At 37.0% G+C, this 59654-nt stretch overlaps 2 protein-coding genes across 2 annotated transcripts in view; one reads left to right on the forward strand and one right to left on the reverse strand.

The window, feature by feature from the left end:
- Positions 1-11663: 11663 nt before the first annotated feature.
- Positions 11664-35162, forward strand: LOC113239743 (venom dipeptidyl peptidase 4). Its single transcript, XM_026476842.1, has 13 exons — positions 11664-11688; positions 11746-11888; positions 12728-12870; positions 17830-17953; positions 19162-19397; positions 21077-21197; positions 23702-23837; positions 24491-24663; positions 28835-28977; positions 32843-33034; positions 33519-33676; positions 34080-34291; positions 35097-35162. Exons 1-13 carry the CDS (start codon positions 11664-11666, stop codon positions 35160-35162), a joined length of 1872 nt encoding a protein of 623 aa, XP_026332627.1.
- Positions 35163-54999: 19837 nt separating this feature from the next.
- The window catches only part of LOC113239744, a 33268-nt gene continuing 28613 nt past the window's right edge, over positions 55000-59654 (reverse strand). Inside the window, exon 18 of the mRNA XM_026476843.1 lies at positions 55000-55085. Within this exon, the coding sequence (XP_026332628.1) occupies positions 55000-55085 (86 nt within the window). The remainder of the gene's footprint in view (positions 55086-59654) is intronic.

Raw genomic sequence — 59654 nt, forward strand, 5'->3', positions numbered from 1 at the left:
TATATTCCTGGTAACACATTAGCGATACAGCTCTTATAAATATCAACTCCCGTTTGCACTGAAATATAGACAGGCCAACTACTGACCTGTATGTACGTCTCCGTATATTCCAAAAAATATTCTGTATTTATTGTGATATATATAGTTTAAACACAATATAAATATAGCACATAATATACATGACTAACTAATACTTATATAACCAACCTATATACACATAAATACATAATATATACCTTACCAGGCTCATATAGCTTACCATCAGGCGCACGACTTGTTCGTCCCGTCACTTGATATTATAAAAAAAATAATTAAAAATACTAGATTCGTGCTCGAGCACTGAGGATTCTACGCGTGCGGATGGGCCGCAGCTACGCACAGCTGTGAAACCCATAGCCCTAGCGGTCATGCCTCGATATTTTCAGACCCGTGTCATATGATGCGGTAATATTATTATGCATTATTTAAATGTTCCTGTTGTCAGTATTTCTTTTCTACTCCGCCGTAATACCAGATGTTAGTCTAATAATAAAACATAATCTTACCGTGACCCCATGTTGAGTGGTTCGAGTGATTTTCTTAACCGTTAGGCAGAAAATCGTAACAGCCAAGCGAAAAACCAGCGAACCTGAAAGTATAAAGTTACAATACAACTTTATAGGCATAAATCAAACCTACCGCCCCTTAAGCAGACGTCGTGGATTCGAATCAGAGTTTGCACCAATGTATGGGCGAAATTTAATTTGAAATTTGCCATGAGCTTTTCGTTCTGTAGAGAAAAACATCGGTGAAGAACCTTGCACACATTTGCAAAGCAATTTAATGATGTGTTTGAAGTTCCCAAACCACATTGTACCCGCGTGGGAACTACAGCCCATGCCCTCTCATTAGCCCCCTTTACACAGTAACTCTATCGCGTGTGATCATGAGCATACAGGATTGCGGGCGAAAAAGTCTACACGAATATCTGTTTAAAGTATTTTATGAATAGAATAGAAAATGTTTATTTACCAGAATACACTAATAACAAATTATACAGGTGTAAAATAAGAATAGGTACAATGTGTTCAACCTGCAAGAAGGTGTGCAAATATTAATTTAATTAAATATGTTGGCCTCCAAAATTAACTGCATTTCAAATTAATATACTTAAATTAATATTCGTAAATTCTAAATATTCTTTATTGCTATCCGCTCACGCGATCCACGCGACCGTATACGCATACCACACCTAGAGGTGCCGGTGATGTTTTTATACCATCGAAGTTATAACAGGTAAAAGAACTAATATTAATTGCTATTTCGGTAACTACTCTAGCAAACCATAAAGTTTTTAATGCCTGTGTCTGTCTTTTAAAAAAAATAAACAACTTCAAAAATACGTCACGACAATCGTGTGTGTTATTGTTTGGGCTGGTGATTTCGGTGTGTGAAAACATACCGTAAGTAGCGTATTTTAAGTTTACCCTGAATATAAATGTTTATAAACTATACTTTAAGGAGTAATTTCATGGTAAACGTTAGAACCACTCAAACGGAATATTATCATATTTATCCAAGTATACCAAAAATTTAATTAGTGCTTTTTAAGTGCAGGATTTGCGGTGTATTACTGCATTTTATTTGAGATGTTTTTGTTGGTAGTACGGAAGGTATTTATTTAGCAATGCAGAATAATAATTTTTATTTAAAAGAACTTATATTTAAACTGAATGCTTTGCTAATTTGGGAAACCAAATAACCGCCATTTTGCGGTAGGAGGAGCGCATCGCGTGAGCGGCTATAGAAGCATTGTGTCATTACCCATTTTGTCAATTGTGATTTAAACGTGTAGTAATTTAAATTCCTTTGGTAAACTATTGAAGATCTTTACTTTTTACGCACTATAGAAGCAGTTATAGTTTATGGTAAAGAGTTGGAAGATTCATAATTTTAGCTCTGGTTTGCCTTTGCACCACATAACCACGTGTTTTAAAATATAGAGGATGAGTATTCACAAATACACAGATGTCCCTTATACATACGTGCATGGCAAAGGCAGCATGTTCAGTATGTTCGCACCACAGATCGCTCGAATACACTTCTTCTGAACCTTGAACACTCTTTTTAAATCTACTAAATTGCTTGTATACGACCGTAGCTGAGTACGGACGAAACGTAGCCGTGAAGGCTAACGTTCTTTCGCGCGCGGTTTCCTTAGAGCGGGGCTATGTTGACTGTGTGCGTTATGTGCAATCGCACAGTGTCCGTTTTTGTTACAACTGAAAGAGAGTTCGTATAAAGGCTAATCGTGCAGTCTTTCCCTTTTCCTCTCAACATTTTTACACGCACGCTCATTCGCGCTCGATTGATATATCACGCGATAGTGTCTGTGTAAAGCCCGCTATTGCGAGAGGTGGCATGTCATTGTGTCCTGTAGTAGGACTATACATATATGTATAGGCAAACTATTATTATTTTATATGAAACAAGTTATGTATATGTTAAATTGTACAACTCTCCTATTTTGCGTCCGTTACTTGAAAGGGCGCAAGTAACATTTAAAAAAAAATTGTTACATGTACTGCCGTGATCGGTACACAGTACAGGCCGTACTGTCACTATTTTAATTTTTTCTTAAGTGGATGAAGTTACCGCAACAGAAAAGTAGGTTTTTTTTAATTTAATTTCTTTAAACAATATTTTCTCGATTTTGAGTTTTTGACATAAACGCCCTTTCAACTAACGTTCGTAGAATCTTTAAACGTGTAATGTTGTTGTACGGTCTACGACCGACAATGCGCTCCATGGGCACTTTACGCCATATGGCTGTAATTTTAATCAGTTCACGATCAGCCATCGCGCGGTGTACTCATTTCAATCATCAACCTGTCAAAATGTGTCATTGTCAATAATCAAGCAAATAAATCTACTTATCTATTATTAAGCTATTATTTTATAAGACTACAGTTACACAGTACATCTTTTTGGTCCTTCGAGCCGGCATTGAACCAGCGACCTATGGATATATATGGATATGGATATTTTATAAGATTACGGATACACCGTACAATCGTCATTTTGCAGATGAGGCGTTGTTACACCATGGGTGCAATATATGCTCTGTGAAATGTCACTCACAGAGTACACGTTAAATATCACCTGTAAATAGCATGTCACAGCGGGTGAACGACCTCGTGAATGTAGGTGAACAGTTTGCCGGTATTATTAGACGGACGCATATACAAGATGCTCCGTTCTTGACATTATAGGTACCGCCATGACTGTCTTCAGAAACGGAGACGCCGTTTTTGAAAGGGGGCAAAATGTTACACGATGTGTCAATACAGTCAATAAGGCTAACATGATGTCCTAGGGGTATGGTATCTGGAGACCCATATTACAAGCTCTGCTTAATTTGGGTTCCAGTCTCCCACAATACATTAACTATAACATTAACTCTAAGTATATGTAACAATATGTATCTCTACTGTAATGTTACTTATGTATTGTGGAGATAAATAAAGATATATTAAGGGGAAAGCGGAATAAAATCGTGTAATTCCATCGCACACTCTCTAAAATACCGATAAGCTGGCAACTTTACGACGGTGTTCAAGACTCTGCAGCTTCGCCTCCACTATTTACGAATCACCTATAAGCTTCTTGGCACGGTTATCAATTGAATCCAAGGTGGCCAGTTGGTATGTAGCAGAACCATCCTAAAGTGGTGGCAGCAGTACTCCGTGCACGACCGAACTTGTGCTTGGTACAGCTGAAGCAACTGTCCCGGTGTGAAGTAACGCCTCACTCTGGAAAATTTTGCCATAGAAGTTTTAGCCATGGATTCAATGTATCTGCCGAAGTACGCATTGGAAGACAGGTCCATTCCAAGTAGCTGGAGACAGTCGGCTATCGGTATGGATATATCACGAAAAGCCGGAGTCAGTTCAATGGGACTCCGTTTTGTGGAGAATTGACAAGATTGGCATCACCCGAATCAAAGACTGCCTTGAGTGTCAAATCCAAACGGCTAACCATGGACCCTCGATAAGACTGGATTTCTATTGCCTCGCTCCATATGTGATAGGCATACACAAGAAAATCCCCAGTTGATCGCCCTCGTCGGAATTCGTACTGGCGATCACTGAGGAGGTCGTTGTCTTCAAGGTACGACAGGACAAGGTTGTTGAGTACACGTTCCATAGTCTTGCAGAGTATGGAAGTGGCTGAAATAGGTCTATAGTTGCAGACACAGCTCTGCTTCCCTTTTTCGGCACAGGTTGCATGTTTGCAAACTTCCATGACCTGGGAACTACACCAGTCTCAAGTGAGAGGCGATACAGGCGTAGGCGTATGAGAACAGGAGACAACTCAGGCGCATAGTTACGAAGGACTAACGCTGGAATTCCATCTGGTCCGCTAGCTTTATTCCCGTCTAGATTCCGCAAAGTCCTAAGTACCTCGTTTTGGCGTATGCGAATTGGCGCCATAGTGCAGCCAGCCTGAGGTAAGATGAGATCTAGGCGCGAACTCTTTGCAAAGATGAAGCAAAAGTATTTGCCTTGTCTTCTGCAGTATAGGCCAGCGTGATGGCATAGATGGGCGACAAAAGTTAGTGACTTTATATTTAAAGTTGTTTTGTTTAAAAAATTAATTTGTCAATTTCTGGCGTCGCCATTTTCACTACGCATTACACAATATGGAAGCGTGCGCGTGCGTACGATCGGAGCGCCTGGTCGAACTGATAAAAATTTGATTACTATAGAACGTTATTTTATTTTTTCCTTTGGAAAAGTGTTAGTATAACGGTTTTTGTAAAAACAAACAACAAAAAACGTTATACAAATTCGTTTTAGGGTCGCGCTCACGCCGCCGAAACGCCGCCGCCGCCTGCACTTTTTCGTCGGCGCACCGCCGACGTCACTGGCGCTTTCTCTTCTCAGTTCGAAATGAAACCCAAACTATTTTTACACAGAGAACTCTAGCATCAAATAAAAACCGCTCACTGACCGTCTTTTCCTGTACTTGGTTTTTCTATTCACCTTACTCAAAATACACTTCCACACTTGACAGAACTTAAAATACCTAGGATATCGAATTCGTATAGTGTGAAGCGTGTCATTATGTGCTATGGATTCAAACGACACGGTTGTAAATATTGAACACCTGCTGTACAAAGCCGGCACCTACATTGCCGCGGTGCATGGCGCATTGACGCAGTGCCACGCGCGTTGTGACGTCAATTGATATGCTTTTAGATGATAATGCAATGGGTTTTATTAATTGAAAATGCTTTATTTTGTAATGGTTATATTTTTAGGCGGTTGGAAGTGTATTCACTTCATGAGTTAAAAATTTCAATTTAAACGATAGAAATTTAAATAAAAACTAAGTAATTAAATTTTTATTGAATTGATATTCAATCATTTTTTTGTTAAATTACTCCACTAGTTTGTTATAATTATTAATACAAAGATCGAATACTTAGAATTAAATGCAATTAATAGCAACATCACTAGCAATGGTTGATAGCTGTAAATTTTATAGAAAAACTTCATAGATTTCTCATAGATGGCGCTACGGCTAAACCAAATATAAAGATCCGACCACAAGCACATGGAAAAATTCGTGAGCTCCGCTGGTTCTTTCCGTAGCTTACTTGGCATAGTGTCTGGCACGGTTTGCTAGGAGACGTTGCTTCGAATTCGACCGGATAGAAGAAATTTTTTCTAAATGTGCGATCTTTGTATTAATAATTATAAATAAAAGTAGTTAGAATACCTAATTTCCCCATTGCCAAAACATTACCACCGTCTCATGGTTACAGCTGACTCCATCGGACCTGTAACTGGCCCGAAATCTTGATTTGTTTAAAAAACAGGTATGGCGTATATTTTTATTCAAATCCGAAAACATAGTTTCATTTATTATATTATGTAATATAAAATAAAACTTTAATTTCACTATTTCATGCTCTCTTCGATACGAAAACAATTTAAAAATACTCAATTTTTAAATTGTAGTTTGTGCTCTTGTAGTATAATCAAAAAGAAATATTTTAGGGAACTGACAAAACAAATAAAAAGAATTAAAAAAATAAAACTGAAATGTCGTTTGGGATATTTGGCACCAGCTCAATGCCCTATATGGCTAATGCCACGTGCACATAAGTTTTTTAAATTCATTTTATCACTTTCCCAGAAATTGCTTTTGTAATTTCGTTAGTTTTTTATTGAGGGTTGAGAGTGCGAAATGATCCCTACGTGAAAACGTTCTATTACAATTTTCAATAACAATTTTACTTACCTCCTTCTGCAAGGGGAGACGTTTCAAATTAAACTTGAAATCGCATATTGATTAAATTCTACTGCTCATTCGTGAGGCAGATTCGCCTGAGAAGAATGAGCAAGAAACTCTAGAAGTAGCTCTTTGTAAATATTACATTTGTACATTTATACATTTACATATACATTTATCATTTATAATATTTATTATAAACATCATAGATCGAGACAACAGGCTAAACGAGCCACTACCACCGACTTTTCTTATCATTTTTCTTCATGTAATTCGCATTATTTTTATGAGTTTAATTTTTTTGTGACATCAAGTGACGGGACGAACAAATCGTGCATCTGGTGGTAAGCGACACGCCTGTCCATAGCGATTGCAGTGTCATTTAGAACTTTATACCGCATGGGTCTGACGGGCACTTCCAATACGCCCGTCACCTTAAGACATAAGTAGACAAGTCCCATGTGCCTTTAACTTTACCAGAACCCTTATTTTTCAAAACCGGAACCAGGGCTCCGTCAGTCGTGAGCGCTTGCACTGCCGGCGTATCGCCGGCATATCTTAATGGTCGCACGGCACGTTTCGTAAGAAAAATCGTAGCAAAGTCGCTATTGCGTAATTATTGTTCAATGGATGGTTATATTATTATTAAAATTGCCTATATATTCAAATTATTTACGAGATTTAGAGAAGGGAAAAAATATGTATCTATATATTATTATAATCATAAAATAATAAATTTTAATATAATTACCTAACACTAATTAAATAATTGTAATTTCAAAGTCTCAAAACAAGTCTTTCATTTACATGACAATCCTTGTACAATCCTTGCGCATTCGGTTCCGCACGACTGCACACGACGAGCAACGTTATTTTGATCTCTCTGGGCGCGTGCTTAGGTTCCTTTTTCCTCGTAATGAGCGCATAGTGTCATTATTCAGATTTAATAGGCTATTATAGCGTAGGTATTTTCAATTTTGTATGAGAGTGATGTATCTGTTACATAGTAACTATTAAGTAATCTGTGCTGGAACGCAGCAATGCTCATATTAATACTTGGCATTGGAATACGTAAGGTGACAATACTTACTTGCCTGAAAGAATTCTTCATGTAATAAAATCACTATTGAGATATGATTAACTGCCTCCGTGGCTGACGGTTACCATGCCGAACTGCCACGCAGAGGTCCCGGGTTCGATTCCCGGGCCGGAAGAAACATTTGTATGGCCTACATTTATTTCTCTTGCGAGTTTGGCTGTAATTTGTGGTTGGCTTTGTGTCCATGTCACCCGCGACACAGAGTTTCCCTGACACGGGACTATGTTGAGTGTGTGCGTTATTATTATTATTATTATCACATGTGGCTTTATTAAGAATATAAAGGATTCACTGAAACGTGGTTAGTTTCTGCGATTTTGGTGCGTTATTTATTATCCTGAGTCGTAAGAAAAACGTATTATGCCATCATTCTCCTGGTTTTCCGTTTTACGCTCGCTAAGCCCTCATTTTCTCATTCCGTGCTTAATCCGCATCTTATACATAAACATCTAGGTTTCCATTAAAAGATTATAAGAATTTTCCATTTGATTTGTAACAAAAAATTTAAAACTTGAAAATTTGAAAAAAAACAAAAATTTGATGAAGCAACATTTTGCTTACTAAGCCAAAAGTTCAGTATTTGACAGATATTATTTTTATCAAAACTGCAGACATAAATTAAAATAATATCACACGTTATTTGAGACGACGTCTATGAATAAAATACCCTGATTTACATTATTCAAGTTTATTAGAGCACACACAGAATTACATGGTTTAAATAGCGATACAGAACATAGAAGTGCTGGTGTAGCCAGCAATAATTAAATTATAATACGAAATTTATTGAATATCACAATGTTTTACTACCATGATGTTCAATTATGGCTGGATTCCAACCAGTGCCTTCACTACTATAGAAGGGTTTTTTCTTAGTATTTGATAGTAAAGTAAAGTAAAGTAAAGTATTTATTGCTTCCATGTGTTACATAGGTCTTAAAATTTATATATAGTGTCAACATGACCCTGTTAGGGCGCCGCAATTAAAAGTATAATAAGAAAATAAAAATAAAACATAAATGAAACATAATAAGAAGTTAACATTTTTTCTAAGACAACTTATATAACTAACAAAATGTAAAACTAGTAATTAAAACAGTAATTGAAAAGGTATTATATTATATTAATTAATTATACTTCAAAAAACTCTTTTAAACTATAACAACATTTTTTAATCAAATGTGCTCTAAGCTGTTTATTAAATAAATTAGTCTGCAATTTGGATGAAATTGTATTGGGGAGTTTATTGAAAATTTTAATTGCCATTACAAATGGTCCTGAGCTGTGCATATTTAATTTCGAGCTAGGTAGCGCAAGTCTATTTCCATGTCTGAGGTTCATCGGCTGAGTGTATGTGTCCTTTGCTCTGGTGAATAAGTGTATGTTATTGTTAACAAATTTGCATATTTCTAAAATGTATAATGATGGTACAGTTAAAATATTTAATTTAATGAAATGTGGCCTGCAGCTGTCCTATGGATCGGCGTTTACCAGTATTCTTATACATTTTTTTTGCAGAGTGAACAAGCGCAAAGCATCTGTGCTATTGCCCCACAAAACCACACCATAGCTCATCATAGATCATCATTTGAAAAGAAATTATAACAAACTAGTGAAGTAATTTGATGTTTCCACGGCACCCGCGACACAGGGTTTGCCTAGTGCGGGGTTATGAGTGTCCGCGTTCTCACTTAAGTCCCAAATCTGCTAATTTTCTTTAAACCACTGGTCATTGTAATTCCATCGAGGCTCCACTGCGATAATATTGCGATTATAGTATTTGTTATTCGGCTAAAACCCAGCAATTACAGTTCAGTGTCACTAGAGTGTTAGTGGAATAGCAGTGATGGGTTACTTATCAGTAGTCCGAAATGACGTTTTCCAGAAATAACGATTGCTCGAATTTTCATACCATTTAAAGTAATTTTAAGAGGTAAATTTTTTTTAAATTTCTTTTAAACCTACTTAACCTTTTTTTACGGGGGGAGATCTTTATAGATACCCCTGAGCCCAGGGAGATTCAGGGGTTATGTGGGGACTCTCCCTCCAGTCTGGAGGGACCGGTTGAGTCGGCGCCGTGGAATCGGTGAACATTCACCACGACGCTGCCCGGCCGCACTAGCTTGCGCCGGGGCTCCCGCGCCAACGGAGGGGCGAGTTGGTTGTCCTCCAACCCGCCCCCCAGACGAGTGAGGCCGTGTAATGCAGGCTCCGGAGTCCCTCAGACGCGCACCCGCTTCGGCGCAGACGTACGGAGAGAAGGCGAAGGCAGTTCGCTGCTCGCCTGATCCCCTAGTCAGGCCAGCGGGCTGTGTTATTAATTATTATTTAGCAATGCAGAATAATAATTTTTATTTATAAAAACTTATATTTAAACTTAATGCTTTTCTAATTTGCGAAACCAGATAGCCGCCATTTTGCGGTAGGTTTATCCTATCCTTTAAGGGCCGTGTAGGTGGGGGTAGCGCATCGCGTGAGCGGCTAAATAAATACCCTCAGTACTACCAACAAAAACATCTCAAATAAAATGCAGTAATACACCGCAAATCCTGCACTTAAAAAGCACTAATGAAATTTTTGGTGTAATTGAATAAATATGATAATATTCCGTTTGAGTGGTTCTAACGTTTACCATGAAATTACTCCTTAAAGTATAGTTTATAAACATTTATATTCAGGGTAAACTTAAAAAAACGCTACTTACGGTATGTTTTCAATAAATAAACACCGAAATCACCAGCCCAAGTAATAACACACACGATTGTCGTGACGTATTTTTGAAGTTGTTTATTTTTTTAAATAACAGACCCAGGCATTAAAATCATCACCGGCAGCTCTAGGCGTGGTATGCGTCTACGGCTGCATGTATCGCGTGGGCGGGCTACAATATAATACCGGTGTTTGTTCAATAGTATATCAATGGCAATGACAAGAAACATCAAATAAATTAGTAGACTACGCCATCGACAACGTGCCGTCCACTCGTCATTGAAAAGCAGAATACCACAAAATTGCAATGGCAATTGAATAGTAGCTCGATGACTAGCCACCATCGAGTATATAACCAGAAATAGTGACGAAATGTCATTTAATTTGTTTGAAAACTATTCTGCCATATCATTACTGTGATAACTGCGCTACGATTGGCCAGCCCGAATTCGAAACAATTGACGAGTGTCGTCAATGGGTGTCGTCAACTGTTTCCCTTCAAATCGACTAGTTAACTTGAGCTTTGCTGTAATGGACGAAAATTGCAAAATTACATATTTAATATTTAATTACCGATCAAAATATGATTCCGTTTGTTTTGTAATTAGATGTTTTGCTGTTTTTCCCACACCACCGAATAGAACAGCACGGTATTGTTAGAGATATTATCTTTATTACAATAAATACAGAATATTTTTGGAATATACGGATACGTACACACAGATTAGTAGTTGGCCTGTCTATATTTCAGTGCAAACGAGAGTTGATATTTATAAGAGCTGTATCGCTAATGTGTTACAAGGAATATATGGCCTTTATTTCGTCTATATTTCTGGTTATATAGTCGATGCTAGCCACTGATAAGCCACTAAACACTCTTAACTTTTAGCAAAATACTTGTATGTAATCCTGCCGTTGACACTCAAGTGAGATTATTTAAAATTAACAGACTTGGAGCTCTGTAAGAGAACGAACGCCACTAGAAGCGATTGATCGCTTCCGTCTTGTTGATCTATGGGGTGGAAGATCGATGTGAAGATATTACAATGTACGTACATACTAAAACGTTGGCCACGGTAAAATAGATTATCAACATGCTTTATGTCTACCTAAATAATAAAGTTGTAAAACACGAAAACGCTTCGCATGCAGATAACGCTCAATTGAACTCCCTGTATGACTGAGACTTTTTGGATCATTACATTACCAGGAAAGGCAAACATCTTGCTGAAAAGTTAATACCGGGACAGAATTTTATGGCGTGTGATGTCACCAACTCGTTGAGTCAGGGAAGAGAGCTATAACCTAAATCATTTCTTTGTAGGACATACTAACTCGTTACATTTTAGTGATCATTTTAATAATAATAATAACAATGATTTGTTTCGGAATCCGGTCCATAGATTGTTAGTATTATACAAAGTGCTTAGATCTAAGGGATCAGTTACACAATACAAACAAAGCTACATAAAAACAAATAAAAATTAATAACGCTACCTGCCCGTTACACCAAGTAACACTACCAGACGATATGCAGTCGCATCCAATAAACGAACATCGGTGAGTCCCAGGCAGCATGCAGAAAACGCCGTCAGGATGCGGTAATAACTTAGAAAACACTACCGAGTGATCTAAACATTATTTCTCGATTGTTGCAGAAGAGATACTGAAAAGCAGGACTGCGCTGTGGATGTCAGCAGATGGCCACATGGTGCTATACGCCACCTTCAATGACAGTCTAGTGCACGAGCAGAAGTATCCTTGGTATGGTTCGGCGCTGGACACTGATGATCCAACAAAGGCAAGATATCTTTTCTTATTTGCATGATTACTTACCAAATTCTCTCTATGAAGAAAAAACTCAGACTCTTGGTATCTGAAAAATACATGTACGACCACATAGGTCTGTAGTGGGCATTAGACTCTCCAAAAAATTAATACAATTGCTGCAATAGCGGGTTAACAATAGCGATTAAAACGGCACTTCTACTAAAATTCAAGTGCGTTACTTCAGCATTTTCAAAACATACGGCGTGCCATGGAAGCTGTCTACTTCCGTGCACTTTTGCAAACGTTACTCGATCACACCCCAATTTGTCATCTGTATAATATATAAGGCGGCATAAAAATTAGCCTATAGCCCTATTTGCTTTAAACCTACTAAACACTGACATTCAGTTACACTATATGAAAGAAGTTTTAAAAGATGGTATCGAGTTGTTATATCAGCCGACATGTTAACAGATATAATAAGTCACTGTCTGTTTGCAAATATGAACATCGTGTACCTATTCTGGGTTTATGCTGGGGTTATTAGGAGGGCGTGTTAAAGTAAGTAACACTTGCTGTAGGCTTTGGATGTTTCTTTTATATTTTTGTTTTAGGATGTTGTCATTCTGATTAAAAGTACTTTCATTCTCCTTTTTTTTACATATTTACTTTATCATAATAATTCCAAAAACAAAACACTATTTTCTTGTACAGAAAGTAGAGATATCTGATTTGGAGAATTGACTGCGCCGATATTACACGGCAAACATTTTCGGCCGCTGCTGTGGCGTTAGGCATGTATGTACAAATGCTCATCCTCTAAGTTCCTCAGTCGATCGCTATCAAAACTAATGACTGTTATTTGTCCAGACATACCCGGAGATTAGGAGCGTGCGGTACCCTAAGCCGGGCACCCACAATCCAACGATAACGCTCACAGTGGCGGACATCGCTGATCCGAAGCATATTCGCACGAGGCATTTGACACCGCCTAAAGTCATCCTTGAGGAAGGGTAAGTTCATTGTCAAAAATTGAATACAATATTGTTTGTCCATTTCGAAGTGTAAATGCATTACTGCAAGCTTCAAGGCGGTTTGCTTGTTGTGGTTCGAGCATTCGTCTAGTAAGTATTGTTTGCATTTCATGTATAATTTATTACATGATCACGATCTTTAGGATGGGTTCTGGTTTCTAAGAGGGTTAAAAAGTGTGTGACAATATGCTATATAATATGCTATATAATATGCTACTAATTCTTCTGGAGTTCCCTAGGGTTCCCTCCTTGACCCACTACTTTTTAATGTCTATATCTAGTCGTCACAGTAGTGTGTTACAAAGGCGAAATTTCTCACACATAAAGACCTAAAAAGGTAAAAAAAAGAAAAAAAGATAGGTAAAAGAAGTCACTGATAAGCAAAATGTAAAATGTGCAATCAATAATTTAAACGCTGTTACACTTACTTTAAGCCAGTAAATAAATGATAATATTCAACGTAATATGTATGCGTCCCGTAGTACTTATCTATGAGTCGATACAACCTCAAATGGCTTTGATTGATTCGGCATAACAGTGAGAGTGAGTGAGTGAGAGAGAAAAAATACTACGTACCTCGAAATTTTACAAGAAAAGTGATGTATTCAATAAGTACTTTACATGTACCAATGACTTTTTAAATATACGATATACGTTTTTTAGACGGCTTTAATTTCGTTTACTAAAAAAATAAATTCTGAAATGAAGCCAGTGTCCCTGCCACTCGACTCCCGCAATAGAACCGATTCAGTACGAGAAAATAGAGCTTGAATTCCTAGGCCTATCCCAAAGGAATGCACATATCTTCGAAAAATTTAATATGTTTCCCCCAATGTATTAAATAGGTTTTCTAACGATATTTCAATCGTTAGAAGATAAAACATGCACAAGAAATTATGGTCACGATGCGCTTACAACCGCACGCCAAAAAATTATTCATAACACTGTTCAACCTTGGCATTTAGCTGAAAAAACTTAACCGCAAAAAGGTGTGGGTAAAAAGGGTGAATGCGCTACCCACATCCCAACGGCTAGTCCTCTTGGGAATGTTTTAGCTGAGCGGTTTTAAACGCCCACCGCATAAACGGTATATTCCATTTCGACTATTCGCTACACAAATTTTGCGAAAACAATTAATTTACGTTGCAAGGTCACAAAATGACGACACTTGTGAAGTCGATGATATGGACTGTATGGGAATGTATAAACGTCTCTTGTTTCGCTCGCGCACCTTCATTGTCTGTACTGTTCGGGCGATTTCTTTGCTTAATCAATTGCTCACACAACAGTCACGTGCCGACATTCCATGACAGTTCAAATTAATTCTTGAAATATACTCATTGACTTACAAATAAATGGACGACGGGTCTAATACAAAAACCACAGTCAACCTATTTAAAGGTAGTGACATGTAAAGGAATATGAAAAAGCTAAAACGTTGAATTTAAATTGTAATGTCATCGCAGTACTATCTAATTTTGCTTGCTTCGCTGTCAGTCGAACAAACGAAGACTAAAGCGTGAATGACGCTCTGTATACGATTTTAACGCCCTATAAGTTCGGACACTTTTTAGCGCGGACCCGACGTCCATATAATTGTAAGTCAATGAATATACTGTATTGTTTCTCAATGGATTTTTAAAAATCCAAAGCAAAGTACCTATGTAATTTAACTACATTGTGACTAGCATATAAGTATTTTGGTAAGTTCCCTCGTAAACTTAACTGTGAAAAAATAATAAATTAATACGTAAAAGGAGTGATGAAAACCGGAAATACTTACATACAAATACAATTAAACTCGATTACGAAAATAATGCACGTCACACCATTGGCAATCAAAACAACAGTAATGAAAAACAAAAACGTAGCAAAAAGAATATAAAAACAAGTTGTAATATTTTATGCGAATAAGTTGTCATATCACGACACAAATTGATTATGTAGACGAGTTCAGTTGAAAATTCAACCTTCTTGAAAAAAAAATCTCAAGGTACAATTAGACAATTTTTATTTTTTATAACAATACTTGATGGTACCTGCCATTTCATCTGCGTAGAATGATTACTTCGAGTAGTCCTGTAGCCCTGTAGTAGTACTGTAGGTACTATACTAATTGTTGTCGTAGTTTTATTGGTTCACTGTACAAACTTTTATTCCCTATCTCACACTCTTTAAGATTTATTTTTGTGTTAAAAGTAGCCTGTGACCTTCTCCTATCTCTATACCAAAATTCATCAAAATTGGTTCAGCGGTTTCGGCGTGAAAACGTACCAGACAGAATTACTTTCGCATTTATAATATTAGTTTGGATACTTTGAAATCTGTATATTCATTAAACTCTACTGCATTCTTTAGGTAGATTCTCTCTACTCTCTTTCTAGGTTTTGCTCTTTGTAAATATATATTTGTATCCATTTATAGTTACAATATTTATTTCAAATATAAATATCAAGACAAACTGCCACTAAGATCTTTGCTATTTAAAGCTCTAAGTGGCACTGCAATTGTTATGGGAAGCATGTCGCTTACCATCGGACACGACTTCTTCGTTCCGTCACTTAATAGCATCGAGTCTATGACCAGAAATAGAGACGAAATATCATTTAATTTATTTGAAAACTATTCTGCTAAATCATTACGGTGACAACTTCGCACCGATTGACCAGCCCGAATTCGAAAAAATTTACGGGTATCGTCAATTGTTTCACTGCAAATCGACTAGTTTAACTTAAGCTTTGCTATAATGGACGAAAATTTAAGAATGACATGTTTAGTATTTAATTACTGATGAAATGTGATACCGTTTGTTTTGTAATTAGATGTTTTGCTGTTTTTCCCACAACACCAAATGGAACAACCGCCCATAGTTTGAGATATTATCCTTATTACAATAAATATAGAATATTTTTGGAATATACGGAGACGTACACACAGGTCAGTTGTTGGCGCTGTACTATTTCAGCTTTCTAATTTGTGATTTCAGTGCAAACAAAAGTTAATATTTAAAAGTGATATAAGGCCCATATTTGCCTGATGAGCTGCCAGGAATGGATGGCCCTTATTTCGTCTCTATTACTGGCTATATATTCGATACTACAAACGACATAAAACTTCTGCGTAAATACATCAAAAATCGCTACAACGACTACCATCCAACTGCTGTTCACCGATGCGAAAACTGTCATGTGTGCGGTGGCCAAAAGCCGAGACGATCCCATCCGATCTGTTGTCCCTAGAGCTAGATAAAACGCGGCTCCCCAGGATTAAGGCGTGTCACAAGGTTCGTGTGACCAAACGGTTGACACTTTTACTTATGAATTGTTTACATAGGGCGCTGCCTGACAATTTCCACGAGAATTTCGTGTTTGTTCGACAGTAAAATAAATTTGCTTTACCCACATTCATCTGTGTCCCGATAGCCTTATTTAAAAACAGTAAGATAACTAGCTGACGGTTAAAATGGACTTACTTAAGTAATTTATATAGTTGAAGCAAAATAGACCGCTTGCCTTTTATGTAAGAGGTTCTGGATTAGATGGCTATCGAAAGGCCTGCACTACTGAGGCTTTTATTGATATTGAGATGTAAACTATAGCCCTTTCCTTAGAAGAAGCCGTTACCCTGCTTTAGGACGAACATAGTCGATGATAATGACGTTGGTGCCCTTTGTGAGAAGGTTACCAAATTCTCAACTCACCACATTCTCATTTTACCATGTTCTCAAGTCACCACACTCTCATCTCACCATGTTCTTAGGTCACGACACCCTCATTTCTCCACGTCCTCAACTTATCACATTCATATTTCAGCATGGCCTCAACTCACTATATCCTCGTGCAGATATTTTTTTCTTGATGAGGTAATCTAGAGTGATGCTGGTGAAATTGGCAACGCACGGTTTAGTTTGTGATCAGTGTATGAGAAAAGATGGATGGATTGTGTAAAAGATGTCATGGATAAGAAAGGTGTGAGTATGGACAGTGGAAGAAAAATACATGTTGTGCCGACCCACCTAGGGTGGGATAAGGACAAGAAGAAGCAGAAGCAGAAGAAGAAGAAGAAGAAGAAGAATCTAGCAAGCATAGCAGTAGCGCAAATTGATAAATTCACCGCATTAAAGACGATTTTCTCTCGTAACATCCAAACCGATCTAGTTTCCCAGATAAGCGGTCTGTGATGGATTAGAGGTTATTGATGTGGACTCTCAAACAAAAGTCGCCAAGGCCTAGGTGTTCAAGTTCCACTAAGGCAAAAAAATTATATATGGCGAATCCAAGATGGCCGCCATACGAATTAGACTGAACTAAATCTTCGCTACTATAAATGATATAGGAGTGGTTTCTTCTGACTACCGACTAAGGGGCTACTATAGCATCAATGTGCGTGATATTCGTGTTAGGCTTAACTCACGTGACGTTATTTTTAAGAGTAGATAAATTAACAGTTTGAAGATGAGATTTTGTTAAATTTCTTTATTCAAAAACACAATACTAAAACTAAAACTTATAGTAAAACTTCTTTCGAAACCCTTTAAAGGGTTTATACCCACAGTGGTTAAATCTCCACAAGTAATCGCGTAAATTTGGCTCACTTACACCACCACGTACCTCCGGGTTAACACTAACAGGCGCCTTCCACACACGCACATGTGACGTATGCGCTCGCGACAAATATAAACAATCCACATAGACTACAAGTACCATATACAATTATGCCAAGTAGTAATTTTTAAACTTGTTTGAGTTTGCATTCGCAAGTGTATTTATATGTAGCTGTACAGGTACTAGGTTTGAAATGTCAGTTGTGACATATTTCGTCTTTATGCCATGCTTACCAATGACTTGTTGAATATTCGCTCTAAGTACTAAAGGTTGTTCAAAAAGCAACTACTTGTTGAACAAACTGTCCTAATTAATACATGAAAATTATTCGTAGTGACTACTACTTTACGAGCGCGCAGTGGGTCTCTCTGACAGAAGTGTGTGTCGTCTGGCTTACTAGGATGCAGAATCTCTCCGTGGTATCCGTCTGCAAGAGCCCTATGTGGTATTGTCAAGAGGTTAGTGGTTTTTTTTAAACACTTAATGTAGTAGTTATTAATGCAAAGATAGAACACTAAGAAAAAATTCCTTCGATCCGGCTGGATTCGAACCAACGTCTTCCAGCAAACCGTGCCAGACGCTTGTTGCAGATGCTTTGTTTTTGGTTTTATCTACTTTGTTGCCGTAGCGCCATCTGTGTCTAGTAGTTCGATACCTTCCTGAATTAAGGAAACCGTGGAAGTTTAACTTACATGCACAACAGGTTCCGTATAAAAAAACCTTTTTAATACAGTTGCTCAAAACGTGGTATTTTTCGCATTACAAATCGTGCGGAAAGTTGGATTTCTCGCACTAGTGCTTTTTACTTTTCCAGTTTTTTTTTTAATTTACTGTTGTTTTAAGTCTTAAACATAGAACTAAAGAGATTGTATATTTATTTCATATTTATGTGCTTTGTGACGTAAGTCATTCGTCATTACTATACTATATCTATGGAGAGACCGCATTTTACACCTATGAAGTAAATGCTCCTTAGTAGCGATTATGTAGAAAATAAAGTAATATAAAATAGTAATTTTAATGTGGCTGAATACTGGCAACAGTTGCCATATTGAAAAAAGTCGGCCAAAAAGAGTACTAATTTTTTTCATCGTTTACATTCCCGCCTTTTTCATTAACTTTTTTAAATACTGTTTTATTTTACTTTCAATGTAGGTTTTTCGCAAATGTATTAAAAAACGTTGTTTGATACACATGCGGATTTGTCATTTTCACTTGTCTCGAGTCTTGACCCTCGCCTCTGGCTCGGGCCAAGATGCCTCGAGACTCGTGAATAATGACTAACTTTCCGCACTTGTATCAAAAATAACTATTTCATATTAAGTTTGTTGAATATCGCAACGATGAAGAAAAACTTTCAAGGATTTCTCACAGATGACGCTACGGCAAAAATGTTGTTAAAAACCAGAAACAAAGACTTCCAACGAACACATAAAAAAATTTGTAGGGTTTGGTAGTTCGTCTCGCAGCTCAATTGGGAGAGCATCAGGCACGGTATGTTGAAAGCGCTAGTTCGAATCCAGCTGGATTAAGGACATTTTTATTAGTGATCGATCTTTATATTAATAATTAAAACCGTTTTAAATTAAAAAAATCTTTAGGTGCCAATATCCCAAAAGTTACCAAAATGCAAACAAATGTGGAAAACATCACTTCACTTTAACAGGTATACCGGATATCATCGGGCTCTGAGGGTTGGGTGGAATCAGCTCCGTCTCCTCTCTGGTCAGCGGGAGGCGGTGCGCTGGTGACTCTGGCTCCAATCAGAGACGGGCCCGCAGGACTATTCCGTCATATTGTAAGAGCGGAGCACAATGCACATGGACCAAGAGCGCTGCCGTTAACGCATGGAAGTTTCGACGTCGTGAAGTTACTGGCGTGGGATCATGCTAATCAGCACATGTGAGTTTATGGTTGCCTGGTACTTTGTGAATAACTCCTCCTTCTTCTCCTCCGTCGGTCCTCACTGGTAAGGATTGCGAATAACTATGCGAATTAAAATATTAACGATTTAGAATTATTCTAGATAGTTTTTAAAGCTAGTTAGTTTTTTGACATTAAAGTCAATTAAAAGAAATTTAAAAAAAAAACAAAATAATTGTTTAAATTTAAACCGTATTTGAATTACTTATGATTGAAATACGTATTGGACGTTATTTGAAATACAAAAACGTATTTTTTATTTGTGTCTCAGTTATACCTAAAAATGTATTTTGTAAAATGGTAGTTCAAATATCTGTAATACGTACAGATATATTTTTTGATACTGATACTTCTGTATTAACTAACTGATATTTAACTAATGTTTCAAAATACTTTCACGGTGTCCAGTTAATGGTAATATTTATAATATTTTGCCATTTAAAATAATCGAGGTCAAAATACCACATTTTGTACTTTTAATATACTTCATGAAAGTATTTTGTCAGCCTTGCTTACAACTACCTATTTTAAAATGTTATTTTTGACAATTTATATAAGTCCGAAATACAACTGCATTACTTTTTTAACCAACCATGTTATTAGTCGTCGAGCCCCTAAGCGACAACTCGGATTCCATATTAATGTTACGAAAAATAAATTATAACTACGCATTGCTAATTCTTATTCGAAAATTATGCGAACTCATAATTATGGAAACGACTTATTACAAATGATTTTAGTTGCGTGCTTTTCATCGAAGCCCTTAAAAGAAATCGCTTAGTTAATTGCTAAGGCAAGTAATCGATAAGCAGAGTTGCTTATTCATCGGGTATATTGCCCTCCGTCGTGCTTGATTGAAATACGCACAAAGAAAAGCATGATGCTTCAAAATTCGCTCGTTATTCACACCAGTTTCATATCTTGTGGAAAATTCCGACGACCTTTGTACGCCTTAATACGTTACTATGAGAAAACTGTCAACAATGTATGATATTTTACTGGGCGGTTATAATTATAAAGATCCAACGAAACAAGAAAATAATATGAAAATTTGCATGACGTACCAAATAACGGCAGTAGATCTTGTGAAAGAGTTTTTTCAGGGAAGCACTGCTAACTTACCTATATGCCGCCAAGCAGTAGTGTAAGCATTACTGCGTTCCGGTTTTAAAGGGTAACCATGCTAGTGAGACAGGCACACGGGGCTTATAATAATAAATGGCTTAATTTCAGTCAGCCTTGCTAACAGCTTGAGGCAGTTGGATTTCTGTGGCGTATTGCAAGATGCTGTGATCACAATATCAGTACACGTGATAGGCTACACACACACGCACACGCACACACATTTTTTATGATACTTAGTGACAGGACGAACTAGTAGTGCGCCTGGTGGTAAGTGACACGCCTGTCCATAACAGTTGCACTGCCACTCAGAGACTTAAATCGCAAAGACTGAGATACATTGCCACTGTGTGCGTTACCTTGACACTTGAAGTTCACAAGTCGCATGTGCCTGTAGTTTCACCAGCACCATTATAACCTTCAAAACCGGAACACAGTAATGCTTACATTTACACACACCTTTTGCTTCTAATATTTCATCATATAAAGTAATTCTTATATTCACCTTTTACTGAAATAAGTTATTTCTTATGCAGATACTACTTGGGCATACCCGAAGGCAAACCAGGGCAACAGCATTTGTACAGAGTGTCGTCGGAAGCGCCACGAGCTGGATCGCCACAGAAGTTGCCTTATTGTGTTACGTGTAATTCCCAGGTTGGTAATTCGTTCATCAGTATCACTTCAGCTTACAATGTTCTGCTATTAGAGATATCAGTACTTCCGCTATGAGTTTACAATGTCGCTAGAACCGCGTATATTTTAAAAAACATTTTTGGCATAGTAAATTTTTCTATCAAGCACGATTTGTTCATAAAAGTGAATAAAATTGATCAAAATCATTTTTAGTGCTGATCGACACAGTTTTCTGAAGAGACCTTTTCATTGTATGGGACGAATAAAATCGGGACAGCAGAAGTTGGTCAAATTTCATAAAATATTTTTTCATACAAAATGAATAAAATTTACTATAGCAGAAGTTGGTCAAATTAAAAAAACATACAAGTTGAATAACATTTGATCAAAGGTATGAAATATCTTTAAATATCGCTAGCGATTTCGAGACTGAGTACTCATTGTCGATGTGCGCTAATAAATAAGGAATAGCCATAATTGCGATGGTTGTCAGTTTATTAAGCTGTCCAGTAAAGTTTATGAAATAAATAGCACGTCCAAACTTTTGCTGATAGACGATCTATCTGGCTGTCGGCACCTTATACAGGGCTATATTTGTAAAATAGGTACTAACAACCTTTCAATATTAGTAACATCATAAACAACAACTTTTGTACTTTTTTCAAAACAATTTTTTACCAAATAGTCTTTTATGCAATCGTTGCATAATGAGGGTTCTTAAAGTCGAGTATCGTGTTACTTGCACGAGATTTTATGACCTAATTATGTAATGATTGCATACAATAGTATTTCTACGAGTAAATAAAATAAAGAAACACAACCAATATTTAATGACAACAAAAACAACAAACACAAACAGACATGAAGAAAAATGTGTTAAATTTTAATTACCTGACGTAAAATCGACTGGTCCAAGCTTAGAAATAAACGGAGAAAAATTAGACCTTGTCTTGTTAATAAAGCAGTCTTCTTGGGAGTGACCTTAGATAGTAAACTTCTATGGTTCAACATATATCTTCCCTGGCCAGCAGATTAAGCTCCGCTGCATACGCAGTACGCAGAATACGTGAGCTTACCGATGTTAGTACTGCTATACTAGTTTACTTTAGTTACTTCCATAGTATAATATCCTACGGGATTCTCATGTGGGGTAATGCGGCAGATATTCAAACCATATTTGTATTGCAAAAACGAGCGATTCGTTCTGTGTACCGTTTAGGCTCTCGGGTTTCTCTCGGAGAAAAGTTTAAGGAGACTGGTATCATGAGTGACTACATTTACTCAACTATTTTATATGCCCGTAAAAATGTACGTCATTTGAATAAGAAAGAAGATATCCATAATATCAACCTTAGAGCTAAGTCCAAACTCATGGTACCACGATTTTGTTTAACCAAGGTAAACGACTCTTTTATGGGGAACTGTTTTATGGGGATATGTTTTTACAATAAGATTCCGGAGCATATATTAAGATTAGCATTTCCTAAATTCAAAAACTACTTTAAAAATATTTTGATAGAAAAGTAATATTACAAAATTGAAGACTACGTGTTAGCTAAATATGTATGGAAAGACAACATGGCTGATGGCCAGATTCCTCACTTTGATTCGAAGTCTATTCTATAGAATTTAAGTTTGTTTGAAAAGAGTCAATATCCCTAGAGTTTCTTGCTCGTTCTTCTCAGGGAAGTCAGCGACAAGGTAGTGACGTTTTCAAGTATAAATTTATTTTACCTATGGAATAAATGATTTTTAACTTTGACTTTGATTTTGGAACAAACAAAGAAACGCTACAAAACAAAAAACCTAAGAGATAGTATAGTGGCCAAATACCGCTTATATTTCAACCAATCATTTTTTAAATAAAGGGTTATGGCCCAGTTGGTTGGCCCTTTGGATCATTTTAACCAAGCAGGAGGCAGTAGAGCGTTTGAGTAGCGTCATAATTTGATATTATTGTAAATTACCATAAATACGACGATCTTTTTTTGAATCTCATAGGTAATAATTATAGTATTTTTCAGGTCAGTAGCGAATACCAGAGACAATAGAATTTTGATTCAGAACTAAAAAGAGCGCCTTTTATGATATGATTTAAGAAATTAAAATTTACAGATTGAAGTACAAGAGCACACAAAAATAAAGTTTTAAGTTCTTGTTGTGCTATCTGACACGTTGTACTATCTGACAAGTTGTACTATCTGACACGTTTTACATCTGGATCTGGTAGTAAGGTAGGTAATAAGTTCAAACGTGCAAGCGTCCTCCCCGACGAGCCTCAAACGCACTCCTGTGTTTTGCACATAGTTATCACTGTTTAGAGCGATCTATTTAAGCATTTTTGTATGAAAATAAAATCTAATTAATTTTAACTGTCACGTGGAACAAAAAATTTCGTTCACAATGTTAGCATGTAGTCCAGAGAGGTTGTTAGTATTAATTATGGACATCTTCAATAGCCATACTTCAATGTCCAGTCACCGTTTCATGTCAATAATCAGCAGAAAACAATATCTTATGTGTAGCCGTCGCCGTCAATAAACCTGGAGTATTACGGCAGCCTGGCGTCCTCAGGCGATAACGCTTGGGATAGCGACTGGATGGACGAGGAGATGTCAACGTCGCCAGCGCCACAGAAAAAGAAAAAGAAGAAACATCCAGGTATTTGTCTCTTTTCGACGTAAGGTCAGGGATCCGTCACTCGCTCAAGTGCCTATCGCTGAGTGTACCGACGTCGGCACAAGCGCTCATACAAGTCTTTCATTAATGAGCATTCGACTCCGCACGACAGCACATTGCGGGCAACGTTATTTTCACCTCTCTGAGCGTGTGCTTAGTTTCCTTTTTCCTCATAGTGAGCGCCTGGTGTCATTAGTCAGATTTAGTTGGTTAATATAGCGTAGGTATTTTCGATTTTGTATGAGAGTGATGTATCTATTACGTAGTAACTTTAATAGTTTTTTAATATATATATAAATTTTTAATTAGTAATTAAGTAATATGTGGTAAGGTGCTTTATGGGAATAATACAAGTTTCTGAATGAATGCCCTGTGCTGAAATACTTAGTTGCTACGACTATGTACTGAAAACTTCCAGGTAACAGTATCATAAAAGGTCTGCAATTAGAGTCTAACTGTCAGGAAAGTTTCGTTTTAGGATAAAACTTTTCAAAACTGAAAGCATTTTTCAAGCCCTATCGAAAGAGAGTGAAAAATTAACGTCGTTTTTGCGTCTGGTTGTTCAAAAATCAAGCTAAGACACTTTCTCAGCCGATAACCCAATATAATTTATGTAACTCTTTCTCATTCCACAGACGGTCTTCCCCAGAACCTCCCATGCCTGTTCCACGACGCACATTTCAGTCCATCATCGGCGTACTTCGTGTTAGAGTGCCTCGGGCCGGGCGTACCCACTTCCAGCCTTTACAAGATCGCTCTGCCCGAACCCAGATTGCTGACACATTTGCAGAACAATACTGTTGTTAAGGTTAGTGTAGTCACCATCTATCTTTGTTCCACAGGTCTAACCTTTAAGATGCGAACCGAACGAACATGTCTTATAAATATACCTACGTCTTGTTACTTGATTACTTGATGTCATTGTAGTGACTAAGAATATAATATACTAAAATAAGGAAAAAAAATTAAACAAATGCTTTTAACATATCAGTAGCGCCATTTTGCAACTTTACGCACTTTATGCAAATAATAATAGCCCCCTTTACACACGCACTCTTTCGCGCGTACAGGATTGCGCGCGGGATAGCCTGCACGCACAATCGCGCGCGATTGCTCGCGTTCGTTTTTATTACAACGGAAGAGCGTCCGTGTTAAAGTGCAATCGCGCAGTTTTTCTTCATTACACGCGCGCGCAATCGCGCTCGATTGCTTTAACACGTGCGAAAGAGTGTCTATGTAAAGAAAGCCCTCTAAAAACCGACCGAGCTAACTTTTGAGGCCATGCTATTGTATATATTCGTTACCGTGGTCACGATAACTGAAACGCATAATATAGAAATCCTCGTCAACATGTTAGGTAGGCTCGTCATGGACCCCCGGCGTTCATTACACGGACCCCTTAGGTATATATATATATAGGGGTCTATGGACCACAGGTTAAGAAACCCTGGTATAACATTTTACTTTCGTTAGAATTACATCTATGTACCAAGTGTTATTGAAATCGATTAACGAAAAGTAGGTGAAGGTCAGTAAACTGAAATCATCCCCTAATTTAACAAACTTAAAAGTGCATTAACTTCTTCAAATTTAAACGGGACTACTACTAAGGTACTCACTTTTCAATAAAAAAGAATCGATGAAATCGCGTGACATAAACACAAAAAAAATACAATTGAATTGACATTTTTGAAGTCGGTTGAATATAAATAAATCCATCTTAAATATGGTACCACATTCTGATCTGTCTAATGAGCCATGTAAAAAAGTTTTTGAACCATTGACGCCTGTTAGTTCAATTCTATAACATTAAACATGTTCATTCTGTATAAAATCTTTGTTTTAACCGACTTCAAAAAAGCAGGAGGTTCTCAATTCGACTGTATGGTTTTTTTTGTGTGTATGTTACGCGATAACTGTATTTTCATGATTCTTTTGTTGGAAAGAAGGTACCTCAGATGTGGTCCCATTTAAATTTGAAGAAAATATACCACCTCTAAGGGTGGCAAACTAGAAGATGAATGACTTTTGAGGTCGGTTTTGTTTATTGTTTCTGCGTTTGTAGTCACTTGGATTTTAATCTGTTATGTTGCTAATGTGAGATGAATAAATAAATAAATGGAAATCGATTAATTAATTAACCGATTAATCAAGTCAATTAGCAGTCTTTATTAATAAATATCAACTGAGTGCACATGAATGATTACTCATTGGTTTCACTTCAGACGAGTTGTCACAATTTCAGGTCGTTATTTATTAAACATCAATAAAAAATGGAAGGAATCAATTAGCGCTTAATAATAACGTATTAAACTACAACTAGTGAATGCCCTGTGCTGTGAGTACCAGACAGCAACAGAGTTCACTCCAGGGCACTACCCAGTCCATCAATATAGAAAAGGTCATTTCCCAAATTGGTCTCAAATTGACCCACAAGTCATTGGGCCATTTGACCCTTAGTTTATGTGAACAATACAACCTGGATAATTTAGGTCAAAGTGAACAGGTGTTTTCTTTTAGGTACCATATTCATTCTTATCTGTTTTTGCCGCTAAGCAGTAATGTCAGCATTACTGTGTTCCGGTTTTGAAGAGTAAGGGTGCTGGCGAAATTACGGGCACATGGGACTTGTCAACTTATGTCTCAGGGTGACGGGCGCAGTAGCAGTGAGATCTGAGCCATCTCTGCGATTTAAAGAGCTGAGTGTCACTGCATATGTTATGGACAGGCCCGTCACTTGATATTATAAAAAAAATCAATCTAACCAATCTTTAACCAAAATTCAAAATAACCGTCCACGACACAATCACTACAGATAGTCGTGGTATGGGAACAGGCTAGATGCGACAGTCGTCCAACGATAATAAAAACGTTACGACATAATTGGAACTCTTAGGTTACCACGGCTATAATTACATGGAAATTTGTGTTCGGGTGCATTCGGAAACTCGAAATTTGCCGAGAGACATTAAGAAAATTATTTAGACTGTATGTACAAAGTTACTTCAAATAACATCCGCCAGTCTATGTAAAACAACGCATAAAATTCTGACGTCACAAAACTTAAGTTGCCAGGCTATTCCGCATTACCATTTCATTATTTGTATGAATATTTAATGGACCCTTCATCCGTAATTTATGAACACCCCATTACATAGCCAATGGGCTCGCAGCATCTCGTAACGAATACCTTGAACCTACTTATTTTCGGTCACTGACGAATCATTTAGGTGTAGATTCCAGGGCCCCAAGTCCATTGATTTTTAAATCAATTCAAATGTGTGACGATAGCGGAGTCAATGGCAGTTTTTTGTACGTTTGGTAATCTGCTAAAAGTTTGTCAGTCATTCAGCCATCGAACTGCTATTCAACTGCCACCGCAATTTTTTTATATAATAACTATTTCCACCCCTCCTCCTAGTTATCTTCGTGAGCGTTTCCAATACCGTCAGGCTATGGGTGACCGCCTGCGTTCCGGTACTAATTTGTCCCTCGTCATTCCACAACACAGTTCACAAATGTATTCGGAATCGTTCACAGTGAACCCTGCTCGTATGTAGAACCTTCTCCCAGTCCAGGTCAGACATCACCTTCGGTTCGGACTTTCAGAGTTGCCCTTTTGAAATCTTGGGATTATTCAGACTCCTCATGTTAGAGCTTACAAAATATTTATTTACATTTCAAATATTTAGTTATAGTCTTATTGTATACATTATTTTTTTTTTATATTTTATATGTGTTAGTGTATCATCATTTATTTAATATTATATATTCGTGTGTACATTTGATATAATAAATTTATTCTTATCATTGAGTATGTAGCATTCAATGTAATGATTTATTAGGTTTTATTCGTGAACCAGGAGCCAGAAATTTGTAATTTGTGTGTGTCGTACAATAAAATGTTTACATACATACATTATTATACAATACAATAATAATTATTGTCAAAAAAAAACACCGTAGTTTTATTTGGTTAACATGTCACCAGTAGTCGAAATGGGATGTTCCAAATGATTAAACAAATTATGCATATTGAGATACAAGGAGTGATATAGTGTAGTTAAATCCACCAAATATCTTAGGAAATGAAACTATTTTTCCGGATTTAAATCGCGTATATTTGTTTTTTCAAACAAACCGACGTTTCGGGCCCTTTACAGGTCCCATGGTCACGGTTGACCTTTAATTTCCTATGTGTAACAATCGCGAAAACCTAAGAACTCGACATTAGTTATCTTTTTCGAATTTCGGATTTCCGCAAAATGTTTCATATTGTCCAAGAACTTTTTTTTCTGTTCAACCCTTTTCTCTTTTTTCCCTTTTCTCTTCTTTTTCTGTCTTCACAAATCAGCGAAATAATAACAATATCCAAGTGTACCATCCACCCTCGTCAAAAGACCGAAACTGAACAACTTTTGGCAATGCAGACCTCCTTTATCATTATCCCACCTTTTCATCACCCTCTTTACTAGTTCTTTGCCATTTACTTTTAAAATTTTGAATATTTGTCGAATTCTTTTTCCTTTCACCATTCTTACGTTAGTTCGTTACGTCATCACTCCTTACAAAACTCCCGAAGCGACGGGACGTGCATTCCTCTGGTAAATTTATTTTGCTTACATATCAAAATTTCTTATGTGCGTTTTATAAGAAAGAAAGATAAAATTGTATGGAAAATTATTTGTGCACATACATTAACATACACTCACTGCTTAATACGTCAAGAAGTGCTAAACCTCCACAAGGACATCATCAGGGCTCGCGAACAAGTCAAGTATGACAAAACTGAGATACATGTACATACAGGCCACAAACTGACCACCTACTATAGCCTCAAATCGCAGTCGTAAGAATTCTCACGAATGCTAAACCATCCCTACGAAGCTCGAACTTTTACGTGAATGCACGCGGCCATTAGAATTGAGCCTCATTGTACGTATAAATTAAAAAAAAAACTTAATAAATTCTGTACACAGGAGCGGTTATCAGCAATAGCTTTGCCGACACCACGAACATTTTCAGTACAGCTGTCCAGTGGGTACGCTGCCAGAGTAAGACTGCTACTGCCACCTGGGTTGAGAGAGGACGAGGTTACTAAATATCCTTTGGTGTTGAAAGTGTGAGTTTCAGTTTATTTTTATAATGTATTTTTCAATTAATCATAACGTATACAAATAAATATTACAAATAAATTATTTAATTTCGAAAAGGAGCTCTGAAAACGGCATCAGCGAAAAAAATTCAAATAAACTTTATCTTCAACATCGAAATTTCAAAATAGCGTGCTCTAAGGGAGTCATCACACTTATCGACACCGAATTGCCGAATAAGCCGGTCTGAAAAAAACTATGTATATACTAATAAAAAAAATTTACTGCCTCCGTGGCGTTCGGTTACCTTACTGGTCTGCCACGCAGAGGTCCCGGGTTCGATTCTCGGGCCGAGAGAAATATTTAGAATAGAATAGAATAGAATAGAATAGAATAGAAGTCATTTATTACTACGCCACAACAAAAATATACACAGTAATAAAATGAAGACAAAACAAAAAAAAAAGATGAAGCTACATTAAAACAAAAAATTAAAATTAAAATAACTGGAAAAAAAAAGGTATTAAAATAACATCATACGCATCAACAAAGCAAACATGAAATATTTAACACATTTAGACTAAGTGTCATGTGCGCGGCTGTGGCGTAAGTAACAGGATCCCACTCAGCTATTGTCACCACCGAGGAAAGGCTGTGACGCTGATTTTCAGTGGGCCCTAAAACCGAGTGAGTACCGGACGTGTGTGTCGCGAATATACGAGTAAACTTAAATAAATTACATAAATATTTCTATAATGTGGTGTGTTGTGTTCAGTTATATGTATAGAATACTTAAAAAATGATTTTGATACATATATAAAGTGATAAGTGTATGTAGTGTAGTGTCCAACATTTACAACAAAATTTTTTTTTGTATGGCCTACATTTATTTCTCTCATTTTCTTTATAATACTAAGTGACGGGACGAACAAATCATGCGCCTGGTACTAAGCGACACATCACAAGGATCTCAGGGGCACTGCCAGTGTGTCCGACAACCTGATACACAAGTTGACAAGTCCCTGTGCCGGTAATTTCACCAGCACCCTTACCTTTCGAACCGAAACGCAGTAATGCTCACATTAATGCTTGGCGGCAGAAATAAGTAAAATAGCAATTCCCTCAATGAACTCTTTCACAAGGAGCTCTACGGCTCTCTCGTCAGTTTGGGTGTAATTTGTGGTTGTCTACGTGTCCATGATCCCCGCGACACAGGGTTTCTCTATTATGAGGCTATGAGTACGTGCGTTATTAAAAAAGCACCCAACGTCTTTTTCTCTCATATTAAAATCCAGCAAACTACAATGGGAAAAGCGCTAAACGCTCAATGTGCATTAAAATGTAGTAACTGCTTGAGACTCAAGGATGTACACCCCCAGATTTGTATGAAAACGTACTTTTCTGTATATATGGCATGTGAGTTACGCTCCCACAGTACATAGCGCAAAATTTGTATGCGATATTTTCATTATAATATGCACTGGGCGACTATATGGCTATAGGAATAATTTATCTCGATTTGAATCACTTCACATTCATCCAACATCATTTAGAAGGGTAAGGGTTTTGGTGAAATTACAGGCACAGTGGCGGTGTCCATAAAATCTTTAAAGCTCAGAATGGCACTGCAACTGTTATGGATAGGCGTGTCGCTTACTTCGTCACACGCCTTGTTCGTCCTGTCACTTGGTATTATAAAAGAACCTATTACGTTCATTTTGCACGGGCGTTAAGCTTTTTCCGGCCGGCTTAAGCCGCTTTAATAAATAAATGACTCCCTTAACACAGAGAAAGAAATATGAATTTAGTGTTACCGACTGTACATTCATGTTCTCATCCCCTAATTTGCAATTCAGTGGGCGTGCAATTTACGCATTCAGAATAAGGACAAAGCACCGTGACTGATCATCGCATAACAAAAATATATTTGGGGTGGACTGTACTTTCTAATAAAAGTCGAAAGTTTATGTTCAACATGCCTAACAATATGCTGGTCATGTCTTTTATATTAATGATTGGCACTGTATCTTTTTAAGGCTAAGTTAACAGCAAAATGGCTTGACCTGACCGCCATTAACTCGTCATTTTGCTTGCGGTGTTCCTAACTCGGCGTATGCTAAAAAATCATGTAATCTTATGGTGCGTATGTTATATTTAAAAAACGATCAAACTTAAAAACAACAGCAGTAACTGCATGCTACGCTTGTGCCCACGCGTAGCTAAGCTACGGCGTAGTACTTTAGGGAATCAGTGCCTAAGATTTGTTAACCGCACATTAAAATGTATACGTTTCTTGCGAAATGTAAAGCAGGTAGGAAGTTGTAAGCTGCACTTTAAAAAACCTAGTATACGAGATTGCCAAGTGTATACACGTATGTTTATATGTATACATACTGAACATTTGCAAATTTATAAAAAAGTATCTTAATTTTATGATAAAGACCTCGAAATAAAAACGACCTTATATACAAACAACTTCTAAATTGAAGATACGTAGTTCCGAACCTCATTCTATGTCAATCATATAGAGGTCAAATGCGCACTTATTTTTTTTATTTAAAAAAAATCTATAATAAACTACCAGATTATTTATTATTTTTAATTCATAAACACATTGAAAAAAAATATTAATTTCTAAGAGTTATTGCGATGTGGACGAGTATGCTGTCGCCGTTAGCTGAAAAGGCGCTTGTGAGAAGGCGCCGGGAATAATATACATATAAAGAAATGAAATTTAAAAAATGACCCGCTTATGAAAAAATAAAAATAGTGATAGATCGGCATTTTTTTTACTGATCACGGCAGTATACATAACAAATGATTTGTAAAAACCTAAAAGGGCACATGTGCCCTTTTTAGCTTTTACAATTTTTGCCTTTAGGCCTGCCTCATACAGCGGAATTCCATTTCGGAATATCGATTCGAGATCCCATATATTCATCACTTACATACGTTTATTATTTCCGTTCGGAATAACAAGACTCAGTTGAGAGACGTGATATATTGAGACCAGATGTTCTCGCAGAGAAAATACGTACGAAATTTACGACCCCGCAATGTAGGGAAGACTTGCATTCGCAATGGTTTTTTCCGTGAGGAATACCAAATACATAAGCCACCATAAGGAATTTCAAATCGGAAATAAATCCGTGATTTGTATGGTTTTGCTGCCTTCGAAACTCCGAAACGGAATGCCGACTGTAGGTGGCCGGTCTTTTTTTTTTTATACATGACAGGCAAATGACTCCACTCCACCTGATGTTAAGTGGAAAGTGGTATCCAAACGCGTAGGAACCTAGTACAGCGATGGAACCCTCACTGCACTAGCCACCTCCACCCTGCCTCCCTACAATATGCCTGTTCACGCCTCGTTTGAAGGACCCCATATTATAAGAGGGAGGGAAGACATGTGCCGGAAGGGAGTTCCATTTGTCAACCGTGCGGCAGAGAAAGGAGCCACCGAACCTTTTAGTACGCGATGGAATGCGGCAGGTAGTGAAACGGTGACTACGAAGGCCAGCACGCGTGCTTCTGAGCAGGAACGGGGAAGGGGGGATGAGGTTGAACAGCTCTTCAGAGCACTCACCATGCTACATGCGGTAAAAGGCGCTAAGCGATGCAACATCTCTACGCAGTTGCAGAGGTTCAAGGCGTGATGAGACCTCTTCGTCGCCTATAATTAGAGTAGCACGACGCTGTAATTTATCCAAGGCATCGAGTAGGTCTTAATTAACGGCGGCAGTATTTCCAGGTTAAACTATAATTAAAGTCTGTCTTTTCCTTCAGTTTTTCGATGCATGCCAAGGTGTGTGTGTTTGTTATTGTAGAAGTATATGTATTTAGGTAACGACATCACATGTAAAGCACTTATAAATAAATAAATCCTTTAAACAGGCATGGTGCACCAGGCACTCAGCTAGTAACAGAAGAATGGTCTCTTGACTGGGGCTCATTGGCCGCGGGGGCAGGGGCGGTGTTGGCGTCAGTGGACGCGCGGGGGGCGGGCGGCAGGGGATTGGGAGCACATCATGCACTACATCGGAGGTTGGGCACTGTGGAGTTGGCCGACCAATTAGAAGTTGTCGAGTAAGTTAAATATGGTGACCATTGATTTTAACGGGGACAGTTTTCAAGATTTTATTTATTTCAGCTTCAGAAATGCTGCATTAAAACCAACATAACAAAATTCACTTAAATTTTAGCATAAAATAAATAACATATTTATGCATCCTTACATAAATGTAATAAATATACATAAATATTACAATATTTTAACGTACCCACAGCAACATTATGCAGTCTTAATCTTGGAAATTGTCAAAAATATATGTCAAGAATAATTTATGTTTTTATATAGAGACATACAGCACCTGCATTGGCTTGATTCACTTAGTTTGTATACAACATCCAGAGTCCTGTCCGATTCTGATGTGAGAATTCTTCAAAGCTATTCCAGAAAATGTAATTTTCATGCGTTTATTGAGGTACGCAGATATACTTATATGCAATGCGTTGTATATGAACCGGGATGGATAATGAATTGTATTATATAACAATTACATTTGTTTAGGTATCTCCGAGACTCTCTGCACTTTATAGACGCACGCCGCGTGGCCGTCTGGGGCCGAGCTCACGGAGGGTTTCTGGCAGCTTTGGCTCTGGCCAGTCCGCTGAACGTGTTTCATTGCGGGATTGCGCTTACGCCGATTGTACGTTGGAGGTATTATGGTGAGTGTTTATTTGGCATATGCAACAAACGACCGCAGTTATTTAGCATACGCATCAAACGAACGCGATTCTTTGGCATACACAGCAAACGGGTGTCCGTTTTCTGCCTATGCCAAAGAATCGCGCAACTGTGTTCTACATGAAGTTTCTGGACCTGCACCAATTAGGAAATATAATTTTCCAATTTCGATCGGTTTAGATGTTTCCGATAATACTCTCACAAGATAATGACTAACTAAGCATAATATGAAGGTAATTCCACGAAAAGGTCAAAAGGAATCTTGAAAGAAATTAGAACAACGACAAAGGGTGACTTGTAATACCTACTTAGCCTGAAAGACATGCGTGATGTTTATACAAATGATCTTCTTGAAGGAACTAATTTCGAACTACTTTCAAACAGCTTCGGCCTACGCGGAGCGCTACATGGGTTTCCCAAATGCGACAAACAATTACCGCGGCTACGCAGAGGCTGACGTCACGAAGCAGGCGTCTGCGTTGCACGACAAGATGCTATTGCTGGTGCACGGCACGGCCGATGACAACGTGCATGTGCAGCAGACCATGGCACTCGCGAGGTCGCTAGCTGACCAGGGTAGCATGTTTCGACAGCAGGTGAGAAGTCAAAGTATCAGTTAGTCTCGTCAGAGATTCTCCAAAGATTTCGTGAAATGAAATTAAATTAAATTTTATCAGCTTAAAACATGGTGTGAAAGATGGAACAACTATTACAGAACACATGTTTTACCTGATTAGGCATACGAACTATTATTTCAATTTAATTTAATTGTAGCACTGTCATTGGACGTGTACAAGGAATAATCAATCAATTAATAACAACAAAATAATAAACTACCAATGTCAAACTATTAAATATCATAATATATCATTATTACATTAAACATACATATACCTTATAATTTCATGTCGACTTCTAATAATCAACAAAGAATAATTAGTCAATTAGAAACAACAAAATAATGACCTTCTATGTCAAACTATTAAATGTCATGTTAACATTTATCTAAAAAATCAGTCACTTTGTAATAATTTTTGTCTCTAAGCCATTCACTAAGTCTATTTCTGAATTAATTGGTAACCTTTTAATGTGGTTTATACACTCCATAAATTTACCAATTATTATACCAATCTTTATGACGCCGACATAGCACAAAGAATTGCAAAACTTAATGGGCATATTGGGAGGGCTCCGTCACTCGCTCAAGGTTATGTTATAAGTGCCTACCGCTGAGTGCGCCGGCGCAAGTTCTCATATCTCTGAGCGCCTGCTTAGGTTCCTTTTAGTTATTAGTCAGATTTAGTAGGCTATTATAGCGTAGGTAATTTCGATTTTGTACGAGAGTGACGTATCTGTTACCTAATAATCTGTGTTATTAGTAATCTGTGATATTATTCGCAGAATAGAATAATCGATGGGGACAAAGAGCTCTCAAGAGGCGACCGTATACCGAAAGACGCACTATAAGTAGACTACCCACTGGTAAAGGTCGCGGGAACCCGTTAAGTGCAAGCAGCGCAAGACTGGTTGTTGTGGCGATCTTTGGTGGAGGCCTATATCTAGCAGCGGACGTCTTTCGACTAAAATGATGATCTTGATGATGTCCTTTATTAGTTCCACTATTGCTGCTAGAGTGAGAACACTGCATTACAAAAAAAATCTGAAGTTTTAACATTAATATCAAACTCCATTAGATCTACCCAGACGAGGGACACAGCTTAGAAGGCGTGCAGCGTCACCTCTTCCGGACCATGTCGTCGTTCCTGGACGACTGCTTCAGGAAGCAAGTGCCTCCAGAGACGAAGGCGGGACTGCGAAACGGCGGGAACCTTGACTGAGACACGTGGAGAGACGAGGAGTTGTACTCTTGGTGAGTTCTGCTCTCCTAGTACTTTGCTTAGGTTAATTGTAGCCTTGCATCAAATGGTGAAATTACAGGCACATGAGACTTGTCAACTTATGTCTCAGAGTGACGGACGCAGTCGGCCTCAGATCTTTACGATTTTAAGCTATGAGTGGCACTGCAAGTATTATGGACAGGAGTGCAACTTACCATCGGGCGCACGACTGGTTCGTCCCGTCACAGTAACGTAAGCACGGATATCCTCAGTATAAACTATACTTACGTCCTCATGTTGTGTATGTTAGAACCTATTTTATTTGTCAGTTGTTATAACAATATAAATTGCTAGAACTTATTCTATTGTAAGTTGTAAAAATTCAAAATTTTCATTGTTAGCTGATATTTACGTTATGATTATAAAAGCACCTAAAACGTTTTCTTATTTCCGCTGGAGCTTGAACAGGGAGCTAGAGCAGTTTTCCGAAGTGGTCCATATAACCCCCCATTAGGCGCGGAAGAGTCCTAGTAGCGGCGTCGGAAGCTATTGGGGGGTGTTGACTGTTGATGCTGTCCAGGGGTGCTACCACATTTGAAATTAATTACTGGATTATCTATATAAAGTACACTTACATTTTTTTTCTTTTTTTTTCTGTTAAGTTAATATAAAAAATGTATTTCCAATATGTAGTTTTTGCGGTGGTGGTTGGCGTTGAATATTTTTTCAAGATATAAAAAAAATTATTGGCGTTGAGCCAAAAAATGTTTGGGAACCTATGAGTTAGAGGGAATCAAGAGAGAAACAAAGTTTAATATAATTAAGGGTTCTAACATGTTTCTGTATTCTAATATGTATGAGTCTCTTCAATTAATAAATACAACAAACAAAACTTGGTCAATCGTATAAGCATGCAATGTTTTCAAAGAGAGAAAAATTCCCACCATGCCGAAATATATTACTTTCTGTAACTACTCACTAGCAGCAGTGTCCGTAATTGCCAGAATTAAAAAAATATTGTGTATGGTATTACTTATTTTGTTTAATTATGGTGCACGAATATATATATCTACGCCATATGTTTAAAAAAGCTGTTAAATAAATGAAAATACTTCAAGTTCTTTTTTATTATTAAAATTTTTGAATTTTTTATATTGTCTTCGCGAAAATAAGTTCTAAAGTTAGTTCAAGTAAATTTTGCAGTTCGGAAGCTTGGGACTTATTTAAAGTGTTGGGTCGCAAACTCATAGACAGGGGCTGCGATCACGGCTCTGGATCGTGGTTGCTTCAGCAAGTGTCCATTGCCGTCCAGGGAGGCAATGCTGCCAGTATATCGGGAACTTTTGAGCCGGCCACGGTACAGGGTGAGATTTTTTTAGGATAGGTTAGGTTTTTAGGTTAAAAATCTCTTGCAAATCCCACTTAATATAAAAAAACTTTTTATATTACACATACTCCTTCACTCTTTAGTCTTTTATTATTTCCTCGTTTTATTTGAGAAAAGCACTATATATATCTCGACGGAAACGGGGATTGTCTGAGACGTGTAACACTAGCTAACTGGTACTCGTCCTGTATTCCTATACTTCCCGGGGACTGCAATAATGTACCGTTCCTTTTCTGACAAATTAAAGCAAATTTTCTCTGTTTCAGGTAACTCAAAAAGAAATAGTCGACAGCACTAAATAGGAAGCACAATCCCATAGGAACAGTAGTACAATTATTTTCATATCTACACTCTACTGCCAAAGAGTGGGCTCATCGCCACAAATGTGATAGTTTGGTTATAAAATTATGAATATTTGGAACAACATTGTGATGTGGTTTGGACCTTAGACACTATTTAAGTTTAAATAATAAATGAATTGTGCGACGTCGAATGATTCACAGATGTAAGAATGCGGTAATTTTTTTTTTGTTCACATTTGAGGGCTGTATTACGTACGCGTGAACTCGTCCTCTAATTTAACAAATATTCACTTGTTATTTGGACTAAATAACAATTTAAGGTCAGGTGGGGTAAGAGGATCATACTTTATGTTTTGAGATTTCGGAAGAACAGAAAGTCTTATAAGGGCGCATTTATTCCACACAAATTTAATCGCGGTCAACCCGCGCGGCGGCCGCGCGGTCTCGTAGCCGCCACGCAGCGACCGCGTGCGTCCGTCATAGCAAAATACGTTCTATTTATTTAGCTTTTACGTTTTAACTTAAATGCTTCCCGGGCACGCGGGCGAGCATGGTTTGAATCTGGCCGCGCGGTTGTATTATTCAGAGGAATTTGAATGTTGTTGCCTAGTTAATAGAATTCAGATTCGCCATTAATGTATATGAAGGCGTGGTAACTGGGCAGTAAGAATTTTGAAATACACTAAACTTGCCATTGTATATCAGCTTTACATGTTTTAACAATCATTACGTTAAATTCAATACTTACTATGTATTTGCCGAAAACGTGCAAATCGTTCAAACGTTGTTCTTCCCCCAAAAGATGAGGTAAGAAGAAAAGCCATCGTATTTATTTAAAAAAAGTAATGTAGTTCTAAAGTGTTCCCAAGATTTCACAACTGCCAAACTTGCTTTTGCTGCCTTTTTGATTTGGCAATAGCAACAACTGTATAAATCCAATAAAATCGATTAAAGGATTTTTTTGTCGACTGAGAGACTGTAGTGCTAAACTCCTTAGATTATTATGAGTTAAAGCATCAAGTTCCTCTTACCGCACGTGACTAATTAGGGGACATGTTGCATGGATGGAGAGAGGCGTTTGAATGGTTATTAGAATTTAAACTTTCTTTCGTAAAGCGTAGTGTCGCTATTGCAAATGCGCCCCATGTACGGTACAATTGGCTGCAAAGGTCCTTCACGATTCCGGTGCAAAAGGAATAATTTTCCAGCACTGACGGAAAATATTTTAAAAAATCCGCGAACTCCTTGAATAAATTGGCTCATTAAATTTCAACCACAGATTGTGGAGAACTGTTTACTCTTGTTCGCTAAAGTGGTATACTTTTGCAACTTATTGTACGTACATGCTTATTTCGTGGATTAATCATATTTTGAATTTTGCTAAACAAACAATAATATGATAAAGTCAGTTCTGCTCTCCTTATCATAACTAACACAGCCGACAATTTTAGCTAACTTGAGTTATTAGCCCTCTTTCACAGTCATTCTATTAAAAAAGGGAGGAAGTTATACGTTCGGCTGTATTTGTATGTTTGATGTATGTTTTCATATATCTTCGTCATTTGTGGACCGACTTTGAAAATTCTTTTTTTAGGAAATGAAACTATTTTTCAGGATTTAAATCGCGTATATTTGTTTTTTCAAACAAACCAATGGGACCTGTAAAGGGCCCAAAACGTTGCTTTGTTTGAAAAAACAAATATACGCGATTTAAATGCTGAAAAATAGTTTCATTTCCTATGTGTAACAATCGCGATTTGTTTGAAAGGGTGCACTTTCGTGGTGGTCCCATTGTCACCAAGTCAGAATTTGATGAGGGGATCCGAATGAAAATCGAATGAAATCCTGAAATTTTACAGGCATGTCCGTGTATTCACCAATTTCTTCGTCAATTGCGGACCGATTTTGAAAATCCTTCTTTTGTTTCAAATGGTATACTCTCGAGGTGGTCCCTGATGCTGTTCTGGGTTCGTTTCGGCTATCACAAATTACTAATTATTTTCCCCAACTAAAAGTCGACTTTTTACTTGACACAATACGTGTAATCAACAAATCACCGCCACCATGACAACCAGAAAAGAAAATTAAAATGTACAAAGGAGTCCGTAAGTCCCATTGGCACCAAGAAGTCAGAATCTAATGAGAGGATCCCATGGAAATGGAAAAATGGCAATTTAATTAAACTAACGTCCTTTCTCGCGTGATTGCTCGTGTTCGTTTTTATTACAACGGAAAGAGTGTCCGTGAAAAGGCTAATAGTGCAGGATAGACCGCGTGAAACTGGCGCGTGTTGGAGTACTACGCGAATGCGCATGCGACTGATGAGCGCGCTCAATCACACAACACACTAAACTAAATCACACACAAGTGCTGTATCACGCGCGACAGAATGTCTGTGTACAACTTGCTATCAGGAATCAGCGAAACAAGATATACTATCCCCTATAATAGTTTTATTATATGCTATTTAGTTTCAATCTTATTGTTAAGCAAAATCAGCGTTATTGACATTGTTTTTGGGTGACAATAAATGGAAATGTGTTATTTATGACAATGAGGGCAGAGTTGGCCTTGTAAAGTTTCAAATATGCTTATATATTGTGTAAATCTGATAGAAGAATTGATTATTCTTATGTCAGGTCTAATAACATTGCCATATAGTTTAAATGGGCATCATTATATTTTAACTTGTCTAATTTTGTTTTAAATATTTTTACTTAGGTTAGCGAGGAACTTTAAAATTGTTGAGGGACTAAAATTAAAGTGTTTTTCACTGAAATATTTTCTTTTGCATGTAATATATTCGCTAGTTTCCGTGTTTTAGGGGCCATTCATATTTAGTCTAGAGGGGGTAACCATGCGTCAAAAGGATTTTTTTCCATCAGAGATAAAAAAATCATCTTTATTTCTATTTTGCTGTGAAAAAAATAGGAAAATCAATAGAGAAATCTATAAAATAAGTGACGCAAGGTATGTGTGGCCCCTTTTTCTTGAATATCGATTAATCGATTAATCATTTAGTGACAAAAAGGAATTGAATTATAGTTCTCTAGTCAATACATTTTGTGATCTAGAAATAACGTGACGTCATAGTAGTAACATCGTGTACACTCTAGGAGAAAATCCTTTGAATTTCATTTTAATAAAAGCGAATCATTCGATTTTATTGCCTTTAAAATAGATTTTATCGCATTCGAAATGGTAAAGTGTAATTTCTAAATGACAAATAATTGTACAGTTGTAAGATCCAGTTAGATATTAATGCTTTGTAAAGTATCTTACAACATGTGCTATAAACCGATTTTTTAATAAATCGAAAGCGTTTCTGTGGTTGTGGGTTACTAGTGCGTAAAAAATTTGAAAAATATTCTTCACACTAGAAGTAGCACTTGTTATATGTTAAATACATACAGGCACGGCGACAGGGGGATCCACGATTTTACTGGCCCCTATATAACACGAAGACCACTGTATCAATGTTTAATACTAAGATGAGGCCCTAATTTCGAAATTGGACCAGATTGTCTGGAGTTAATTTTTGTAACTCCGGTACTATCGTACAGGGAATTTAATTAGAGACAATTGTCTGGCACGTTATCGTAATCTTAATAAATATATATACGCTCCATGTAATATTACGGTACTTCGTGTTAAAAATCTTTACAAAATAACAAGTGCGTTGGTTGATGACCGATCGAAATGTCTTTTCTAAAACGTCAAACGTGTCAATTTTAAATGCACGAGTGCAGTGGACGGCAATTCGCGGCTCGCGAGTCACATGCGGCTCTTTGGCCTCTTCCACAATATATCGATGAAGTATACAAATAATTGCGGTTGGGGGAATAGGAAGATGTGAGCCTCAGCAAGCTCATCTCAATCAGACTGAGGACGTCTTTAGCGAAAACCAGTTTAGGTTTACCCTAATTAAGTTAATAAAAATGTGCACCTATATAGTTTATGTTTTAAAAAATGACCCGCAAATGAAATTTCAATCGCTGTACTGTTGATATTTGGCTCTGTTAACTAATGAGGTTGCTTACCACTGCACTAGAATAACTTGTTAGAGCGAATCAAATACATCTCAATGTTGTAATATTATCAGCCCTAGATTAGGCCCGGCGCCCATTGATGGGATGGCTCAGCAGGGAAAGCGTCCTAAGGCATGCCGAAGCATTCCGTAGCAACATCGTGCTCTCGCCTGTCCTCTCTTCAGATCGGTCCTGCTGTGCGTGTTTCCTCTCGCGCGGGTAAGTGGAGCGAGTAAGTCGCACTGCCGAGTGCGTGCGAAGTCTGCCGCAGCATCCCCAAGGATGCCTAGGTATTTCGGACGCAGCCGGCTAGGTATCCCTTAGCACGCCGTAGCTTTTTGTAGCTACGACAATTATCATTTAATTTTAACTTTAAGGCATGCTATTTAAAAATCGGCTACCGACCCATCCCATCAGTAGGCGCCGGGCCTTAGAACGCCAGGGCCCCCTTAGGAGATTCAAAGAGGTGACGGACCCAAATTTCTGTCGCCGAGCCTGGATTCACAATTGTTTGATATAATGCAACTATCAACTATATTACATATAATACTATGAACTTTAAGCAAAAATTGCTCATACTGACGGCTAAAATTTTTCATATTTCTAATCACTCCATTATAAAACAAAACTAATCATGATTAGTATTTAAACAAAATCTTATTAAAGACCAATAGTATTGTTAAAATAATATTTTATTAATAATATAATAAATTTTAAAATTAATAATTATTAGAAAAAATTTGAATTTAGTGCATTAATAATCTTAGTCGTTTGAAATCAAAGTTTAAAAAAGTGAAAAATAGCAATAAATTAGCGGAATACCTCTTAAACTTAAGTAAGCACTCTTCCAATGGACGTTAAAAGTTTGAAATTCTTAAATGCAGTCATGTGAGCACGTTGAATAACACTTATAAAGTGAAGATGTTGCGGATGAAATCATTTACAATAAAAAGCGAATCTGTTAATGTAAAATTGACGTCGTATGCGTTGAAGCGAATCTGATAATTTAAAGTTGTCGTAGTAAAAGTTGATGCGTATCTGATAATTTCATGTTGACGTAGTAAGAATAGAAGTTATCTGATAATTTCAAGTTGACGTAGTAAGAGTTGAAGCGCAATCTTTCCCATTGCACTTTTTAAAAAGAAATTAAGTCAGTGCTTGCAAATGTACATAATTAAGAATCACACAATCATTTAGTCACTATACAGGCTGTAAAAAGTCTGAAATTTCATGAAGTGACGCTAGCAGTAGAACAGGTATCTACAACAGGCAATTAGCGATAACTAACAGAGTGCACTAAGAACCACCCAGACCAGAAACAGTACAAAAAATATTTTATACTATTTAATATTACTTCATTTTATACTACTTAATATTTCCCGCTTGACCACCTATGTTGTCTTAATTATATAGTAAAAAAGCATATAAAATTTCAATAAAAAGTTAGTCATGGTACTAAACAACTTGGGCTAAGGTACTTACATACTCAAACCAAATCAAGAATAAGGGTCGAAATCGTCGCATCGCAGAAATCTATGAGCTCGCACGACGCATCGCAAGAATTTGCGAATTGCTCCGCATCGCGCATTCCTGGGATGTTAATCTTCTTTGTGTTTTTTTCCTATATTTGCTTGTCAATAACACCAGTGCAACACTCTTTTAAGGATTCCTGTCGCTGCCTAGTTTAAAAAATAAGTTCAGTGCCGTTGACGATCGTCGAAGGAATGATCACCCGAAATTGTGGCAATGAGACGTTTTGCCTCACGAAATCGTCACACAGCAATTCACGTCGTAGTTTTCTGCAATGCGAATTCGCAACTAATTATAGTAAGGGTAGATAGAATATTTGATATGGCTTCCTTCGGGAATGTTGTGCAGCGTTTGGAGTTACTTCATGAAATTTAAAAATGTTCGATTAATAACACCCTGTTTATATTTAGTTTCGGCATTATATTTAGTGTTTATTTTCGTTTTCGGTTTCTTGGTGGTAACTAGGGTAGTACCAAGATTGGGTTAATTTAATAAGACCGTTTTTATATTGGTCCTGTTCTTAGCGCTTCCGAGTAGACCGTGTTATCGTGAATTTTATGTCGTAACGTTTTAATTGTCGTTAGACGACTGCCGGTTTTAGCCTGTTCCCGTATCACGACTGTCTGTCGTGACAGTGTCGTGGGCGTTTTTTTTATCGTTGAACGACTGTCGTGTCTAGCTATTCTCACTGGATCATGACGACAATTTATCGGTTCACGGCAGCCGCCTTGTCGTTTGCACGACAGAATCGTTTGATGAACAGCCGATGAGGAGAAAGTAGGGAGCAGAACACGTGCAGACAACGATAAATAAAACGTGACGACAATAGTAGCTACGATTATCTGTCGTCACATTTTTATCGTGACGTTTTATTTATCATCATACGACTGTCGTTCTTGCTCTTCCCATTGTCTTGACAGTTCGTCGTCGTCAAAAACGTAAAAAAAATCGTGAACGACAGTTAATCGTGTTGTACTATATGTGAACAACTTCTTTTAAATATAGAAGCCACGATACTTTAAACTGCGCGACTATCAGTCGTCACGACATAATGGACACGACATAAACGTCCCCTAACTGTTACATAAATGCAGTAAAGAACTCATCAAGTTTGACACTTTAAAATTAAAGCCGTTCCTATAGCATGCGGCAAAGAGTAGCATTTAAATCTTAGATATGCTGATATGCTGCTAAACCTTTACCAAAGCCCGAGTGTAAATTGCACTACAATACACGAGCTTAAGAACGGTTCTTTTATAATCGGATTTGTATTTACGGAATACTGGATTTAAAAAAAATTACATGTAAAAAAGACATGGTCACACAAACTAGCATTTAGCCAACTTCAAAGAAAAAGCTAAACTATTCATAAGAGGTACCAGCTCTTATTGCGTCATACTATTATGCTACGTCGAGTTTAAAAGTAAGAATAATAAAAAAACCAAAGACCTAAGTGCCAAAGCGTCGTAATTCTTACAAAATTCTCTTGTAAGTTAACTGTTAAGCATTAGATTCATATCGATCATATACCTTGTAGATTTTAAGAACAAAAAGTCATTTTTGCCATTTTAATAAGAATAATAAAATTTAGTTTTGAGAGTTTTCTCCCTGACTGTACTTTTAGGTAGTAAAAGTACACTGAAACACCAATGTAATGTTATTTAATCAATACATGAAAACTCTGTTTTTTAATATTAATCATTATTATATTGTTATAAATTAGAATTAATATTCCAGTTTTGCTGAAAACTAGTTGATGACGAGTTATGAGTAAATAGTTTCAGTATCCCTATTGATGTACTTTGCTTTCAAATAAGATATTCAAATTATACAGGATAAGTCAACAGAAGTTGCCACAGGCGAAATGGGTCGCAGTCACATTGTGACATCTTGTGACATAGGAGCGAAGGGGTCCTTTCGGACACACCTGTAGATAGATCTGTACAATAGCTACTTATCTTGCCCAACGGATTGACATAACAATATAGAAGTAGGGCTACTGTCCGTCCGGATTTATAAGGACATGTTCGGCGTTTTTACCTTTCGGATTTTTCGACTTAGAGAGAAAAGTTTCAGGATTGAAAAGGTTCTAAATTAACAATATTTTCAAACAATCAACAAAGGGTACCTATTTTCACACACATAAAATAATCATCTTCTTAACGATGAACCCCGTTTTCGAAATTTTGTTATTAAATATTCCAAACATTTTTGCAGTGACAGGCTATTTGTTTAACATTTTTAAATGGTAACCCTATGCAGAAGAGGGGCTACAATGCCAACATTTTCGACACCCAGCCGCAAAGACCCAATGTCATACCTTTAAATTTCACTGTAGTATTTAAGAGTATAGTCACAGATGTTGCATTTCAGCTGCATCTAAATTGCAAAATAACAGTTTGAACGCTGTTGGTGCAGCCATTTATATATAGCTATGCTAATATTTCAACGAAACAGTCCGTTCAGGGAAGTATTGCCACCATACCTATTTCTGCTGACAAACAGCAGTGTGCTGGTAAAACTACATGCACATGGGGCTTATATCAGCTTTATGTCTCTGAATGATCGTTACTAGGGCAAGATCATTGTGATTTAAAGCGGCACTGCAATTGTTATGGATATGCGTGTCGCTTACCGCCACACGTAAGAAATGTTCGTATCGTTACTTGACATCATAAAAAATACGTTGGGCAAGGCAACCCCTTGATTTTCCCATTCGGTCCTTTATTTACTATCATATTATTTTCGTATAAGAGTTTAGATAAATTATTTACTCATAAAAATAGCTTAATAGCACGGATGGATTGACGCGCACAGATTGTGAATTTGCCTTATCGATGTTTCGTGTTAATTTATGTACAGACTAACTAGAGTGATTTTGAATTACGAAAACCTAAGACCAAAATATTATATAAGAGAGTAAGATTCATTCAAATTAAAGAGAGTCTTCTTTCAGTACTGCTTTCCGAACTCCAAGCTGTCCGAGTTTTATGAACGATTGTGTTGTCAACCTATTCTAAATTTTTTATTGCCGCAGCGATCTGATGAACAAGAAGTGTATGTAAACAATGCAATCGTAAATTTCAGCTTTAAGCTTGGACTTAAAACATAGTACTGTAAATTTTTGCAAGGGAGCTTGGAAATTTTATCAAGACAATATTGAGGGGCCCCCACATAAAAATTGTCCAGCATCGCGCGTAGAACATGTGGTTTCGGGACGAGGTAAGAAGTTATGTATAATTATCAGGTATAATTTCGAAATTCAAAATCGCTCTCATCTAGATTAAATGTGTAAGTCACGGGACTGTGTAGGTTTCTAAATACGCTCCTTTTACGGTCACCTCACATTTGTACATGGCCATTTTAATGTAACCCCAGAGGTTTGAAATTAATACAAAATAATCCTGTATCCCATAGTCGTTACAATTGGCAAGTGAGTCTGCCACCGCAGCCAATATAAGGCTGCTAACAGATTGGCGTCATGTTTGCAGTTAATGCGTGAAGTCGTTATCCGACACCTCGACTACATGAAGTTGATAACGACTTCACGCATTAGCTGCAAACATGCAGTCAATGTGTTAGCAGCCTTATATATAGTGTCGACCAAGTGATAAAAAACTAAGGGTTCCACCTATGTAGCCGACGGGAAATCAGCTTATATTAGTAAATAAAAAGCTTTATGTCTATGGGAATAAGGATGTAAACGGCATCAATCGAATCGCTTCGGCTCAGACGATGCGACTAGATACCGGTCGATACCCGTCACTCGTCCTAGAAACACGGTGTGCCTGAAGATTTTGGTGCTAAAGCATCCAGGAGGCACACGGTGTCTCTAACGCACAGTTTGGTTTTAATCAACCATTTAAAAAAAATAAAAATAAAATACCAAAATGGTTAGGGATACAATGTTTCCCTTGCACGCTTGGGTCGAATTCGCTTGAACTAATTTGGTGAATCCCTAAAGGATAACATTTACTGGACTTATCTTTTAGTCTTTTTTAGACATCTAAGGGACCGTGGAATGTATTTAAAAACTTACACAAACATGGTAACGCTGCAAATGCTAATGGTGCAACGCTTTGTGATTAACACTTTTACAATCTTTAATAGTAAAATTAGGATAAAAGTGTATTTTTTTCTGATCAATTTAAACTAAGTTAATTGACTGTCAAACTATCAAAAAAATACACCAATGTAGAGCTACACAAACCGAGGGCGACGCAGCGGCGTTTCATGTCTAAAATTGTAAGCAGATTCGACTATGTACGTATGATCGAATTAGGGTCATGACACACTCATCGATGGTTTGATTTACGGCAATGAGACCTTTGATAAATCGTCCATGGGCGTCGAAAAATGTGTTTTAACCCTAACTATAGAAACTCGCTTTGTGGAGCTCGAAATTCTTTTACCTACTCGAAATCTTTTAACGTATATACTTCAAAATAAAAAATAAAGTTAATTTGTATTTAATTTATGTATAAGTAAAATTGTATAATGTTTTAAGTATTTCCCTTAGATAGTCCTAACTAAATTTTAATTTAAAGGGTCCAAAATTGCTTTACTTCCTTTTTGGCGCGGAAAGTTTTCGGACTTGCGGTTTGGGTTTGTTGTATTTAGTTTAGATTACTGCGTTATTACTTAAACTGACGAGCTTGATTTCGACATCCGCCATGTTGCAGTTATTACAAAAACTAATTTCTCCTGTCAATCGACCATTTTAGTGTCGACACTAGCGCCACAGGAACTTCTCACAAATAGCTTGTCAGTTAAAAACAAAACAGTAGTAATTCTCCTTACTTATGTATTATTGAATAATAAAAAAACTTGTACTTGTTAAGTTTAGTTGGAAGGCTGCTTATAGACAAACCGCAGAACATTAAGATATGATAGTGATTAAATTATCTGTGAGATCGGTTGTCTACAGCATGCCTAAGTAAAAAAAATCTATTGAGCTTGTGACTAGTTAACACAGAGTGGTCATAATTTAAATTAATACAAGATTATTTTAAACAAGTAATTGTTTTAATTAATGTTATTGAATGTCAGGCTGGTCACCACATAATTGTATATATACATAATTATAAGTAACTATTTTTTTAAACGAAATTAGTCTATAAAAAATCCTAATAAATAGATGCTGTTTCTAACAAATGAAAATTTTATGGAGCAATAAAAATCATGCAATAATATGGCTTGTTGTGTTAAAGCGGACGAGGTAGGCACAGACCACAACACAAGGCAATTTACAGACACATGTCAACTTATGTCTCAGGGTGACGGGCGCAGTGGCACTGCACCTCAGATCTTTTGCGATCACTGCAACTGTTATGGACAGGCGTGTAGCTTACCATCAGGCGCACGACTTGTTCGTCCCGTCACTAGGTACTATAAGAAAAAAAAATGCCCTACTGTCCCACAAGTGGAAGCAGTGACATAGAAACAAGTCCCAGGAGAGTCCCACAATTGGAAGCTCACCCGGAAGCAAGTTAGGTGATGCCACAGAGGCCCTAAAATAATCTACAGTACAAATTGTCGTGTTCAATAACAATATTGTGCTGTGAACCTGATAGCGCGTTCTATTTCGATCCCAACGCCATCTATCGGCGATGTAACTAAAATAGTTGTTATTGGCCTTTACTCCCACTGTGGTGTTCAGGTTTTTATTAACACAAAGATCGAACAAAAATGTTTGTCGGACCCACACGGATATGTGACTACTTTTCTTATCACAGCGGATATATTGATTTAATATAAAATGTTCCATGTTAATTAATGAATTTTGTCAATACGTAGTTGATATTTTCTCTATGGAGAAGCGGTAGGCGGCAATTACACAAAATGAAATCGCATTGTAAAGCCCGTAGTTAGTTTTTTGATACCCATATAGCAAATCGTGGTACCTCATAGTATCATATTCGATTCCTCGACCCGAACAGGAGACTGTTTGCCAAACCGGGGCTACCAGTCGTCATGGCTATCATGATATTCAATAAAATAAATATTACAATAATATGTATACGTATTTAGTTGCAGTAGAGCTCCTTGTGAAAGAGTTCGTCCAGGGAAGTACTGCCACCTTACCTATTTCTGTTGCCAAGCAGTAATGTGCGCATTACTAAGTTCTGGTTTCGAAGGGTAAGGGTGTTGTTGAAATTACAGGCACTTTGGGACTTGTCAACTTATGTCTCAGGATTTGAAGCTCTGAGTGACACTGCAACTGTTATGGATAGGCGTGTCGCTTACCTACAGGCGCACGACTTGTCCGCCCCATCATTTGGTATTATAAAAAGAAAATAATTATTTGTTAACAATATTCGCACGAATGTTCTGTGTTAACTGGTCAATTTTATGAAAGTTATTGTTCTATGCTACGCTGTTACTGCTATAAATTTTATTTACTTGTTGTCTATTCATACTTCATTCACTTCATCGAGACTTAACTTGTATTATGGAATCAATAAATAGATGATTATCTTTACTTATGGTGTTTTATTATTTGATGCCTGGATTTCGGTCTGTAAAGTGCTGGCAGTAGTTTTCAAGTTAGTTTTGTCTACCTAATTTCGGTTGCAATTTTTATTATTTAAGTATCCGAGTATATTATCGTAAAATTTTAAATAATATTTCAGCATATTACACTCGAATATTAAGTAATGTTATTCTATTCTAGAATATTTTAGAATGTTTAAATATTAAAAATTGCCACCGAAATCAGGTGGCAGAAAACTAACCCGAAAATTTGGCCGTTTATTGGTGGTCATTCTAGCTTGTCATACTGATCTGACATAACCAATGAGAGTTGTTTGTATTGGTGGTCATATTCAACCAGTATTACACCCTGTAGGCGTGTGCTTTTGCTGGCCGTTTTCACGTAAATTATATTGGGTACAGTCGCGTGCAATGAAATGTATACATTCACTCTTTTACCTTTAAAACTTCAAAATATAAGTTGAACTGTTGTGTTGTGCTGTTGCGTATTTTTATTTACCCGAGTCTTTTTTACACAATTCAACAAATGAAGTCGGAATCTACATAATTCTGCTCTAATCATATAATTTTCCGGTTTTTTTACTGGTCACGGTACTCCTGATTGCAAACGACTTTTTACCATTTGTCAATATGGCCGCCATTTGTTAATTCTTTTAAAGTCATAAATGCCGCGGCCGTAGGCCGAGGTCTAGCAGAGGGCGAAACCCAAAGCGGACGCTTCCGTACGTAGGTAGTATACGGAGACTAAACTACGAGTACATAGTTTTCACAATTGTTCAAAATGTAAGGCATACTTCCCGATGTAGTGGAAATAATATCTTATTTACATATACAACTTATAGCGTTGTTGTATCTCGACCGTCTCTCTGTTAGATAATTTTTTCTTAGAAGCTATGCCAAAAAGAGAAAGTATTTAGGGAAAAAATGCCAGACAATCACTCCAAATTTCTGGTCTCAAACTATGGAATTTCCCGTACTATGAGTACCAGAGTAACGATAATTCTGAGGGTAATGCCCAGAATACCCTGACCAGAATCAACTTAATTTTTTCATAAATTGGCTCAAATCAGGGATCTAATCTGGAAAGCTCCTCATCAAGCGGCCATAGTACTAATCACTGTGCCACTGAAGAGCATAAGCACACCCCGTAATCTGCAACCGACCACGCGCCGCAGGCCGAGCCCGACCCCACCGTGTGTGGGGTATAGGGCTCGTATTGAATAGTTATGTGTTTGAGTGATATTTTACTCCAAAAAGTATTTTATATATTATACTAAGTTCGTTGTTTAAGATTTTTGCTCTATTATATATTATCTTTACTTAAATAGACTGAACTTCTTCGCCGCAGTCAAAGCCGGAAGGGCTTTTGTGAGCGAAGCTTGTATAATTACAAGCTTCGCTCACAAAAGCCCTTCCGAAAAAGGAAAAATACTTACTTATGTTATAATTAACATAAGTAGGTATTTTTCCTGTATTTTGATCAATAAAAAAAATAATTACAATAATTCAATTTTACGTACGAGCGCCTTCAATACAATACAATACAATGCAAACAACACAAAATGCTTTATTTTTCTCAAAAAGGTTTACAAAATGCAGATTTGTTACATTTCATGTTAAATATGAAGCACCTTATTGAGAGCTGGAGTCTGTACTAGGTTGGGGACCTGTGTTACAGATCACCAGGCTCACACCCTTTTGACAAGTTTACCAGAAAAGTAACACTAATAAAATTTAACAAAAATAATGAAAATTAAAGAGTAAAATAAAATTGACAGCTAATTAGAAAATAAAAGAAATAGAAAAAACAAAAATCTCTGTGCGTGTGTGATTGTGTTTGTGTGTGTGTGTGTGTGTGTGTGCGCGCACGTGCGTGCGTGCGTGCGTGCGTGCGTGCGTGCGTGCGTGCGTGCGTGCGTGAGTGCGTGCGTGCGTGCGTGCGTGCGTGCGTGCGTGCGTGCGTGCGTGTGTGTGTGTGTGAGCCTCCCAAAAAACAGAAATGACGCTGTGCACAACTAGTGGAAACTGTAGTCGAAGGGCAGACAGTGCATTTTCGCCGAACAGTGTTTATTTTGTCAGAGTCGAAGGAGATTTGTGTATGTTTGGTTAAAGCCGTGTGTAGGATAAACAGCTGACGTACTGAAAGGACCTCACAGGTTTTGTAAAGGTCAGAGGCTGTATATCTGAAAGGAAGGTTCCATCCCACCTTGAGTATCGCACGTTGCGCTCGTTCCAGCCGAAGAAGTTGCTGCTTGGAAGATCCACCCCAACAGCCCTAAACAGAATGGTGATGAAAAATGCTTGGAAAGGTTCAGGTCGGCATTTTTTTGTTATGGCAACATAACAAAAATAATATTTACCTCAGATTGGGGGACAATTTTGCCAATATTGAAATTATGATAGAGACGACATTTTGGTAGTATGCTGAGGGGTTATTCGCGACATAAAAACAACACCTATATGCCTACTGTTGTAGGTCATTTTTCTTAGTCCGCGACGTAAGTCTTCGCAACCATTGCATTCACACTAATTTTACTATAGTTAGCAGTTAATTGAACATAAAAACAGCAAATATCGCGAGATAATTATTGTCCTCCCGCCAAATGACACTGAAGTCTTCGACAACGGTCCATGATTTCTCACAAAAACAAGTTACAAATCTATAAAACAAACTTTTGAAATTTTTTCAGTAAAACATATTGAAAACTAAGCCGATACCTCCAATGAATACTACGTCAACTTAATTTTTGGACCTGTTCTGTTTTTGTTTTATTTTTAGTTCCCGACTTTTTTTTCACAAAATTCGTTTTATGTTTTTTTTTCGTATTTTGTTTTTTGTTACTTTTTTTACAAAATTCAGGAAACACAATGTTAGTAAATAAATATGGCTGTTTACAAAAATAACAAAAAATGCCAAAAAAAATTAAGTTGGCTGGTGTAGTTTTTATGAAAGTGTGAGTTTACACACTTGTATTTTGATGCCTTTGTAACAGTAACATAAACTACTATTTTCCTTTTTTTATAAGTGTTCACCCATTTATCAGGGTAGGCAAAAGTTCTACCATACAGCCTCTTCATATAATAATATCTTTTACTTATTTTTGATGGAAAAGGCGACAAGCGCCTGTTCGTATTGTAATTTATTTCATTATGTCATGAAGTGTTGATGCTCCATAATTGTGTAGTACACATTGACTTACAATTATATGGGCGTCGGGTCCGCGCTAAAAAGTGTCCGCACTTGTAAGGCGCTAAAATCGTATACAGAGCGCCAAACTCCGCTTTAGTCTTCATTTGTTCTACTGACTGCGCGATAGTGCGATGACATTACAATTTAAATTTCGAATAGGTTGACTTGGGACATTTTTTTCGTGGTTTTTGTATTAGACCCGTCGTCCATTTATTTGTAAGTCAATGGTAGTACAGGATAAAAAAGCATCTATGTTTTTCAATAGATATTCTGTTGAGGGATTAGACAAGTTGTTGATAAGCATCGAGTATATAAACAGAAATAGAGAAATGAGGGCCATACATTCCTGGTAGGTACTCGCAACTCATCAGTGATACATCACTTATAAATATCAACTCTCGTTTGCACTGAAATATAGACAGCGCCAACAACTGACCCGTGTGTACGTCTCCGTATATTCCAAAAATATTCTGTATTTATTGTAATAAAGATAATATCTCTAACAATGGCGTGCTGTTCCAATCGGTGGTGTGGGGAATTCCTGCTTCTAATCCGAGGTGCCTCGAGTAACTTTCATTGAGATTTCTATTCTAGAGTCCCGCTCACAGATAGGAGATAGTGCTAAAGACGCATCGAGTATATAAGCAGAAATAGTGACGAAATAAGGGCCATCCATTCCTGGCAACTCATCAGGCAAATGGGCCGTATATCACTTTTAAATATCAACTCTCGTTTGTACTGAAATCACAAATTAAAAAGCTGAAATAGTACAGCGCCAACAACTGCCCTGTGTTTACGTCTCCGTATATTTCAAAAATATTCTGTATTTATTGTAATAAAGATAATATTTCTAACTATGGGGGGCTGTTCCATTCAGTGGTGTGGGAAAACAGCAAAACATCTAATTACAAAACAAACGGAATCAAATTTCATCGGTAATTAATTATTAAATATGTAATTTTGCAATTTTCGTCAATTATAGCAAAGCTAAAGTTAAACTGGTAGATTTTAAGCGAAACAGTTGACGACACCCGTCAATTGTTTCGAACACGGGCTGACCAATCGGAGCGAAGTTGTCACAGTAATGGTATGGCAGAATAGTTTTCAAACAAAATAAATGACATTTCGTCTCTATGTCTGGTTATATACTCGATGTTGATAAGAGACAGACATAAACTAAACAAAAGAATACGAACTCATCCTTAGAGGATGGTAAAAAATAAAGGAAGGAACTCATCACATCTTAGGCCTGTCTGTCAACAGGATCTGGAGTCTGCTAGTTTTATTGAAGCCCCTGGTCATTTTAATTCCATTGAGACTCCACTGAGATCTTATTGCATTTATGATAATAATTAGTTATTCTGTTAATATCTAGTTGCACTGGCAGTGGAATTTCAATATAGAGTATCAGAAATGGCAGTGATGGCATTAATTCATTCAATCACTAACGATCGATATTGCCTTACTAAAACTGCCAGGAAATTACTATGAATGTCTTATATTTTTATCTCGGTTAATGAGCAATTTAGTCGTCAAATGAAATATTTATAGTATTAATAACAACGCACACACTCATAGCATTAAGGAAACCCTGTATCGCGGTTGCCATGGACATACATATCGCACTAGTAGTACAATAGTGTGTTAACTCAAAAAGTGTACTTTTTCAGAATCGATGAAAAACAAATTACTCACTTCTCCTGAAAGATTATTAAAATTGTATGTATAGATTAAAGTTTATTACAGCCATCTAAACAATTTCAATGAAAGGGAAACCATAATTTCTTATTCTTGAGTAAGGACTGTTTTATTCAGAACTAGCTCACAAAAAGTTTGTCTCATATCGAGTTAAGTAGATATCTTTTTATTATTTCTTATAATATTGTAACTACGCACAGTGGGGCAGGATACTTTAAAACTTGGTATTAATTATCAATTGCTTAAAATCATAAATATGGTTTATATAGTAACGTATACATAAATAAAACACACAAACATCCTATGTGTGTAATAAAGATAAATATCTCTAACTGTGAGGGGCTGTTCCGTTCGGAGGTGTGGGAAAAACAGCAAAATATCTAATTATAAAAGAAAGGGAATCACATTTCATCGGTAATTAAATAATAAATTATGTAATTTTTCAATTTTCGTCCATTATAGCAAAGCTCCAAGTTAAACTGGGGCTGCCCAATCGGAGCGCAGTTGTCACAGTAATGATATGGAACATTGACTTACAATTATATGGACGACGTGTCTAATACAAAAACCACGAAAAAAATGTCCCAAGTCAACCTATTCGAAATTTAAATTGTAATGTCATCGCAGTATCGCGCTGTCAGTCGAACAAATGAAGACTAAAGCGGAGTTTGGCGCTCTGTATACGATTTTAGCGCCTTACAAGTGCGGACACTTTTTAGCGCGGACCCGACGTCCATATAATTGTAAGTCAATGCACATAAAGCATTGTTTTAAGTTTTATATGTTTTCTCTTTAAATTCGCCACATCAGATTCGGAACAGGCTGTTCACCCTTGAATTTTACTCTTCAATTTTACTCTCACCGGAACTTATTAAGATGTCGTATAGTTCTTTTCTTGATAACGATGCAATGCTACAATTAGGTCCTGGAACCAAGAGAAGAACGTTATTAAAATTCATATAAACAAGAAAACATTATTTTATTAGGTAAATATAAAAAACTCTATTTCTTGCCGTAATCGCAAAATATCGCAAAAAAATTTGCCTAATAATAAAACTATTTAATCATGAAAACAAAAGTATACGATATGCCTATTTACACAATACAAATGATACACAAGTAAAATTTCACAAGTTTCTGAGAAATGCAAAAATTTCACGAAAGATTACAATGTTCTATTCTTAAATTTATGATTCATCGTATGTACTCAATTTTATTAAATAATAGTTATAAAAATATATAGCACATACCTGCAGCTGACGTCTCCATGTCAAAAAAGTGAAGTTTTAAAATATTTCAACCAGCCACAATATTTTTGAGATTAACAAAAAAGATCGAATTAACGAGTAACAGTCGTGCTCTCTCCACAATGCTTTTTTTGCGACTGAGGGGAGAGAGACGGGGGATGTTATCGGCCACGGGACTTACGTTGTCTGATGGGTGGACATGTTGGTAAAATAACTGCCAATATAACGAAGGTAATTATGGCGTTTGGATTTTTTAATTAATACCAACCTTTAAGGTATTCTGCCCCGGTGTGTGACGGTTGTACTGACGTGTAGAGATTCAAATTTTACGTTCAACAATAGCATCACCTTGAATTTCATATATTTTGAGTTACAACACTATTGCAATAGTAGTGCGATGTAGACAACCACAAATTACACCTAAACTCACTACAGAAATAAATGTAAGCCATACAAATATTTCTCCCGGCCCGAAAATTAAACCCGGGACCTCTGCGTGGCAATTCAGCATGATGACCATTCAGCCACGGGGGCAGTACAGTAAGTAGACTATACCATGGACGTGCCGTCGACTCGTCATTGAATAGCAGAATACCAAAATATTGCAATGGCAGTTGAATAGCAGCTCAACGGCCGGGCACTACTCTTAACTTTGATCAGAATGCCAAACAAACAAAATCTTGCCCTTGAAACTCTATCCACACAACAACTGAGGTGACTGAGATGTGAAATTACTCCACTACCTTGTTATAATTATTAATACAAAGATAGAGAAAGAACACTTTGTAAAAATTCCTTCGATCTCACTTAAAACGAAGTTTATATGTGGGCGACCTTTCCCGCATAGAAGTACCTAACCCAGACAGTTCCAACAGGTGACAATGGCAGCGGCACATTTTATAATTTTAGCTTTTGCAAATTGAACTTTACAATGTTTTTTAAGGTTTTACCCATTTGTTTGGGTAGGCAAACGTTCTACCTTATGACCATTTCAAACTTTATAGTATTTTTTCAAAGGAGTCCCAAATGTAAGTCCCAATGTTTAAAAAACTTGTCATCCAGTGCGCATAGAGCAAACCGTAGGGCCACCGAAGTGATAAACACGAAATCTATACTTTATTTAGAATATGCTCTACATTATGCGCCCGGCAGTTCGACTCCGCCTGCCGATGACGCTTGTTTCTTAATTTTCTGTTCAAAAAGATGTAACTTTATCTAATAGAACATAAAGTTTGTGTTGCATTGTTCGTTTTAATGCACCGCAGCGTCACGTCGCCGCGTAAGTAAGTTGAATAATGGACAGTCAAAGAGTATTCGGTCCAGAGTTTGATCGTCACTATTGCAATAGGTACACGCTGGAGAGTCAATAATACGCATGCGACGCAAACAAGAACCGATCCTTTACAATGTATTTAACACGTATCAGAATTAAAAAAAAATCGATTCATGTTTAATTATATAATAACAGACTTTTACGAGATCCAGAAGATAAAAAATATTATTTTATTTACATATTATACTTTATAATAATTTAATGTTATTGACATTGATTTTGTATTACACAATTTTTTAGTAGCAGTAGAGTGCCTTGTGAAAGAGTTTTATCCAAGGAAGTACCGCCACCTTATCTATTTCTGCCGCCAAGCAGTAATGTCAGCATTACTGTGTTCCGGTTTTGAAGAGTAAGGGTGCTGTTGAAATTACAGGCACATGGGACTTGTTAACTTATGTCTCAGGGCGACAGGCGCAGTGGCAATGCCCGTCAGATCTTAGTGATTTAAAGTCTAAGTGGCACTGCAACTGTTATGGATAGGCGTGTAGCTTACCATCAGGCGCACGACTTGTTGGTTCCGTCAGTTGATATTTAAAAAAAAAATAAAAGAAGTTACTGTGTCCTGTATTTAGGTCTGCAGGAATTTCTTTTAGAAATAAGAAGACCATTTGTTTTCCTTTTGTTAAATATGATTTTCTTGTACAATAAACGATTAAATAAATAAATATAAGCAGCGAGAAAAAAATTCAGTTTGCACAAGAATACCACTACTTGACATTGGCCTGCAATCTCGCGATACGAATTCGAGCTTCTCATACCGTTGTCATGTTATAACACAACTGTCATAACTGAGAGTAAATATGTGTGCAAAAGCGTGTAGCGTTTGCAAAAACATATCGGACGATTTCGTAGGTAATATTGTAAAGTTATGTGTCTCTACATCTTAGCCTAGTATAGCCCTAACTTTATAGTACAGATTTAATGTCATCGATCGTTTAATTACGACTAGTTACAGGTATCTTACCACGGTATGAGTTTTTCTTACTTACTATACCGTTGTTTCGAAACGGTTACACTCTCCAAGGTCACGGGTTGGTAACAAACTCGTAAATAATCAATTAATGATAACAATTTAGAGAAAAACAGAGAACTATCCGAATATAGGAATTCATATATTAGTATAGGAATAAGGAATAGGAATCCGGCCGGATTGAAGGATTTTCGTCTAAGTGTTCGTCTCGTTCATCTTTTTAGTAATAATTATAACAAACTAGTGGAGTAATTTCACAAAAGAAAATTAAATATTAATTCAATACAAATTTAATTACAGTTAATAGCGACATCTATAGACAAAGTTCGTAGCTGTAAAGTTACCTAACTGCATGACAAAATACGTTCATAGATTTGTTATAGATGGCGCTACGGCTCCAGTCGTTGAAAACCAAATACAAAGATCCGACAACAAGCACATTGAAAAATTCTTGAGGACCGCTGGTTCGTTCCGTGGCTTTGTTGGCATAGCATCTGGCACGGTTTGCTAGGTCGATTCCAATCCGGCCGGATCGAAGTATTTTTTTCTAAGAGTTCGATCTTTGTATTAATAATTATAACAAACAAGGAGTAATTTCACAAAAAAATTTATATGAATTCTATACAAATTTAATTTATTTATTTATTTCTTTCTTTTCAAGGGATAACAAACAATTGTACATGGTATGATTACATTTGTTGTGAGGTTAAGTGACATATCCACTCATCCGAAGAACAGAGTCTGATGTGATTATACAGCGAAAATATGATAAATACATAATCTCGTTATTCAAAATAAGGCCAATCGATAAGTGTTTTTAGAAATTTTATATCTTATTTCGTTTCGGAAATATAAAATCGAACAACAGTTTATCTGATACCCACAGCGACAACAACAAACGTAATGTACAATGTTCTGAGAATAAACAACCTTACACATACGGCTTTGTTCTACGGATGAGTCGATATGTACACGTACAATCAACAACATTATCCACATATTAATAACAGAGAACTAATAGATTTTCTGTCAAAATGTCATTACGTGACCGTTTAAATAGACAATGACGTAGGTTTAGCCAAACTGTAAACTGATATGTTGTCTGTACCGCGAAAACTGCAGACGAGTTCAAGGTTTGCCCGGTTTAGAACACGCTTGTCTGCTCCAATGTTGAACTAGACATTGTCTAGGCCGAGTTGAATTTTATTTCTGGATACAATTTTAAAGGTCGGCAAGATACATTTGGGCCGTAAGTAAGGTATATAGAGAGAGACACTGATGCAGTCACATTTGTGGAGCTTTCAACTTATGTCTCAGGGTGACGGGCGCAGTGGCAGCGCCCCTAACATCTTTGCGATTTAACGCTCTGAGTGGCACTGCAACTGTTGGATAGGCGTGTCGCGTTGCCAATGTGCGAGGAATTTCATCTCATTTGAACTCTATTGGGGCCTTTGTGAGGATTGGCGCTATGTGTGTTTGGTTTGACTGGCTCTATTGACGCTATGCTAGAATGCCCGCATTGTCCCCACAACCCTCACAAAAACCCCAATCGTGCTCAAACGATTTGAAATTCCCCACACATTGGCAACACTGGTCGCTTGCCACCAAGCACACGACTTGTTCCTCCCATCACTTAGTATTAAAAAAAAACTTTGTAGCAACAATGGTATTTCAAGTCTATTTTCAAGTTTTTCACTCACTCACTCACTCAATATTCTTTATTGCACAATAAACAACCAAAAATACAATACAATCAAAAATACAGTGTACAACAGGCGGCCTTATTGCTAAATAGCAATCTCTGCCAGGCAACCTTGGGGTGTTAGGATAAACTAAAAGTAGTAATAATAATAGAGGGCGCAATAAATATGATGTATGGTTTTTCCATCAATATAAGTATATTTTTAATATCGTGATAGTGTTTCATTGTTCATATTTATCAAA

This window comes from Hyposmocoma kahamanoa, unplaced genomic scaffold, assembly GCF_003589595.1.
Source record: "Hyposmocoma kahamanoa isolate Upper Pololo Valley unplaced genomic scaffold, ASM358959v1 116, whole genome shotgun sequence".
Classification (NCBI taxonomy): Eukaryota; Metazoa; Arthropoda; class Insecta; order Lepidoptera; family Cosmopterigidae; genus Hyposmocoma; species Hyposmocoma kahamanoa.

What these genes read in the sequence shown, in the direction of transcription:
- LOC113239743 (XM_026476842.1), top strand. Translation starts at nt 11,664, where the DNA reads ATGCAGAAAACGCCGTCAGGATGCG. An exon ending in CTATGTGGTATTGTCAAGAG is followed by an intron (nt 17,954 to 19,161) that starts GTTAGTGGTTTT and finishes TCACTTTAACAG; the next exon opens with GTATACCGGATATCATCGGG. An exon ending in AGAACAATACTGTTGTTAAG is followed by an intron (nt 24,664 to 28,834) that starts GTTAGTGTAGTC and finishes TTCTGTACACAG; the next exon opens with GAGCGGTTATCAGCAATAGC.